The sequence below is a fragment of the Zosterops lateralis genome (assembly GCF_965231275.1).
Source record: "Zosterops lateralis genome assembly, chromosome: 3".
Classification (NCBI taxonomy): Eukaryota; Metazoa; Chordata; class Aves; order Passeriformes; family Zosteropidae; genus Zosterops; species Zosterops lateralis.
This window is the reverse complement of record NC_139764.1, coordinates 36,304,178-36,375,140: the sequence shown is the minus strand read 5'-3', so window position 1 is coordinate 36,375,140 and position 70,963 is coordinate 36,304,178. Positions and strand designations below refer to the sequence as shown.

At 48.8% G+C, this 70,963-nt stretch overlaps 3 protein-coding genes and 1 long non-coding RNA gene across 5 annotated transcripts in view; 1 reads left to right on the top strand and 3 right to left on the bottom strand.

The window, feature by feature from the left end:
* Positions 1-9,617, bottom strand: part of TJAP1 (tight junction associated protein 1) — a 17,256-nt gene extending 7,639 nt beyond the window's left edge. Inside the window, exons 1-6 of the mRNA XM_083856390.1 lie at positions 9,560-9,617; positions 7,394-7,447; positions 5,160-5,318; positions 2,071-2,099; positions 1,241-1,402; positions 555-621 (exon numbers count right to left, since the gene is read on the bottom strand). Of these exons, the coding sequence (XP_083712516.1) occupies positions 555-621; positions 1,241-1,402; positions 2,071-2,099; positions 5,160-5,285 (384 nt within the window). The 5' untranslated portion in view covers positions 5,286-5,318; positions 7,394-7,447; positions 9,560-9,617. The remainder of the gene's footprint in view (positions 1-554; positions 622-1,240; positions 1,403-2,070; positions 2,100-5,159; positions 5,319-7,393; positions 7,448-9,559) is intronic.
* Positions 9,618-26,166: 16,549 nt separating this feature from the next.
* Positions 26,167-32,589, bottom strand: LOC310906832. Of its 2 annotated transcripts, none has more exons than XR_014589489.1 (3): positions 32,474-32,589; positions 31,385-31,458; positions 26,167-26,239 (listed from the first exon to the last, which is right to left on the bottom strand). It is a non-coding gene; the product is annotated as an uncharacterized lncRNA (long non-coding RNA). The 2 variants fall into 2 exon arrangements; XR_014589490.1 differs by lacking the exon at positions 26,167-26,239 and adding an exon at positions 30,222-30,787.
* Positions 32,590-39,946: 7,357 nt separating this feature from the next.
* Positions 39,947-51,444, top strand: DLK2 (delta like non-canonical Notch ligand 2; the record flags this gene model as incomplete). Its single annotated transcript, XM_083857777.1, has 6 exons — positions 39,947-40,019; positions 45,032-45,133; positions 46,696-46,759; positions 49,144-49,274; positions 49,868-50,012; positions 50,597-51,444. The coding sequence occupies 6 exons, from the start codon at positions 39,947-39,949 to the stop codon at positions 51,372-51,374; spliced, it is 1,293 nt and encodes a 430-aa protein (XP_083713903.1). The 3' UTR covers positions 51,375-51,444.
* A 1,432-nt stretch (positions 51,445-52,876) lies between these two features.
* On the bottom strand, positions 52,877-70,112 carry ABCC10 (ATP binding cassette subfamily C member 10). The gene is given in 23 exon segments (XM_083856976.1): positions 52,877-54,018; positions 55,988-56,100; positions 56,296-56,393; positions 56,849-56,994; positions 57,302-57,555; positions 57,970-58,130; positions 58,436-58,605; positions 58,765-59,108; positions 59,855-60,050; positions 60,431-60,566; positions 60,981-61,172; positions 61,561-61,638; positions 62,010-62,199; positions 62,421-62,519; positions 63,501-63,672; positions 63,821-63,900; positions 64,362-64,501; positions 65,194-65,350; positions 65,541-65,768; positions 66,996-68,364; positions 69,301-69,467; positions 69,469-69,501; positions 69,925-70,112. Coding segments are annotated over 23 exon segments (4,695 nt in total). The 5' UTR covers positions 69,961-70,112; the 3' UTR covers positions 52,877-53,882.
* Between the last annotated feature and the right edge of the window lie 851 nt (positions 70,113-70,963).

The window sequence follows — 70,963 nt, the reverse complement described above, 5'->3', positions numbered from 1 at the left end:
ACAGGCTGAGACACGTAAAGTGGAAAAAGGAAAAACAGACAAACGAAAAGACGCAACTGCAAAAATCCAGCTTTGGCTGAGAGAGGCCTGAGAGGTGAGTGCGCCCAGAGTGTGCCAGCGGCAGCGTGGAGAGGAGAAAGAGAAAGAGGGGGAGGGAGAGAAAAGAAACAGCCATGAGTGTTATGAATGCACACAACAGACATACACGCACATTGGCTCTGCTCTGACTGTCCCCGTCCTCCCAGGATGACCACCCCTAGACTAGCTGACACATCCCTGGTGTTTTGAGAGGGACTGAAGCAACATGACGGAATACCATGCAATTATGTTGTGAGGAACCAAAGCTCACATGCATGACCAAGTATGGGCTCAGTAAATCAAGAAAACCACTCATGACACCAGCCAGAATGGGGAGTAGATGGTCATGGCCAGGACCTCACCCCTCACCCACTGCCATATCTGCTGGGTAAAGACAGGGCCCCTTCCCCAATCTGCTCCTAACACACACTGGTGTCTTCCATCTCATCTCTCTAGTGACTTAATAGGGCACTCACCAGGGCATGCAGCTTCTCCTCCAGGTCTTGGTTGGTTCTCTGGGAAGCAGTGTAGCTATTCTGCAACCTACAGAAACAAGATTGTATGCTTGGGAATGGATCTCAGGCACCTACTCAAGTTGCCTTCACAGGTGCCAGGAAAACCACCAACTCTAGAACTCAGAAAGACTGCTCTTAAGACAACCAGGCATATTAAATATGCCTCACCTCTGACACATGATGGCTTTCAGACTCCAAGTTATTGGAGACAAGATGAGGCTGGTGGGGTGAAAGGATCCTGCAGGAGGGGATGTAGATGACTTTGGAGGAGTCCTCTGAGCTATGTCACATCTAAGCACATGACCAGCAGTGACTGGCACTGATTTTTAACTGAGGTACTTTTCAGGTAAAGCGATGATGTATTTTCTTGCAGCCACCAGCGGCTTTTTTTGCACACATGCTTAGATCCAATAGATAAAGAACTCCCTATCATCAGCCTTTCACAATGGCAGCATTCCTACACTGTACTTGGGAAGAAATAATGGCTGCAGAGCCTTTATCTCCCCTAGAGTCTGGAGGTGCACCTTTTCAAGGATGCAGCACACCTTTGATTTGCAGAACAGGGCACAGCCTGCTCACGCCAGCTGAGGGAGTCTTTGGTGTGAGGGATCTTTCTAACCCTACCCCTCTCATTTTCTTTGTCATACCTACGGAATTTGTCCTTGAACTTCTCCAGCTCCTCACGGTTCTGGCCCAGTTCCATCTCCAGGTAGTCCTGACCTGACTCCAATTCCCTCTCCATTGCCTCCATTTTGTTAGTCACGTACGTCAGCCGTCGACGAAGCTCCTCATTCTCGTGCTGCAGTAGCCTGGGGCAGGAATCAGGAGCAAGGTACCACTGAGTGCACCAGGAGTGTTCCACACCAGCACCCCCACCCCACTGCCCCACAGTAGGGACCAAGAGCCCTCACAGGGGTCCCAAGAAGTAACTGAACTGAACGCTCAGGAGACTCCAACATGTGAAACATGAGGTACATCTCTGTCAGGACAGACAGATAAACACTCTTGGAGCAGGGGCAAAGCAGCACACGCCAGCTGGCCAGCCATGGCTCTCAGCTCCCTCTCGGGTTACAGTGCTTGCATACAGATGAGCTGCACAGCTCCAGTGTCCCTCACTGATGAATGAAAAACCAATCAATAATTTATCCCAGTCCAGGTTAGAAGAATAGAAAGGAAAAATCCTCTCTCCACCTCTGTTAAAGACTTAACCTACTTTCTTTCAGACCCACCAACTTCCCTGCCTGCACCTGCACTGGGGGTTCCTGCTCCCCCCTTCTCCAGCAAGAGGAACATGCAAGGCACAGGTTGGCGAGGCACAGAGCAAAGCTCTGCCCACACGGCCCCAATAAGACTGAAGATTGAGAGGAGCCTGCAGGGCCAGTCAGCTTCACTGTGCAGGTGGCACAGGCAGGATGTGAGGAATCAGCACCCACACAGTTGCAGTATGACAGGCATAAAGGAGGAGCAGGACACTTACTTCATCCTTTCTGCATCCGTCAAGGGTTCCTGTACAGGGAAGAAAACAGCTGTGAGATTCTTTTAGAAGAGGAGTTGGTCTCTCACACTAAAAGGCAGTCTTGGTTGCTAGACCCTAGCTGTGACACTTTTTCCCCTGCTCTGACAGTTCGTATTAGGCAAGCTTAGAGCTACAAGGATTTGTACACACTGCTCAGCTGTCTCATACTAAAATACACTGTGTGTCTGGTTCAGGGTAGAAGAGCTGGACTAGAAACCACCACACAAGTTAGGTAACTTTACCCTCCCACGGTGCAATCTCAGCATCTCTTGTAACATCAGCACCTTAGCAAGTGTTTCAGCTTCCTCCACATCCACAGCTGGTGGGCAGCAGGAATCTCATGGGCCAGCATATACAGGATTCACCTGTCACCACAGCAATCACTTGTGGGACCCCTGAAGTCCCACAAAAATCATTAGAGAGAATCATTTGGGAGCTGAAAAATGTGCCTACCAACTACACCATCCAAATTGTGCTGCAAAAAAGGTTTCTTTCTGCAGACCTGAAACCAACCACTGTAACTATTCTAGGATAGCAGAAGAAACACTAAAGGTCAGAAAAGCCTGTAAAAGAAAATGTTATGAGCAAGATCCCCAGAGATAGCTGGAGCAGGCCCCTGCAGAACAAGGATACAGAAAGGAGTGACAAGAGCACACAGCTCAGCTATTTTGAACTCTCTGTGCTAACCCATGAGATGGTTGCTGCCTACCAGGATGGCTGGGAGATATGTAATTAGCACTAGAAGCAACTGTATTTTTTGTGAAAGCCCAAGACTCTGACCATTCACACAAAGTCCAAACTGCCCATGGATTATTTTTGGTGCTTGATACCAAGAGCACTTCACAAACCCAAGTGCTGCCACACTTTAGATAGTCTGTTAAGTGTCACAGTCAGCTCTGGGCTGAGAGGCCATGTCAGACAGCCAAGGACGAGCCTGTTGAGCTGCTAACACAGGGTACACCATCACAGTTCTGGCCTTAAGACCTCATGAAGCTGCTTCCTTTATTAATTCTCACTTTAAAAAAAATGGTCTTTAACATCTGCATACACCCTGCTGCTCTTAAGAGAAAAGCATCAATCCATTATTTTCTTACCTCCTGACTCCACATGGCAATCAGTTAATTCACACAGAATTATCTAGCAACTGCCTCCCCTGCCCCCATGAATAAACAAACAGCAAATGATAGTGACCAGGCAAAGGGAATAATGTGATCCTTATTAATACAAGATAATGGCATTGCCTCAAAGCAGGCTAGAGAAAAGAGGAGAAAGCTTAAGGGGCCTGAAACAGCCATCATACAAAGATCCAGTCCATGAGACAGTCAGGCATAGGGCACACACAAAACACCATGAACATCCCAGCACCTCCTGACAATGAAGCTGCCTCCCTCCTGCACACACCTACTGCCCAGCAGCCTGAATGGCCTCCAACTAGCAAACACCTGGGAAGTCTGCCGTGGGGAGAACAGCACTAGTTTTTACCTTCCTTAACTCCTGGAGTCAAAGGGAAGCTGGTTACTCCCAGGAACATATACCCAACCTGTAGCATAGCCATGAGTGGCACCCACAAGAGAGCAGCTTCTCATGATTAAGCACCCATAACATGAGGTCTGGGGGCCTGTTCTCACTCTCTGCCCTGGCATTACAGACTAAATGAGATACAGGTAGGGGTTTGGCCTTTGTGAGAGCCCTGCCTGCAAGTTGGTGACCCTGGCACCTACCTTGTTCAGTGCCAGGTTGAAGGAAGGGGAGGATCTAGATGGGGTAGGCCCCTCCTCCGGACTCCAGCATGTTGGAGTGGAGCAGGATCCTTTCTCTGGGTAGTTCGGCTCCACTGCACGCTTCTGCCCAAGCTTAGCACACTGATGGTGTGGCTGTAATAGCTGTGAACAGGGACTGCTTTCATCCCTTCTGCCCTCTGCACTGCTTTTCCATGAAGACAGTGAATGCTGCTGCCCAGAGGATGCCCCTGCCAGCCCCAGGTCTGCCAGCTGCTGCAGCTCATACTGACACAGATCTACTACCCTTCTCTCCAAGGAAAGGAGTTTTCCCTTACTGTCCTTCCTCCCAAGGACAGGTTTCTTTCTTAGTCTGGAAACTCTCTCAGCTTCCTCAGCATACTTTCTCTGGCCCGAAGCCATTCCCAGCCCCTCACTTTTCTTTTCTGCTTTTCTTCTGCTTGGGCAGGGGGATCTTTCAGTTGCATGCTTGGTTTTGACCCCTTTCAGGCGACCTTCCCCTTGGCCTTCTGGCACAGATCTTCTGGGAACAAGGGGAGAGTTCTGGTCTTGTTCTGCTCCCCTGGTCTCTCCCAGTGAGCGCAAGCGGTTGGGACTCAGCACTCGCTGGGTAATCTCATCCAGGAATTTGGAGAACTGCCGTTTTTCCTCTGTGATCTTCTCCCTGCGCTTGACAGAGTCAGCAGCCCTGCTGCTGCTTTGCTCCAGGGAGCGCTTCTCCCTAGGGCTGAGGCAAAGCTGAGGATCGCTGTATTTGCGTGAGCCACGACCACGGCAAAGCGTTTCTACTGAGCGGGACTTGCATAAGCTCTCAGGGCACGAGCCAGTCATGTTGGTCTGCTTCAGGATCCCTTTGAGAGGCAGGTGTGTAGAGGAGACACGAAACTTCCTCGGTGTCAGGACTTCAGGAGGCTCTTTAAATATAAGTGAGCGTTCCAGGCTTCTGCTCTTGAAAGAGCAAGCGGGATGGTTTCTTTCATCTCCAGACACCAGAACTGTCTCCATGCTACGGCTCACAAATTTGCGGCGGTGCCCACGACTGCGGTTTGGGCACCGCTTCCCACTTCGCTGCCCCATCTTCCCACCACACTGAAGCGCTGGAGAGACAGTCTGGCTCTTGATGTTCAACTCTGCTCTGCACCCTGCCACTTCCTTCTCACTGCTGGACTCCAGGGACCACGATGAGGAGAAGTTCAGGTTGCAAACCTCAAACCCCTCTGCCTGCTCGAGCTGGCCTGCCTCGGTGTAACTAAACCCTATTTGCTGGTGCTGCAATGGTGTTAAGCCCTTTGTCACCCGGCAAGTTGTTACCTGACTCTGCTCAGCCAAGATCACTCCATCCTGGTCGTCACGAATGATGGGCACCTCATGCCGGATTTCGCGGTGCTGCGGGGGCGCCTTGCGGTAAGGCTTCTTTGACGGGGCCGTGCTCGACATCCTCCCACCTGCGTGGCTCCCGAGGCGGGTTACCTACCAACAGCAGAAAGGGCATACAAGAGAGAGTCACGGCTGCTCCATCGAACCCTAGGAGTGACCCAGCAGGAATTCGGCTCCCCTGGAGTCCCAGAACAGGTCCCCATGCAGAGTGCTAATAGAGCAGGTAAAGGATGTAGCCACAAGCCTTGAGCAGCAGCTGCAGGAGAGGGAGAAAAGTAAGAGGTAGCTGTGTCCTTCTCCCAGCCAGTGAGAACAGAGGGCTGGCACATCCTCTCCCCCCTCTACACACGCTCACTCACGTACTTGTGTGTGTCCGGATTATATATAGCAAATGAGAACAGACCTCACAGCAGCATATTGATTAGGCTCTTTAGGAAAGGCCTTTTTCAATATGGAAACTGCAAGCCTTACAGGCAGCAGTGACAGCTGGAGCAGGAGTTATTGATCATGTCCTGTCACTGTCAGCAGGGACTATGTGGGAGGAGACTTCAGCCATTAAAGAGCCCAGAACTTTTTGGCTTACACTGGGACCCCAGTGCAGCAGATCACAGGAGATTTGTCAGAAGGAGAGCTGATTACTCTGGCAGAAAACACAGACAACCCCCAAGTCACAGGTGGCATCAAATTAGGGAGCAACGGTTTTGACCCCTTGGTTCTTAAGGCCAGATTTTGCAACATAGGATCACAGAATGGTTTGGGTTGGAAGGGACATTAAAGATAATCGCATTCCAACCCCCCTGCCATGGGCAGGGACACCTTCCATGAGACCAGGTTGCTCAGAGCCCCACCAGGCCTGGCTTTGAAGCTCCAGGGATGAGGAGCTCACAACCTCTCCAGGCAACCTGTTCCAGTGCTTCACTACCCTTAGAGTGAATAAGTGCACAATGTATGGACATGTGCAGCTGTACCACTAGTGGAAAGATTAGTTCCTTCACCCTAGCTATGCTGGGATTCTTCCTGCTGCAGGAGCAGTACAAGAGCAAAAAATAGGGTAGAAGAAAAGCAGCTGTCCTGTACACATGGAAGAAACACCTTCCTTGCCATCTTCTGTGTCTGCAGTTGAGGGCAGGAAGACTTCCCCACAAGCAGTCAGAATGTCAACCACCCTGTTGTACACAAGACAAGAAGTCTCAGAGCTATCAAGCAGGTGCTGCAGAGGCCAATACCAGACTTTCTTCAGTGACAACATATGCATCATTCATAGTTGTCCTATATTTGGAATAAGTGCCCAATTCTCATTCCCCTTTCACTCAGCAAGCCTGGCATCTCTGCAATCCTCACCACCTGACCTACAGCCCTTCAAAATGCAGGACTTGTGTCCACTCAGATCACGCTCTCTCCCCACTTCTACAAGCAGGGCCACACAGCTCCCCTTTACACACCTGCAGTGAATGGCTACCATGGGGCCCGTGACCCAGCAGACTTCACTTGCTTTCTGTGTTGGACAGTGTTATTTTAGATGGTAAGAGTCTAAATGGAACCTCAAGAATTCTCTCCAATTCTTGTCTGCTCTAGTCTAGCTGCCTCTTTTGACACCCAGACTGAGCCCCCTGAGAGGAAGGCAAGTGGGAGGTGTCTGCATCAAGCACAGAGCAGTCCCAAGCCCTAACAGGCTTTAACACTTCACAGGTACATTTGCAAACCGTCCTTCACTCTGCTATAAACACAAGCTGACAAAAGCTTCTTGCACCTTTCCACAAACACAAACTACTTCCTAGGACTAACCTGTAAATCTTCCCCATCAGAATGCTGGGAACTTCCCCTTGTTGCAGTAATTCCCTCAAAGTCTCTTCTCCTAAAAAGACTCAAGAAGATGCAGAGATCTCTAATATTTTAGAAAATTCCATCCATAATACTGAATGCACATTTCACTGCATCCCTAAGCAAAACAGATAGGTCTGATTTGCCAAGAAGACACTTCTCTTTTTTCAAAGAGAAAGGCTAAAAACCTGGCCAGAAGAAGGTTTGTAAATGGCCCACTACCAAACAGGCAGTCTAGGGGACTCTTCTCTCAATTTCTGCCAGGCTAAGGACAGGAGACGCGCATGAAGGTATGCCCAGCTGAAATCACAATAATTTCTCTAGTTTATAAGGACATGAGCACTTACCAGCCTGGGCTCAAATTCAAAGCCTCATGAAGCCGGGACACTCACTCAGATGACCTGAAGAAAATAAACAAATAGCTTAGCATCCACCAAAACAGCCAGCTTGAAATCTCATCCCATAAATATGGAAGGCATAGGGAATATTTATAGCCAAGGACAACTTGGATGGCCAACTCATTCCAGGTACCCACCTCAACCCACATCAGATCTTCTGAAAGTAAAGAAAATGAACTTAGAAATACTTGGCCACACAGCCCAGCAAGAGCTGGAAAGGCACCTGGCAAGGAAACGTTCGAGTCACTCAGGCACCTGGAATCACAAACTCAAAATTCATGAAGCAATGGCTTCAAAGCAACATTGGTTCCAGAAAGGACTAAACAAACCTCCTTTAGAATGGGACCCTCCCAGCTAATCTTCCCGACCACTGCAGAGGGATGCTAATCTTGGAGCCTTCAGTACAGAAGTTTGGTGATGCAAACAATTATCTCACTCATCCTTTTAAGTCAGTGCTTTTCACCCACAAATGAGCTGGCAATTATCAGGCTCTTGTTTGAGCCAAAACATTTGTGCCTAGAGCTGTGATAACCCACACCTCCACAAGGGAGGAAGGCAAGCTACTCTCTTGACTTCCATCAAGCAGCATATCCTACTCTACCTTGCTGTTAACAGGCTTCTGTAAAATATCCAGCCAACCAGGGATACAAAACAGGTTCAGAAACAACCTTCCTCTCTGGTCAAAGCCTGAGATATTTAACTGGTTTTGTCTGACTTACTTTTCTTCCTAGTAGCTAGGGAAGTGTTGTGCTTTGGATTTGGGATGAGAACAATGTTGATAACACAGTGATGTTTTAGATGTTGCTAAGCAGTGTTTACACAGAGTCTCTGGCTTTTCAGCTTCTCACCCCACCCCAGCAGTGAGCAGGCTGGGGAGAGGCTGAGAGGGGACATGGCCAGGACATTGACCCCACATCCAACGGGATGCCACAGCACATGGCAGCATGGCCAGTGCACAAACCAGGGAGAAAGCTGGCCAGGGGCCACTGCTGGGGAATGGGCTGGGCATTGCTCAGCAGGTGGTGAGCAATTGCACTCTGCATCCCTTGTTCTGTACATTCTACCTCTTATTATTATCCCTTCCTTTTCTGTCCCATTTACCTGCCTATATCTCAACTAACAAAATTTTAGTTTTTTCCCAAATATTTCCCCATTCCACTCAAGGATGAGCAGTGAGCCAACAGCTGTGTGATGCTTAGTTGCCAGTGGAAATCAAACCACAACAGAAGAGAATCACTACAAGAAGAGAATTGGGTTAATCTGGGTTAGTCAGCTGGGTTAGTCTCTCAGTAAGAGAGCACTTTGTGGCCATCACTCTGCCACTGGCATGAGAGACTTCAGTAAAGCCTTCATTTCCCTGAAGCACTATTGCTGCTGTGCTGCTTTTCCCATGACAGTGGCATGAAGTCCTGGCAGGTGGCACAGGAGGCAGGGTGTGGAGCAGTTATACACACGCAGGGAGAGTCAGAGTGAAGGTAAATGGAGCAAGCAGGCAACCAGGACCATGCAAAATCAAGCTTTGCCAAAACAAACTGAAGAGGTGCCCCAGTGCTGGCCCTGCCCCAAGAAGCTGTCTGGCCCCTTTCCTTGCTACAGCGCTGGACTCGAGTCTCAACTAGCACAAGGAAAACCACCTTCACAACAATGGAACTGCTCTGTGGGGCAAACTGTAAAGTATGAAGGGAGAAAGAAAGGGAGAACATGCACGTCCAGGAAGGATCAGGCCAGCATAATTTGAATCTGCTTTTCCATCAGCTCCCAGCAGGAGCTGGTTCAGCACCCAGGCATAACCACCAGCCACAAGGCAGACCGACAGAGGCTTCCAGGAACAGCTGCACCAATGAGTCCATGCATGTTTCCATTGCAGCTGTGCCCAGAAAGAACATGCCAAAGGCCTCCCTGTCTCTCAGCACACAGTTCCTCAGGCTTCCTGAGGAACTCAGAACTCTCCTGCTTCCTGCCCTAGAGGCAGCAAATATGCTACCTGCCATCTCATCCCTACTCACCTGGAAAAGATACCAGGATTTGAAATCTACTCTCATGATCTGAGAATTTCCACAGATACTCAAAAACTCACAGGGCTGCCAGGCAACTTCCCCTCAAACAAGGACTTACAGATCCAAAGTGACGACGTGTCCAAACATTTCTGGTCGTTTGTCTCTGAATCAGCTTTCTCCTGTCAGCATTCAGCAGCATCTGGCCAACAGCTCCTGAAACATGAGAAAGGAAACTTGGTGTCACCCACCTATCAGCACAAAACATGGAAACAACCAGGCATGCTCAGAGCAACCCACAGCCAGGTGCCAGGGCAGAAGTCAACAGCAAACTGCTGCACCATCAGACCACTATCTAATTCCAGGTCCCTCCACTGTAAAAACTCCATGTCTTCACTGTATCCCAGAAAGCACAGGCCTTTTTAACCATCTCTCCCCCGAGCAGGATGCCTGTGCAGACCAGTAACTGACCTCAGAAAGGCAGCTGTTTCTTCTACATAGCTCCAGGGGTCCCTGCTTCCCCACCTGCATTCCTGTTCACCATCAAGAATCCAGTCACCATCATTCTGCTCCAACCACTCTGCCGCACCAACCTACTTTTTTTGTTGTTGTTGTGGACATCCAGAGTCTGCAACATCACATGCAGTGACCAGCACAGCAAAGGCCTCCTCATCTACAATACCTGAGCATCTCTTGCTTGGTAGCCTGAAATGGTTCAATTCACCAAACCTCTGTTCAGAGAGGAGCAGATACTCTTTACAGAACAGACGGACCTTGTGCTCCAAAGCAGAAATGGATATAGGTAATATCCAGAAACAGAAGAAGGCACTAATTCTGCTCATCACACTATTCACAAGCCTCTCTCTGAAGGAGCTTGCTGTCAAGTCCACGTTAAGACTACCCTGCAGAAGCTCAGTTTTAGCCTGGAGCTACAGCAGGAGGCAGCTCTTCAGCTATTCTAATTAGCACTGTAATACAATAGGAAACTTAAACTCCTAGTTCCTTTTATCCATCCTTTCCACTTCTCATCAGTAATGTTCCTTAACATTTACAGTCCTCTTTTTATCAGTCTATGACCTGCAGTAGGTCCAACTCTACTGTCTTCTAGCTATTACCCACTGTTGTTCTGTCTGATTTCTAAGCTCACTGACAATTACAGCTTCACTGGAATGGCTTATTGAGGGCCACAAGGCTCCCACTGGCAAAACAGACACAGTGTGTTTTTCTTCAAGGGACACCATGTCCTTGTTACAGCTGGGACAGAGGTAATTTTCTTTTTGGTAGCTGGTACAGTGCTGTGGTTGGGATTTGGGATGAGAATGATATTGGTAACACACTGATGGTTTAGCTGTTACTATGCAGTGCTTACTCTAGCTCAAGGATTTTTCAGTTTCTTGTGCCAGTGACAAGGTGCATGAGAAGCTGGCCAAGCTTGGAGGGAGCACAGTCAGGACAGTTGACTCAAATCAAGCAAAGAAATATTCCCTACTTAACAGCATCATGCTCAGTACATAAACTGAGGGAAGTTGCTGGGAAGGGCCAACTGCTGCTCAGGGACAGGCTGGGCATTGGTCAGCAGGTGGTGACCAATTGCATTGTGGATCACTTGTTTTTCTTGGGTTTTATTCCTCTCTCTCTCCATTACAATTGTTATTATATTTTACTTTATTTTAATTATTGAACTGCTCTAATCCCTACCCACAAGTTTTACTTCATTCCAGTTCTCCTCCCCATCCCTCTGGGAGCAGAGGGGAGAGTGACCAAGTGCCTGTGTGGTACTTGGTTGTCAGTGGGGATTAACCACAACACAGTGACAGTGCAGCTGCGCAGGCAGCACACCAGCTTGACTCTAGCTGGTTTTCCCAGAGAGCTTCCATCAGTGTAAAATCCACTTGCAAGGTAGCTCTGTTCTCTGTGTGACCTGAGAAAGGCAAAACCTTTACCACACACCACAAACAGAAGTCATCTTGCACTGAATTGCTTAAGACAGTTCTGTGGGCCCTGTACAGAATAAACAGCCATTTGGCATGCATACAATACCACACCACCACACCACCACCCATGAGCATTGCTTTATCTCCAGGGCCCTAGCAGAGAAAGGAAGGTTCAAACAGGAATGCTTTGGACAAAAATGGAAAGAACAAGATAAATAAAAAGGCAACAACTGTAGGCACCTAGTGTCTCTTCCTGATACTTGGCAAGTCCCTTGAGGCCTGAGGTAGCCAATACTTTGCTTCTAGGATACACACAACTTCTGCCTGCTTGTGGTTGCAGCAGCTGAACATTTCCTGTAAAGAGGCAGAAGACTTGCAGGCTTTTCCTCATCATCTTCTCCTGTGTTGCCTTTTCTGACCTTATAAAACAGCCTTCTTAGCAGTGCTGAGGGTCAGCAGTGTCCCTCCCTCAAGTGAAATACAGTGATTATATGCAGATAAAGTTTCTTATTTTGGGTACTGTATCACCTTTCCAGCTTTTTCCTCTTAACAGCAGCATTTCTTTAGCACTGTTTTTTATTCAGAAAGATAAACTTATATTACTGAAAAAATACATAACACAATCACTGTCCCATTTATTTCTAATGCAACACTACAGAAAGATTTCTTGTGGCTATCAGTCAGCACACTCCAAAAACTTGCAGGTGCAATACCCACAAGTAAGAAAACCAAATGTCCTGTGACACATGTCTGACCACCACAGCCAACCTGGCATATTTGCTCTCTGTGGGCCAACCTATATTCTGCATGCATATCCAATACAGGATATTGGCACATCCTGCTTTAGGAAGTATCAATATCTCCTGACTAGCTTCATGAAAAGCAAAGGCAAGAGAGTTTCATCTTGTTACCTTCCTGTGCTTATGGATAGCCTTCAAAAGCCTCAAGCCAGACTACCTGAGAAGCTGCTGCAGAAATCCTGATCACGGAGATAGACAATGTAATAACTGCACCAAGGGATGTCTGTCCAGGACAGAAAAACAAGCTGTGTGAAATTAAAAGCAGCACCTGTAGACTGCTGGTGCCAAGCACAATTGAAAAGAACTGCAAGGTTGTTAAAGGGCCCTTTAACATTTAATGAGAGAGATCTTTTCATTCAGAGAAGGCATCTTAAAAGAATGTTTAGATCCATTCTACTGCTGGCCATGTTGAAGCTCATTTTAAAATAAAAGGATGACAACTCCAAGTACAGACTCACATTCTCAGTCCTGCTTGTATATTAGTGCTCACGATTCAGACCTGAGTAATAGCCTTATAGTGACTCTTGGATTATAATCAAGTTTCAGGAGGATTATTGCTCATTCCTGCTTTTCCATACCAATTAACCTTGACTGTTAGGCAGAAGCCTCTGTTTGCTGCATGGGAACAGTTCCAAGAGCTATCAAGAAAAAGGGATCAGGATAGCTGTTGAACAACAGTCCATGCAACATGCCTTACTTAACACCTAACACATTTCCAAAGAAAATTAAGTCCCTCGACTCCAGTCATACACAGTTCTTGCTGAATGAAAATACCACAGGACATATCATGTATCAGTCATATCCACTGCACCACGCAGAATTCTCATAGTCACACTGTTCTTACAGTCCTGTTCTCTCCTTCCACAATACAAAGATCTCAGTCCCTGTAATTCAGTTACACTGAATTGCACTCCACACCCTTAAGTGTGCATTTTATTATCTACTCTCTGCTGGGTTAAGAGTAGCTGAGCTTCCCTAACTCTTTTATAGAAGCCAGGACAGGTCAACAGTGACCAAGAAATGCTATAGCATCACTAACATGTAACTGGAATAGAATGCAACAGCTGATTAACATCTGAACAGGAACAGAACAGGAAGCAAAGGACCAGAATTCAATCCCCAGAAGGAATGTTAATGGAGAATAAAAATACCCAGGGGAGATTTTGACCAGGAAATGAGAACCAGCTTTTTAATGTATATAAAGCATAGAACCACCTTTAATGGCTACACCTGAAATTGCACAAAGAACCAGCTCAGCAAAAGATCATTTACCAAGTTACCCTTAGCACAGACAGCTACATCAAGGGCTAATGACAACTTCTCATTCAGAACTGCTGACACACCATAAATGTGTTTAGTTTGTTCATTGATCCTTCCAACTCTCACAAGATAGTTTAGGCTACAAACTTTCAGAGTCTCCTCATCTTAGCACCCTAGGTTTCATGTGCTTCCTCACTTTGGCTTCTTACTTTTCTTTTAAGATCTCCCATGAGAAGACTTCTGGAGTATATTACTCAGAAATTTAAAGAAATACCAGAACATTAGATAAAAGACTCATGGAGATTAGGAGAACTCTTTAAAAAGTTTCTGGAAGTGTCTGGACCCAGCTAGAAAAAGCCAATCTTGATACTCTAACAACATGTATCTAGATAAAGCTGATAGGTCACACGAGGGAAATTTGGAAGTCATGGCCTTTAACTTTCCCAAACATAAGCAAGGCAATGGCTGTAACAAGCAAACATTTGAAGAGAAGTAAAAGAGGGAGATTTCTGTAGAAAATCACCATGCAGGAATTCCTTTCCCAGACCTCTGTCATATCCTGTGCTGTGTAGGAGGGGAAGAAGAGGGGGGAATTCATACATTACCTCCCTAGAGCATAATATCAAAAGGCATTTAATTAGGACAAGGTAGAAGCAGCTTAAATTGTTCAACTACGGAGAGGCAGACCCTCAGCCCCTGTAAGTATTCCCTAAGTCTCACACAACCCCCAGCAATTAATATCAGCAGTCCTCTTGTTTCAAGCTTTGGTTCAGAAGTTCTGTGCAAATTGCAATCTCCATCTCTTCCAGTGCCAGGAACTGAATGTCACTGAGCTGTCCCTCTAGCAGAGCTATAGTAATGCTAGAGAATGCTCCACTGCTGGAGCATTCAACTATACACTTGCCACAATCCACTCTCCCAAACATGCCCTCTGTCTGAGAGTCTCAGTGATGCACAGATGGCTGACACACTATGCAGTATCTGCACAGTGGGACAATGGAGCAGAGCACATTATTTGCATTATTTACAGAGGACAGATGGACAAGTTGCTACAGTGACCCAGCCTACAGAGCATCTGCAATGCTGAGGAGGGGCTAAGTCCAGCCCTAATGCTTGCAGGTGCTGACAAAAACAAATCTCAAAAACTAAAACGGCTGTATACAGCAGTCAGCTTTATTCTGAAATGCTATCACTACAACCATGCTTGCAGAGTAATTCACATGCCAGTTTTGTTCCCATAGAGCCTTTACCAGCAAGCAGAACAGAAGATGTATTGACTAGATTTATCCTTTTCAACCAGAAAGAGAACTGACATCTGCAGTACTTACTTATTCCTTGGCTATAAGCTGTGTGTGTGTAAGTCACCACATATAGCAGGTGGCACATACTGTCAGGAGACACAGACCAGGAAGGAATCAGCATCAAAATTGGGTGACATTTATTTCAAGCTATGGATGAAGAAAAGTAGCAAAATCCAGCCCAAATCTGCTCAGCCATCTGATTTTTTTCAAACATTAAACATTTGTACCAAGTTTTAAGATGTTGCTTTTGCTGCCTAAACAGGACACTAACCACACTGCAGGCACTTTTATTGGTAGGCTGAGGATGAAACTTAAAATAACATCACAGGGGTCTCACACGTGTTCTAGACAGGAAAAAGCCTCATTTACAAGGAGGATCAACCTATTTTAATTGAACACTATGACTAAGAATGACCAACTTGTACAAAGGCTCACAATGATCAGTCTGCCCATCCTCCACCAACATGCACCACAACAGGCTCTTTCATTCCATGATCACATGGCTGCAGCCAAACATGACAGACTGTTCAGCAAGTAATAAAAAGGATCAGCTTTTTCCCCAAGGTCTTGTCTACATATACACTGTACTAAATTAAATTGACTTAGAAAATAATATAAAGCAGTATAACGCTCCTGGGCAAATGGTCTTAATTCAGTTTAAGAGCACATTACATTGAAACAATTTAAATTAAATAGAAGATACAAACTAAATTAAGGATGCCTATATAGGAATGCTGCACTAATATAATCACAGCTGTCTCTAATCTGATTAAGTTAAATCAGTACAACTTCCCTGCAATGACAAAATCCTTACCGATATTGACATTAACCCTTTTTTGCACTTTTCTACTTCCAAAGGTTTTGTTGTTTTCATGTTTGGTTTGGGGTTTTTTCTTCCAAAAAACCCCAAATCCACAAGAGTGTAGCCTCGCTCAGAATCAAAATAAGCTAACTACACTACAGAAGGTATATTAAGATACTAAAGGTATTGACACTTATATGTCTTGAAAGTTCTATTAATCCTATGTCAAATAAACATCGTAACAATGCTCAGACCAGTGCAGCTTGGTATTTTCTCTAGTTTCCCCAAGCAAGATGGAAAGGCTGATCACAAATACTCACACTGTACACTGTTTTCCATACTCCCACACAGCTTTTGCTTGCTGATGTCCAACATACCCGGAGCAGTTCCGGGAAGACAATGTTCCCCACTTGCTCATTCCTAAGGGTATGGCTCACCAACAGCTTATCTGAGCACACTGGAGTGTGGAGTTGGAGCACGTTATCTAACTGCCCCCAGGCACAGTGTTACTACTGACCCTCTTCCACCAAAATATGTTCTCCTGTTACCTGCGGGGTAAAAGCACACACAAACCCAGTCCTAGGACACAGACCTAACAAACCCACAGTCTAACATCATCTCTCACCTCCTCAATTCACACACCGTTTCCCCAGGAAACATAGCTGTCAAAATTAAATTTCAACAATTCTAAAATTAGTAGTGTTCTTTCCATTCCTCATTAAAAACTATTTGAACTCTTCTTCCTGGATATCAAGATTAATTTTATCTTCATTCTCTCTGCACTGTTTTATCTCTACCTGCTTTTTCAATTGTGTTTCTTTGAGCTTACCAGTCTTATTCACATCTATACCAGCAACACAACCATTTCTCTCTCCTCAGGGCCACCTTCTACTGCTGCCTCTGAGCTACCATGTGCAGAACTAACTTCCTCTTCAGTGCAAGTTTTCCAAGTTTAGCACAGAAAAACATTATCAAGAATCCTCTCAGAGCCCCTTAAAGAGAACTAAATCCCTCACTGGCCTTCAGAAACTAAATTGTGCCACAACTCTGAATAAAGTGGTGACCTGTCACTTGAGTACACACAGCATCCCTGAAATCAACCTCAGTCGTAAATTCTTTTCTTTTTTATTTGAAAGAGCTGATTTGAAGCCCAGATCATGTGGCATCAAATACTGTAGGTACACAAGAGCTCAGCTGTTAAGGGAACCACAATTACACATTTTCGATTTTATAAGATTTAAACTTCAACTCTCAAAGGGCTGAGGATATATTTTTGCAATAAACTGTTTGGTCTTAAGTCTCAGATTCACACTGGTGCAACTATAAAGTTACGTGGCCCCACACCAACTCTAGGATTCATTCTCACCATAAATACATGCAAAGAAGGTAGGAACAATTTCCATTCCATAAGTAGAGGAACTGAGACACTAGGACAAAAGAACAGTTTTGTGCACTGGTTTTGCATTAAGTTGCAAGTTAAAGAAAAACAGACTTAGCTGTCATAAGAAAGAAACTGTACAAAAATTCAGCAAGACAGTGTTACTTCTTGCACGTAAAGCAAGAATGATCTGAGATAGAAAAGAGAAAGGAAAGTGTGCATGAGCTAAACACCTACCTGACAATAATTGAGTTGAATAGCCTGCAATTCTTTATAAGAACAAATAAAGCAGCAACCCTGATCCATTAGTAGAACAATATTTGTACTATACTCAATTTTTTTCCTGCTGCTGGGGTTTAATCCCAGCAAGAATCGTTTTGGTTTAATTAGCTTTTCCCTAGCAGATGGTCAGATATGAGAGGCAGAGAATGGTACAGGCTTAACTGTTGGGTGATTGTGCAGCTGCATCTGTAGCTGAACAGTTAAGCATGTCCAGGGGTCCAGCTGTAGTTTGCACGACACAGGCCGTCTCTACCATTAGCCAAATGTCAGCTTCCTCTTTCTCCAGATTACATATCAGTCAGAGGCACATCCAAAGGCAGGAAAACAACTAATGTGCAGTTTCACCACCATCCCCTTTCTCAGACAAAATCCTCAAGCCTTAATTAAATGGAAGTCCCTCTTTCTTTGGTGACAGAAGCACATTCAGAAGCATTACCATGGAAACTCAAGACATCCTCTGTGCAATTCATCAGAGAAGATCTAGCACAGAAATATTTTATGATCTCTATGGCACTGAATACATACAGCAGTCAGCATAATGAAGTAAAACTAGTGACACCACTATTGTGTGAGGATCTTCTTCACCAGTGTTGTGTGAGCAGTGGGGTCCTCTTCAACCAAGCTGCCTGAACCTCACTATCACCTACGATGAGCAATAACTTGCTGTAAGCTGGCAGGGGAAAGCAGAGACAGCACTGAGAGAAGCAAAGTGGTATTTGAGAAATAAAACTATCCCGCCAAAGGGATGAAAGAGGAAAGGGGTCAACACAGCCCTTTCCCAAAGTTGATTATATCCTGACCCTTTCTCTTCCCAGAGGTTACAAGTGGTGTTGCTACTGACTCCTTTGAAAAGCAGAATTCCTACCAGTCACAGAGATCTCCCACTTAACCCATGTCACAGCCACTGCCTACTTTGGAGACTAAAACATATATTCTTCATTGACTTCCACTCAGTCTCTGCATCCAGGCACAATGCTGAGTATTAGTGCATCCACTCCTGTACACACTGGCAGTAGTCATCTCAACAGGCCACAAAGGCAGAACAAGGAGAACAAGGCTTTCAATTCCATGCTTTTGGCCTAGCAGATTCAGAGTCTGTGCCAGGGCCAGGCACAGGCACAAAACTTGTCTCGACTCTGTAAACAATACAGCAGCATGGCTCCTGAGGCAGCTTGTAATCCTGGAGCATCCTCTCTATTTTGTGGCATGGTCCTGTAGTTAATCTGCCTCAGTTTACCTCATTTGTTTGGTTTGGGTTGGATTTTTTTTTTTTTTTTTTTTAATAAGGATTCTCCTAGTCTTCAGAACCACTGAACTACTGAGAGATTTCATTCTGAGTTCAGTCACAAAAATATAACATGGCTTAATCCAGCTTAGGTAAAACAAACAGATCCACTCATCTATCTTTCACTGATGACCTGTGCAAAGCACGCAACTGACTACGGCTCCTCTCCCCCTGTTCCCTGGGCTCCAGTCAATCCTTTTAACAGCAGGATCCCAGCCACAGCAGAGAGGACTCACACCTCCACCCCCTGCCCTGCACAGGGAGGCTGCCTGTCGCCAGTAGTCATGGCCTGCACTGTTTGTCCTTCTGTACATACTGTATCCTACCTCCTAGGTTCACCTTCCTCCCTTGGAGGGGGATAACCACAGATTCTCCACTTGTGACCAAGCTGGGTTGCTTCAGCTCTTCCCTCAGACACAACTTCTCTTTGTGGCAGATGAGTCAGACAGAGAGAGCTCTCATCAACTACCTCCTTCCACATCTGTCATCATTGCTAGCACCACTGCTGTTCTTCAGCTGGAGCTAATTATGAGCATCAATTGTCTCAAGGGGCAATTGCAGCAAAGGCCAATCGCTTCAATTTTACCACAAGGTCAGCTTCTCTGGGCTACTTTACATCCCTTGCCTGGCATTGCTCCTGTAAAACTGAAATGCCTTTACCACTGTTGTCTTTTGGGATAGCATAAGCCCATTAATTATTCTAAGGTTAAAGAAAACCACTCCTTTTTAGTAATGCTCAACAGACAAGCTCTTCCCCTACACGGGGTTCCCTCCTGTACATCCCCCTTAAGTAAACCCTATGCAGCTCTTCAGACAGCAAGCAGGGAATGTGAAATAGTTGAGCTACAAGTGAAGTCTCCTATCCTCAAAGGGTCTTTAACTGAGGACTAATAATCCCCAGACACATTAAAGAAAGCAATCCACCACATTCCAGGTACCTCTTTTTTGTCAAGTGTCAAACAAGAACCCAAAGAGCTAGTAGCCCACTGCTCATCTAAGGGCAAAGACCATGGAGGAATGCCAGCATGTAGCCAGACAAATGATGCCCAGACAAGGTGTTTGCTCAGTATCGACAGTGAGCTGTTCACTCACGCCTTCAGCTTCATGCAGCTGCACGAGCAGCTCTGCTGAGCCTGTGACTCTGGACTAAGGAATGTCTCAACTGGACAAACACCGCATCTGCTGCCAGCTCAAGGCGCCCCAGGATCAGACCAATTCCCCACTTTGCCGCCCAGCCGTAGCCGTGCCTTCTGCTCTCTATTCCACCAGGGGGAGATCGAGCTACTTGGGAGGGTTACCGCTCTTGCCAGAGGAACACATTGCCCGGGACGAGACACAGGAGCACAGAGGCCCGGATTCCTACAGTCTTGAAGGCCAGCAGGGAAGCCAAAACAAGGAGTCAGTGACTTTCTCTCCACAACATATTACAATTCACTGACAGGATGGAATAGAGTCAATAATCAGCCATGCTTCCTCCTTGCCCAATGTCACATCAATTTCATTCTTATTCCCTCGCTCCTTTCCTGGTAATTGGGAAGTTTCAGCAGAAGCAGTATGTAATTCAAAACAAGACCTCCATCTTTGCAGCCATAGCCCATATCACATAACAAAGCTGAAAGAGCTGGTATAACAATGATTTTACACACTTAAACGTCCTATCAGTAACCTGCCATGCAATCAAATTCTAGAGTTACTTATATTTTGCTACCACCCCCTGTTGCCGCAGGGCATATCGTCCAGTCTGCCACTACAGGACAGAGGAAGAAAAACAAAGATTCAAGCAACACACTTTCTCAGCATCCAAGCCCTAGTAGTTACATATGGAGTTGGTGGCAACTAGTTTGAAATAAAATGCACAGTTTACATGAAATCAAAAGAGAAGAGAGCCCAATGTGAATAACTTCCAACTGTTTCGCAATGCTAAGAGCCTTGGAAAAAGTAACATTCCCTTTATCACCTATCACTGAGATCCTGCTTTGAAAAGTGATACAACCTTCCGGAGAGAGGGACCTGTTTGCAGGGAGCTCTGCAATGACTCAGGTGGAGAGTGTGGCGACAGCTAAAAAGCAAAAACTAAGCTATAAAGCCAGAGAGTTCTGAGAACAAATTCTTTCATTCCTGCTACTATCTAAGGATGGCAGTAGGGAGGTCGTCTGCAGAAGACTAATAAGGAAATGACTGGCAGGTCACAGAATTTCAGGCTAGCAGAAATTGCCAAAAGGGAAACTACAAAAGATCCAAGTAAACTGGGTGATGAACAGCCCAGGGCTTATCCAGAACACAGAAGATGATCTGTTACTTCCACAAGCCTTGCCTACAGGCTGCCCATAATGACTCTACCGAAGGGGATCATGTTTCCTTGTGCCATGCAAATAAAAGACTTGTATAGAGGACAAAGATGGCTTGCATGATACGTGCATAGCAAACTAGCAACCATTTCTCAAAACAGATATCATGTCAAAGATCCCAAAATAACAGCTACATCCTGATCTGCCATCCTTCAGCAAGCTTCCTGTCCTCAGCTCTTGGGGTACCAGGTAGAAAAAGAAAGATTTTCCAGAAGCTGGAACAGAACCGACCGGGGAAGCAGTCCTGCCCGGGTTAAGTCCCAGAGCCATTCCATCTCCAGGCAGACATCTTGTGTACTGAGCAGAGCTGGATGGCACGAACCACTCAATCATCTACTGATTGCCAAGAGCACACAGGCTGCAGGGGGGACAAGCCAACCTTAATTGGCCTTATCAGTGTAAATTAAACCGTACAACACACCCAAGCAAACAGTCAGCTCCTTTGGAGAAGCAGGCATGAGTTATTTTGCTGCAGCTATAAAGGAAACATTGCTGCTAGGACATGCCCCTGGAGTGACTGTGCCGCTCAGCTCTCCCGGTGCATTCCTGGGGCTGTTTAGCATGGATTCAGCTCCGGCCTTTCCACAAGCAAGAAGTCTGAACCCTGAATGCCATCTGCAAACACAGCCAGACTCCACCTCCTGCATGCCTGCAGGCCACCAGGTGTGGCCAGGAATGGCACAAGCTACACACTAAATACACCTTTGATGTGGAGCTGAAAGCATGTAGCCACGGGGCATGAACAGCACGCCGCCCGCCGCCGTGCTGACTCCCACTGCAGGAATGCGGCTGCAACCACAGGCCAAGGAAGGCAAACACATTGCATTCCTCACCAGGCAGAGAAGGAAAACAAGTAGCAAGCCCACACACCCGCCCTGCTGACACCCGCCATGCTCCCTCCCCACACCTGCCTGCACGGCCACTGTCAGGACCCCAAGGACAGCCCCAAATTCGTGCGAGGGTCAAGTTCTCCAGGCAACTTCCTGAGCCCACGGGACAAGAGAAACAGAGCAAGGCAGGAGAGTTTCTCAATTGGGCATGCAAGGCACAGGGAGAAGAGACGCTGCCCGGGGTGGGAAGCAGCCACAGTCCAGGGCAGGAACAGCTCTGTACACTAGCCTGGGAAGGGATTTTCCCTGACTTTTCATATAAGACAAGGGGCAAATATAACACTGAGAACTCTTGAGCTAAGGAGGCAGGGCTGAATAAGAAGTCGACTTTGGGTAACGGGGATGCTTGGAAGGATCCAGGTCTTTTTCTATCCCTAGGAAACCATCCTACCTTAAGTCAAGTACCTTCTCTGGGATGAAGGCACTTCTTCATTACCCCAAAATCTTTCTGTAAACACTTGTCTCCACTGCCCACACATACAGATCTGACCTTCACTGTACAACATTCTTCCACTACAGCTCTGACATTGGGTCATTTCAGTGATCAAGAGAAGAAAACCTTAATGTACAAATACCCAAGACATCAGGTAACCTTTTATCTCAGAACCTCATCATTTTAGCGTTGCAAAGACACTCTGTGCTCTAGTCAGAAAAAAAAATATTCCTCCTTCATGTGGCACTCCTACAAATCCTAAAGCTTTCCAAAGAATTTACATTCTCAAATATGAAGTTACTCTGAAGGATGCCTCAGATGTGAAACTGTCAGCAGAATTCTCAAGTCTATATTGTGAACTCCCCACATTGCCAATCTGCACTTACTCTGTGCAACCTAACTAAACAACAACCCACTCCTGAAAACCTTAAAAATCCATCACCCAGTGCTAAGGGCTAACTAACTCTGAGACTCAATAGTCAGTGGTCTCTCAGCACTGAACAGGAAAACCAACACTCTCAAGAGCACCTCGACAAGAATATATCTGGCTTGAATGTAACAGACACAAAACAGTGTCAAGAAATTCAGAGGGAACCAATTAAGGGCTGAAACACTGTAACCTCTGGGGAACCTGAAAAGAGAAAGGTCAACGTAGCCATAAGCTCCTGAGACATACCGATGCATCTAGCAGGCTGCTGGAGCAGGGATGATTTATAAGGCTTGCAGCCCAGCTGCTCCACACCCCACATGTGCATTTCAAGGCCCTCACAGAGGGAAATAATCAGATATTAAGTAACAAGAACAGACCAGACTGAGGTCCAGACCAGACTTTCTCATTCCTCTTGAAATTCAGGGCCTCAAACTACCTGTTCCTTCACTAAGCTGCAGTACTTGGAAAAATGAGGCATGAAAGGCCAAATTTACCAATAGATTTATATCCAAAGATATAAATAGAAGCCTGGCAGGATTTACAGATTAGGTGTCTAAATCACTGCAAGCAGGAGAATGGGCTTCTCCCCTCCTAACCACTCCATACCTGTCCAACCCCAGCCACCACAAGAAAACCCCTTTCAGACAGGATGGAAGCCCCTGCTGTTGTACACATTGCCAAGGGCCATCCCTGTGCAATCCACTCGGACAGTGACAGTGCCTGAACTCCACAAGTCTCAACAGTGCAACCTGCAATGGCTGCAGCTCTCGCAGAATGTAGGTCTGCCTGTTTCCCAGAATAGGAGCTGCCTCTTCAGCCTCTCCTCTCCCTTCCCCCACTACATCTTCACTTTTCATAGACTCAATACTGTTTCAAGGTACCCTCATCCTGCCACCGGTGGGCGGATGAGTGGGGGAAAGGGGCCCTTTATAATTGTAGTGTTGCAATCTGCCAGCCCGGCCAGGCAGCCTGTTCCCGCCTGCACTGCATTAAATACCTTATAACTGATTACACCCCCATGGGGCATGATTAGCAGTCTTCAGAGAACAAAGTCTACTTTCATAAGAATAAGAACAGACACGTACTGCTAACCTACTACACAGCTGGGCAGGTGAGGAAACAGGGAAGAAAGGAGGGTGTGTGGGGGGGAAGAGTTAACTGTACTAACTCTATTCCTTCCCTTCCCTATCCTGGCTGAGTTGAGATTTCCACTGCCCTGAACACTAGTACCCCTCAGACCTACCCCACAAGATTCAGGTAACAAAAGCTCATAAATAAACTGCTGCCTGTGGAAGTCAGGCAAAGTCCTAACCTGGAGAGGCAGGGCCTCAAGGCAAAAGGATTGAGCTTTGCTCTGGGTGACAGCAGTTCCTTCTCATCAGTTCCCAGGGAAAGGAAAGGGTGAATTCCAACTTCAGTATCAAAAACAAGGAGAAAGAAGGAAAGCTCAAAATACAATCACATATCCACGCCTCTCTCTAACTTCTGTATACATTTGAAAGGTCTACATAAGTAACAGCAAAGCATCTAATTCAATCTGGAGGTTAACAACCCTCCGGGTGATGATTTTTTCTTGTGGGGAGAGAGGAGGCAGCAAAGAAGAGGAAAGCCCTCTCCATCTGAGATAGGTAATAGGGATCCCCAAACATACGCAGTCCATATGCATTGCCGCAACAAAGAACCAGCTCGATGGAAACTCAGCCAATCTGACATGAAATGACCTACAGCTCATTAGCAAAGTGCCTTCCAAATCTCAAAATGCCCACACAAACAGCCACAAATACATTTGGTGCTATCTGGCCTCCATCTCAGCAGAGCAGAAAGAATCAGACCATACAGCCTTTTGCCAAAAGCAGTAAGAAAAACGGTGGCAACTCTGAGACTAAAATAAGCTTAGGTTGACCCCTTCCAGCTACTCTCCCCAAACCTCCAACAGAAGAGAGCACAGTGGAAAGCTCCAGGAAAATGGTCTGATTTCAGAGAGAAGCCCATGCAGAAGCTTCAACAAAATAGTAAGAAGCCTCTTAATTGTGTCCTTTTGGAAACAATCACCTGCTTTACCCAGAGCCCACTGGTTTTGCCCATGGCCCCGTGGATGCTCACGGTACCATCTGGAAGCACTCACGTTCAGCTGATGCATCTAGAGGGGACACCCTGCTGACACATTCCACACAGATTCTTACCCAATCCACCCAAGAAAAAGTCATTAATGAGTAACCAACCCAGCTGAAAATGACCTACTTATATCTGCTTTACTGAGCAGCTGGTCCTCCAGCCAGCACACAGGAGATCTCTGAACTGTACTGTCTTGTCCTATCTGTACAGCAAAACCTGCATATTCTCTTTATTACAGGAAGACTTGAAGGTACTGATTGACTTCAGGCTCTGATGTACTTGCCATTGATATAAAGCATCAATACATTCAGAGTTACATTACCAAACAGATTGTGCTTTCAGGGTTTGGATAAATGGGAGCTTTCACCATAAACACGAGTTAGTCACTAGAAGCTCCAGGAGGTAATTTAAATTATCGCAGCCAGCATAAAAATAGTTTTACTTTGGGAGTTGAAGTTGCAAAGCTGTAATAAATCCAAGTGGCACAGTAAAACTTCTTATGAAAGCTTAAAATTAGTTGTGAAGCCCCAAATGGCCTTGCATATAATTTGATTCTGCTACCGTGGGCTAGCAAAAAGGAAATCACTCTTCGCACTGTAAAAAAACCACCAAAAAACTCTATCCTCCTTCAGCTCCTAGGAGACAGAAGAGGTAGGCTTACATTTCGTGTCTCTCTATATATGTGCAAAATACATAGAAATAATAAATATATAAATGGAACGTTAAACCCAGAGAACTAACAATGACTTGTTCAATCCCACACAGTGCTGGGCAGCTATCAATCAGCCATCAGAGCTCCAATTGGAGCTCTGCAATCCAACGCTCTCTCCTGGCTGCTGTACCTTCACAGATACCCCGCACCCACCCCCATTCCCAGAGCAAATTGCCTTGCACTGCTGAGAAGCACTCCTGCTATTCCGATCCTGGTATTCACCACCAGAGCAAGAGCCCCTAATTTAGCCCCGCACGGGCCTTCTGCAAACTGCTAATCCCCACTCCACAGCTGCTTCTCAAACGCACGGGCATGAGCAAACCGTACAGGATTTATGGCGCGTGGCAGGAAGACTCCTGGCTCCCTGCGTAGGCGGGGCTTTGGGACAAGATCATGCTTGGACTAATGTTTATATTACAAGTTGTCAGTCAGGTAGTAAATCATCTCTGGAGCTGCACGGCAATACAGCCCCTTCCAGCTGGGGCCTCATCGACACTGAAGTCTGTTACAGCCATTTCACATACACCTGGGGACCTATTTGCAAAGGCATCATCTAATCATGGAAAAATGAATACACTTACAAGTAGAATCTACCAAAATCCTGCAGCCCGGCAAGGGTGATTTGCTTTCAGGAATCAAACCAAACTGGTATGAGATGTTTGCCAAAAATGACTCTCCACATTAGTCCTAGAAGAAATTGGATTGAGTGCCTACTCAGACAGCTAATAACAGAGCGTGTCTCTAGCAAAATGCAGTTACCTGAGAAAACCCTTCTGAGCAGTCTTCATTTCCCAGTATCCACATAACTGTAGTGTAAGCAATGCTTAAATTCTAAAAGGGAAATAAAAATATTTTGCATACTTTAGTGCACAGGACTTTCTGCTCAGAAAAATAAATGCACTTAAAGGCAGGATATAAGATTGAAGTCCATTCTCAAGAAAGGTTACTTTCATTTTAAGTACAAAAATCCTGTCATTTTCCACTTTTTTCTTTTCCCCCATTTGAAAATGCTTTTCATACAATACACTGCATACAAATCTCCCACTGAAAAAAAGAAGAGAGAATGAGTTCTCAATAATGAAAAAAATTACAAACAAAATACTCAAGGGGAAAAATCCCCAGAGCAGTAGTATTAACTGCAATCAGTATTCAGTTATGTGAGAGACACCAGATTTCAACTCATCTCCCTAGAATATTTTTAACCTTCCCATTGGACAGCAGCACAGTCATCACTAATGAAAACTAAAGCTGCAGGAAGAAATCTGATTTAGGAGACAGAGCAGCAAGGAATTTTTGAGAATTGCAGAGAGCTTGTGAAGTAAGACATATGCAGGTCTAAAACCAGTTACAGCCTTTGCCAAAATAATGGTCAAAAACCTTACAGCCACAACAATTATCTAATTATTACCTTGGGAAAATAACTTATATTATTTTGAAACAAATGCTATAAAGTAAACTCGCCTGAGGCTTTTTATGAGCCTCTATGTAATTCCTCAATAGTTAGAGAGACTACCTCATCTGTCCCTTTTGATTTCAGAACCATTTGTGCACGAGTGTTACATTAACACATCTGGACAACTGAGACTTTAGATATAAGAGTAAGAACATCCAGTTATGACTCCTACAACATTACCAAGGCTAGCTTTATCACAGAGCTAAAATACAAATACAGAACTCAACTAAAGATATAAAAGTCACTCTGGGACTTCCAGGTGTGAATTTGCTGACCCTTAAGAAATCAAAAATTTAAACCAGTTCTCTCTTGTCACCAGAAGCTGGTCGGATACTCTCTGCCTAGAAATCAGTCTAAGCCTTGCAGGAAAACTTACTTTCCAATCCTGACCTACATCACTTTAAAAGCAACACAAGACTTCTATGCAAGTTGGTAACCATTTATTCTCAGCTGTTAGCCCTGCCACAAAAGGGTTAAATTGTGCCCTAAAGCACGTTGTTCCCAGAGAAACCTATAGGGCCCATACAGAGACCTGGAGGTTTACATATCCTGTTTCTGTCTCTGAAAATACACATACAGACTCTTTCCCTCAGTTCCCCTTGCATTCAGGCAAACATCACAAACACACAGCTTTTTATACATATCTTTATGCCACTGACAAGTACCTTTATTAGCCTATACATCAAATGAAAGTTATACCTACTTGCAGCACTGATGATTCTCCTAATCCTCAACAGATTGGACATGAGCACAGGACACAAACTGTCTTCACAGACATTAGCACACTGAGGCTCATGCTACAACATACCAGAACTCCCTTGAACAGCCTTAAAGCCCTGCCTTTCAGACACCTTACAGACTAAAGTCCACAACAAGACTGCAACGTGGAGAGGCCAAACTCCACACATTCTTTTCCCTCTTACAAGCAAAGGGAAGAAGCAAGTGCTCTGCATGACCACTCAGCATGAAAAGACAATAGCTGCGTGTCTCCACATTCATCAGTAAGATGGTCCTCCTCTACGAACCACACTGTGTTTCCACAGGCTCTGCTCTTCACCAGCTTAAAATCCTCAACTACCACGACTAATCAGAGCAGCTGCAGTGCTTTGTGGATTTGTTCTTTGGTTGGTGATTTGTTGTTTGTTTTTTTTTACTCTAATGCAGTTACCACAAAAAGCAAGGTCAGCGAGCAACCTAACATAGCACGTAAGTGATTCAATGCCTTGCCCCTGACACAGACCAACACATTAAGGTGGTTTAGTAGTGGAACAAGAAGCCTCAGTGGACAATTATGGAACACACTGCCCTGTCTTTAAACCTTTACCTGTTAAGAGATTGGATTAGTTCTGAAAAATACACTTTCTAAAACAAGTTCTTTAACTAAAGCAAGTCTGAACATTTCCACTCTCAAGTGCTTGATCTTTTCTGAATCCCACTCAGCTCTTAGCCTCAGCACTATTATGTGGTAGTGAATTTCCACAGATTAGACATCATGTGAAAATACTTTAAAATCATTATTCATTTTGATGCCTATCAGTTTCACTGAATTGCATTCACCTCAACTGAAGAATACATTCCAGCTCCTGCACCCCTGCACAGCAGTCTTCCTCAGGCTTGGCACCCAGCATGGTTGAAAAGCAGAGGAAAACTAAGCCCACCCAAGTGATGCTTATACTGCATTCCAACCACTAAAACCTATTCTTACACTCCTACATGGTTTTCCACGCCATTTCCTTCCTAAGAGCAGCTCCCAGGAGGACACTCTGGAGAGGCTGGCTCATGTCATTCCAACTACAAAACATCCTGCAAGCTGCTACTTTTGGCCCTCTCTGGCTGAGCATATTTGGAATAAAACCATATATTAATATCCTGATAATGAAGAGAATGGTTTCTGAGAATGAAACAAACAACAAAGCAAAAAAGAGAAATTTTTCCTTGAAGTCAAAATTATTCAGGCAAGGTTAGATGCGAGCAAAAGAAGCAAATAGTTCCTGGGAAGGCAAAAGTGGTGAGGTCTCAGAGTGCCCACTTGCCTTGAACAAGGCAGGGCCTGACTTGCACTCCATAGCAATTTGACCATGCTAGAGAATACAAAAGACAATGGATCACACACGTGTCTGCTTCATTTTGAAGTCACAGCTGGAAATACTCTTTTCATTTCTCCTCCACCCAGCTTTACGAAAGCATTCAACACCACAAGTATCTAAGCATCTACACACTTACAGGTTCATCCTCAAATCCCTAGTAAGACTAGGTATTAGTCATATTTTCCAAGTAAAGAATGAAAAGCAAGAAACAGTAATGATCTGAACACAGTAAATCTGTGGCAGAAATGAGGTTTCTTTCTGATCATAGAATCACCCTTCCCCTCCAACCAGCTGTAAAGGTATTTCAACTTTAAAAAGTAACATTCTTCCTACTACAGTTACAGACTGAGCCAATCTAGATCTAAGGAAAAGCCCTCAGGTAGGGGAACTGGCAGGGAAGCAGGATGGATGATTTCATGCCCTAAGGCATTTGTCCTGTTTGCGTAGGTTACACACATAGTTCCTTTGCAGTCCTGCGTAAAACAAATCTCAGAGAGGAACATATTTACCCAGTTACTAGTGATCTGAAATACACACAGCTGGCATGAATGCCAACAAGCACTCTCTCCAAAGCTCAGGGTGTCGTACAGAAAGGAGATATCTTCCCAACCAAAAGCCCTCAAGCAAGGAGATGAATATACCAAGTTTCAGGACCTTAAATTTACTCTCAAAGCATTAATCAAGTCAAATGGTCAAGAAAATCTGCTCTATTGTGACGATTCCAGATCCTGACAAGCCCAGCAAAAAGAAGATGAATCAAAAAGGTGTCAAGGCAGATCCTCATTTATTAGCAGAGGAATCCAACCCTCAATCTGTACCACAGCAGGCTCATTTGAGACCTCTACACGTTGCATCTCTCCCAGCAATACATAAGGCAGAGATTTCTGTTGTCACTCTGTGCTGGAGAAGGGAGGCCCATTACAACAAATACAGAGTGCAGAAAATTTGTCAGGACCTAACCTCCAGAACTGCTTCTTGGGTCTACACTGTAGATGTGGTGATACATGGAAATCTCAGAATCCAGTTTTCAGTGGATTCTCCATAAAACATGGCAGATATTTTAACAGGTTAGGGAACTCACCTTCAGAAAAACCATCAGCCTCTAAGACTCACAAGTGTGAAATCAACTACCAAAAATACAGTTACATTTTACTAAAACTTGTTTACTTTGCTACTGATCAAATATCTTGGCTTTCTTCACCTTTTTAAAAACACTTTATATGCCACACCAGCTGCTACAAGCCCTTTCTCCAAGCCAGCTCTGGTACCATTCAGACCAGCATGCCAAACAAAAATCATTCATCCCGTCTGACTTGATTTGTTCTGCTCTGGGACAAGAAGCAGGCAGACTTGCAAAAGACTACAGCTTTTTCAAGGCTTTAGCCTATCTCCTTGACAAGCTACACCATGATTGTATTCAGAGTGGATGGCAGAGATAAGAATTGAGGGTTTGCTGGCTGCAAAGCAAGTGACTTAGCAGCAGCCAACAAACAACTTGAAACAGAGCGGAAAAGCACGCAAGGTCATCTTCAGTTCAGAAAGCTGGTTTGGAGAGTGAAGAGGCAGCAGGTCTTGGCAAGTAACTCATCCCCTCCTGACCCAATGCCTCGTTAATATTAAAGATGAAGATAACCATGGGCTGCACTTTGGAACTCCACTGGCCCAGCTGAAATGCACTCACAGGATTTCAAGAGCAGTGGGTGCCTGGGAAGGAATGAGAAACTCCTCTGGATAGTACAGCTACAACCTGGTAGCCCAAACGCTGATTTAACCCCCAGAAGCCGAATCACACTGTCTGCAAAGCACTGCTGGGTTATAGGTGCTTCCTGCAGTGATCCACTAGGAAGTGAAGAAGAGAGAAAGGAGTTGTTACAGAGGTGATCTGGCAGTACACAACAAAAAACCAGCTGCTGGCTACCAAACAACTGGTTCTCAACAGTGAGTTCAGGTACACCTGCACCACCCAACCCGGGAACAGCTAAAATTGGTGTGGAAAAATAATATGGTGGAACAAATAACCTGACAGAACAGAAGGTCACTAGAACCACCCAACTTTGACATTGCCATTATTGCAAGAGCAGGTTCATCAGAAAGGATTTCATTTGGATTATGGCTGGGCAGATCCCTTGTGAATTATATGGCTACTTTGGCACTGACAGAGTACATTTAAGACTTGCTTTCCCAGATGGTATGTCAAGAGCGCTGGCTTATATCTTTAATTGAATTTTTCTTTCCAAAGCTCTTGCTGAATTTCTCAGGGTTACTCCCATTTCACACCCCTGGCCTCTCAAGTGTGGCAACAAAGACCTACTATGGTGCAGAGAACACCACAGAGAGGGTGTTTCAGGTATGTGGGTCACGTTCTCAAAAAATTCATGCAGTGGTACAAAAAGAACACAGTCTGACTCAGCAACAGCTCATTCCTGGCCTTCTTACCTGCTGTCTGATGCTTCAGTAAGGATTCATTGCTTCATCTCATACAGGCCTTTATCCCGGCTCTTCCTCTGAACCTGTAAAACAGAAATGCACAGCTCTGAAAAGCTGTCACTGGCACAGAACTATCTACATGTGATGGATGATTCTTTCAGTGGACAAGATCCACCTGGCATCTCTCAGATCTAGGTCACTCTCAGCCTCGCCGGATTTGTGATCATTTGCACGCCCTGGTGCCTACCAATGCAACCTCATGTTGTAAAAACCTGTGTATTAGCACTCAGTCTTTTATTCTGCTCTATGCAGAGTGCTCAAGCTCAGAGCCAGAAGCACTACAGCCTTTACTGTTCACCTGTTTTCCTTTGAAGTCTCTCCATGCTCCCAGAGGCTGCACACTAGTTCTATAGGGAGAAGCATCCCTTGCACTAGAGAGGCTGTAGTGGCAGAGAGTTTCCCATTAACCCCTGCCGAGTCTGACACCAGAGGAAGGCTGATTCTTCCCTTCCAACTCTGCCTCTGCCAGTTACACGCCGGTTCTTTAACACACGTGCTGGCCCAGACCTGTTCCACTTTGCAGCTCCTACTCCAGCAACGCTCCCTGCAGAGACACTGCTCCCTCATCCCCCACACCACCCAACTCTCCATCACCCCTTAACAGCCACATCCTGCGTGAACAAGGTTCTGCCTGCCGATCCCGTGCCTGCGCTGCTCCCTGACACGGGTCTCTCCCCGGGTGGGAGAGCTCCGTAATGCCCTGACGGCTGAGGCAGTGGCATCACCACCCTTCCCCACGGAGAGCGTCCCTTCCCCGGGGCCGGGGCTGTGGCCTCTCCGCCCTCCCGCGCCCGGCCCCTTCCCCACCCGGCTGAGCCCCCTCCGGCCACGGCGCGACCCGCCCGAACCCGCGGTCCTCGAGGAACTCTACAACTCCTCGCCACACACGTGGGCAGAAAGGCCTCCCCCCGCCCCCGCTCGCTGGGCGCGGCCCGAGGCCCGCGGAGGCCCGGGGGCGTAGGGGCCCCGCCCGGGACTTCGTCCCCAGCCGGTCGCGTTTCCCGCTACCCGCCCCCGGAGCCCCAGCCCGGCTCTGACCCGGTCGGGCTCGGCTCCACCAGGGGTCCCAGTGACTTTGCGGCCGGTTCTGCCCCGGTTCGGCCCTGCCTCGGGCCCGCCCCAAACTTTGCCCCCACCCGGCCCCGGCCCCGCGCTCTCGCCTTAGGCCGCCATTTTGCCGCGGGGCACGCCGGGTAATCCGGCGGAATCCCCACGTCGCGGCGCGGCTGCGTCATCGGGCGGCACGCGCGGGGGGCGGGGCGGGGCGGGCCCGGCAACACCCTGAGGGGCGGCGGGACGGGAGGGGGACCCGGGAACACCCTGAGGGGCCGCGGGACCGGGACCGGGACCCGGGAACACCCTGAGGGGCCGCGGGACCGGGACCCGCTCCTGCCCCGGGACCCGCTCCCGGCCCCTTCCTACGTGTCCCGTGTTCTGAGGACCGCCCCGACAGCCTGGGGTGTATCCCAGCCTGCCTCTAGGGAATGACAAACCCATCCGTGGGACCAGGTGGAGAGGGAGGGAGAAAGGTAGAGTGGTAAATGGAGAAACCCGCCTGAAACAGGCCAAGGACAGCTGTCTGCTTTCTTAAAGGAGAGGTGCTGAGTGAGGACAGCGTGTGCCAGGCCAAAGCTGGGCAAAGCCTGACACAGTTTGTGAATGTGCTTTGGTGTTCATTTGCAAATCTTCCACTGTGTTGTTCTAGTCTTAGGTCTTTGAAAAATCAGTACATTTTAATTTCTAACCAAATCACCCCGTTTATTCAACTCTGAGCTCAGACTTTTTCAGACTCAGGTACTTTTTCCATTGCTTCTCATGCCCAGTGCATAGACTTACCCACTGCTTCCATTTCTTGTGATCCTTTCTTTCACAAGCATCTCATTCACGCAGTAAATGATTCATCTTACATTCACCCAGTAAATAATGGAGTCTAGTTCTGAGGAAATTTGCCCAGTTCAGAAAAGTCCTGATAGAATTTACATGATGTTCTTCATTGTACTACTACATTTACAAAACCTTCAGATTTACATCCAGGTAGTACCAGGCTCAAGAGCACTGCAAACACTGCCCAAATGGTCCTCTGTCTTACACAATAAAAGACAGGTGCTCAGCAGGACCCTGCTTCCATGACCTTGGCAATATTGTGCAAAAACGTCTGCTGAGCGCCCAGCAAGTACCGTCTGCACCACACCACACGTCAGCCAGGGATATTTCAAGAAAGCCTTTGGTACTTGTGCCCCCATAAATTCTTCAAATCCTCCCTGTGCTGGAATCAGATAACAAGCAGAAGGACAATGGCTCCAAGAATCCAGGCTTCCCATCTGCTCTGCACTTCCAGATTCTTGCTTCCACAGCGCCAGCTGATGAAATTTTCATAGCTGGTGAGGTTTCTCATTTCCACCGGGCCTTGCTGCCTTGGAGCCTTCACAGCTGTGGTCTGTTCAGGTTTCTGTGGGTGAGCACTGATGGCAGCAATGATTAGAGTACTTTGCTTTCTTTCAGTGACTTGTCAGAGTAGGATCTTCAGGCTTTTTCCAAGTCTAGGTGAGATAAGTCCTGCAGGAAGGAGAGAGGCTGATTTTCAGATGGTCTTGTAAGTTACTGCTTCCATTAAACTCAACTCTTCTGAAAATCAGATCCAAGGTCAGACTGCCAAAGGGAGACAGGAACTTGACTTGGGCTGGCTGAGCACCAATCACCTGCTCCAAGCACCAAAAAACACTCTTCCCTCAGATCCCAAAGGCCTCGATTCCCAATTCTTCTTCCTCTCCACATACATCCACCCTGCCTTTCCCCATATCCATATGCTTGTGAGCTGGACTCACCATTGCCCTGAGCCCAGAGATACTACATGATGCAGGAGCATGACGTTAGGTTACATTATATTCATTTATATAACACCATTAATACCGAAGTGCAGCTCCCTGCACTGAGCCAGTTGCTCACTAAAGCCTCTGAAGTTCAATTAACAAGCACCAGGTAATCTAACACTTGACTCCCAATAATCCTTTTATTTTAAGGGGCCTCTGGCGGATGTAAAGCCCTCGGCAAACAGTCCTGGAAGTACATTTGAGATTCTCTCAAATACCAGCTGAATTTATGACCCTTAGTGAAGAGCAGGGAGGAATCTCTTCAAAATACTTTCCAGCTGGCAGCACTTTATATAGACCTTTGTAACTGAATAAAAGGAACCCCTGGAGGGGCAGGTGCCACCCTGTGGAGGGACGAATCCCTCTGAAGTGCCTATGGTCTTGGCTAGTGAAAAAGGATATGCCAGAAATAATGTCTCCCCACCAGAAGAAGGCAGTGCAGGCTTGGTCCTCCCAAGTTTTCCATCAAACCTGGTCAAGTGGGGAAGATGGCAGGTGCTGGACAACCTCTTGGTGGCTGACTTGGAGGCTGTCACCTGCCTGAGAGTTGCAGTGGTGAAAGGACTCCTATGAAACTCTTGCCTTCTCGGCTACTTCTTTAACTCCAGTTGCACAGAGGATCCCCCAGTCTAGGGGGGATTCACATCAGCTGGGAAACCCTCAGAGGCAAAAGATGTTTCATGGATGGGCTGAGCCCACCAAAACCAAAAGACCTGAGACTTAGTTTGAGCAGAGTTTTCACTTGGGATATGCAAATACAAGAGGACTTCAGCACCCAAAACTAACAGCATTTCAGGAACAATAAGATTGGTGAAATACTGCCAGCCTGTGACAGTCAAACAAGTCTGTGGATGCCGAATTGGACAGCCAAACACATTCTGCCAGTATGCCTGGAGCATACACCTACCAGACAAATACAGCCAACCTGCCAATAAAACAGTTGCTAAAAACATACCCACGTGTATAGTTCAGGCCATCCCACCACGTAAGACTGAGGGCTGGGACTCTATTTTGAGTTTAATAGAGATTCAACACTCAAAAAACCACTGGAGTCTTTTCACAAGCAAGCACATTCCCCAGCATCGGTGGCTGAAGTACAAGAGTGCTGACCCAACCCAACCCAAAATGCTGTTTGTCTTATGGGACTGCCCAAAGGCACCCATGGTAGTTGGGATGTAGTTGCACTGAGCACTGCACAGAAAGACAAGCAGACACAATGTCCTGCTTTTGAGGCTTGAATCTCTAAATCTCTTGAATTTCTCTCAAAGGACCTCTGGCAATATGAAACAGAAGATGAAGGCAGAACTGGGGAATGATGACGAAAATCCACCATTGCAGCACCCTGGTGCTTGGCACACCTCAGTGGTTGCATGCCATCACGGGGTTTGAGCAGAGCACTGGTATTTTCACACTGGTATTTCAGGCATACATAGGGGCACTTTCCCCCAATCTATATGCTTGAAGAATACACTGCACATCAATGCTTGCCCATTACATTTGCTGCCTAGGCAAGTCTTCTATATATTTATAAATGTGTGTGTAAAAATAGAATAAAATAAATATATATCAGTGACCCCTACTGGCCATTTCTAACTAGCCACAAAATCGTGCAGCAACAGTGAGCTCTTGCCTCTTGCTGAGGTGCAGTATTTCAAGGTGAGGCACAGAGCGCAGAGCCTGGCAGTGGTGTATTTGTGCTCTTTGCACTCACTTTGTGCTGGCTGCATCACTCCTAGGGGCAGGCAGCTGAAATCGGGATTTTCTGACCTCAAGTATTTGTTTGTGGCATCCCACTCATTTCTCTGCTCACCGCCAGCTCCATGCCACGATCCCAGCTCTTGCACTGAGCCCTGTACAGGTGCCTCCAACTCTTACTCTGCACAGTTTCAGGGCTCTGCAAAGGACCAGGTATTGGGCTGTGACCTTTTACAGGGTATTTTTTCCAGAAAAATTCAGTCCCCAGCTGGAACCTACACCACAGATACCACTGCTCCTTGAGGTCAGCTCCCCACAGAAGGAGCTGCCCCAGGACTGGCAGTTTCTCCTCCCGGCAGCCTTACCTTAGCCCCACCAAAGCTCACCATAAATTCTGAAGGGCCCTCTTGGGCTAGTGATTTACCTTGGTGAAGGAGTGGAGAGAATGTGCCTGATGGGCAGGATGGCTGCTCCAATGCAAGGCAAAACCCCATGGGAAGGAAAGGCTGAAGTCACTGTGTCAGCCTCAGACCAAGTCTCAAGGGGCTCTGCCTCCCTTCTCTTTCGTCAAAACTTGTTTAGCTTGTCATGCTAATAAAGTGTTTGAAATGAACTCAGTTAAAAGTATGTGGAGAGGAAGGGGGAGGACGTCTCACTGGAGGCTATGGGGAGATGGCAGAGGGTTAGGTGTAACACCAGCTCTCCTTGGTGTGTGCAGGCAGACAGGGCTTCCTCCAGGACTGGGCAGAGCGTGCAAGGGAACAACACAGGCACTGGAGTGGGGGAGTTGGCACTTCACCATGGTACACAAATGGGAGGCAGTAGTTAATCCTCAAAGCCCTCTGAAGCAAAGCAGGGACTTGTGGACTCTACCATGTAGACACACATAGCTATGTGTTGTGTCTCCAGGAGCCCTTCTACGTGCCTAGCATGCTCCAACTCACAGAGACTTTTTTTTTTTGGTGAAATCTGCAGCACTGCTCTCCCCGTGGAGCTCTTGTTGTTTATAGGGACGGGTCCAGGCAGGCCAGGGAGGAATTACCTTTCCCTAGGACACGCTTGGTGCTTGGCTGAGCACACCGCTTCTCTGCTTCATGGGAGCTGCTGAAGGCCAAGGAGACAGTCAGTCTACAATTAACCTCCCTCCCAAAACTCGTCCACATCCCCTGGGGCTGCTAATTATGGACTACTCTGCAGCCAGGGTTCAAGTCTTTCTAAGCACAGGCCATATAGTTTCATGAAATGACCTTGACATTCTCTGCAACAGGCTCTCCTGCCAGGTTTCACTGCAAACACCAAGATATGCCATCCTTTGTAAACACCCAGGAGCAAGCTCAGAGGCAAGTACCAAGAAAGCACAAAAGATTTGCCTCAAGAGTCTCCAATTAAATGCTTGTGTGCTCTGGGTGAGATTAAGAGGTTTCATTGCTAGAGCTGCCAGCTGGAAAGGCAAAGGGAGACAGCATAGCTGGAGATGGGCTTTGAGGCACCCACTGGTGTGTGCCAGCAAAGGGAAAGCCTGGCAGACACTTCCTTCCCACTCCAGTCCTTCCAGACCTCCTCCCAGCAGCAGGAGGCAGGTGGGGGGAATGGATACACCCCCTGAATCAGTGCCCTTGGGAGAGCCCTGACATTAGCTGTTGTACATGCACACAGAGGGAAGCCAGAAATCACAGGGCAAAACAAGATCCTACACCTTCTTATGAACTCATGAGTGTTTTTTGAAGGGGGCTTACTCAGCCTTTTGAAGGGGGCTTACTCAGCCTTTTGAACTGTGGAGATGCAGGTAAAACCTCTTTTCTCTAACTGCCCTCCATATATACCTCAGTCTCCTTTCCCCCTCTTCAAGTTTAGATCTTTTTCCTCTAGTATTTAATTTTTCTTTTTTAATTATTTTCCCCCTGGTTACCTTTGTCTTGTCTTGGATTGAAGTACTGAGGGTGGATTTGAGGAATCTCAAAATAACACGTGTCTTAAGCTTACTTTTCTGCTCCTCACAGTCGGTTTGAAAGCTGTCAGGTACTGAACTCAGGTCCATCACAATGACACATCATTCTCCCACACTCAGAGGACCTGTTTTAGTGGAGCAATCCAGCAGGCAGCCAGATTTTAGCTAGTCCCAACAGAGCAGCTGCCTGGGGCCCAGAGTGCAGACCACCCCTCAGGAAGCAGCAGCTCTGGTGACGAGGAACTCTCTGCATCTGGCTCTGAGAGGAGGAGAAGCAAGCTGATGATCAGAAGCTTGGATGGAAGCTGACACTTGGCTTTGAACAGCTGGGAATTGCCTCTCCAGGACATGTCACAGGCATCACCAGGGCATCCACACAGTTCATCTCCCCTTAGTCTTCCTAATGGTAAATGTGTGTAGTGGGTACGCACAGATGGTGCCTACCCATGCCCAGCATCCTTTGTCTCTCAGGGCTGGGTCTGTGCAGCTCAGGAAAAGGTACAAATATTGCCCAGCACAAAATTACTGCAGAATCTGCCCTTGTGGAAAGCTGCTCCTTATCTCATTGCCTAAAACTCATCTTCAAGGCCCTGGAGCAAGAGGCTTTATAGCACTTTGGAGTTCATTCCTATTTATCCTCATTGTCTATATAAATGTCTAGTCAGGGGTTTTTTTTAAGGAGTGTTTTTTCTTGTTACCCAGTAGCAATGAGTTCACTGGATCATCAGTGTTTAGGGTGAAAGTAATCCTCTCTGTCATTAATATGGGTTGCACTTTTTTTCTCATTTTGCCTTATATCTTGGCAGGTCGCAAAAGAAGCAAATAAAAGAAGCTCATGCCAAGTCTAGGCAGTGTTCCCAGATACTTTGGGGTCACAGGGGCTGTGACACTGGACTTGGGGCAGCATTCTTCGAGGCCTTGGGCAAATACAAAATACATCCTGGGGTAGCCCAGAATGGCTACTCTTAGTGCAGTACTGGAACATAGGAAGGTGAATCCAAGGGCAGCTCCCATTCCCTGAGGCACCCCTTGCAAAGCCACTGTGCTAGAGGAATTGGGTACTTCCCAGTGGCATTTCTGGTGGTCTCAGCCAGAGACCTAGGAAGATTTGAAGAGTTATTGAAGGCTTAACTGCACTTTTGCCACCAGAGAGCAAAACCTGGGGCAGGGTAATACCAGACAGTGTCACCAAGACCACAGCTTGTCCTTTTCTCCATCATTTCCCAGATACGCCATCAGTTCCACTTTTGAGCACATGCATTGCTGTCTACTAGCCTGGCCATGCTCCACAGTGTGGCAGAGTATTTAGATGGTGCAAATTGCGAGAGAAAAGCCAGGAGGTTTTCTGCCTTCAACTTCCACCCCCTCTCTGCTTCTCTTTTGCCTGCTCCCTCCACTTCCCCGCCGAAGGCACAAACACCTACTGCCCATGGAAGCTATTTCTAAGCAATCCCGGGCATCTGGGGAATGAGGCTCTGAACAAATATCGGAGCGTGTGTGTGTAGAGAGTGCACACACATACACACACACACACACACACACACACAGAGCCACGGTGCTGCTGCAAAGTCAAATATAGACCTTGTGGAAGGGGAACAATGGCTGGGGTTGGGTTACATGGCTGTAGGGCCAGCGAGCTGCTGTTTGTTGTGGGCTGGGGTGGAATTGGAAAAGCAAGGGGGGTGGGATGGGGGGGAACATTTGTTTTAACCTAGAGACCCCGGGCTGGTGCTTGTGCATAAGGCAGAGAGGGTGACCCAGAGCAAGAGCTGAAGAGGATGATCATTTGAGTTGGCAGCTCAGAGGTGTTTGCAGTCTTTCTTCAGCTTTTTTGTGCTTCTTTTCCACCTTTCTTGAGGAAGTAGAGTGAACAGGAAGGGGCAAATTTCTCTGAACTCGTGCACAGGGAAGGGTTTCTGCTCCAGAGAAGGCTTCTTCAAGAAGGAGAAGAGGCAACGTTATCTGTTTTCTCAGCTCAGCATCTGCTTCTTGTCCCTGATGTCTGGCTGCCTCCAAGGTGCAGGTTCCAGAATCCGGAAGAAAGGGAAGCAGCTTCAGCTGGTTTTGACAGGTAATTCCTCCCTCTGTCTGTGAGTGCTGACAGTGTGTTGGGATGATGGCAGGGGAGGGAGTCTTCATCTTGCATGCATTAGGGGGAAAACCATGAAAAGAGGTTGCTCCAGTTCCCGCTCCAGGTCCCTGCTTTGTGGGATTTCCTTCACTGGACAGAAAAGCCATGGAGGGACTCTTATGGCTAGGAAAAAATCCTTCCTAATTCTGACCCAGCAGCTGTTCCATCTGAGACGCCTCTAGGGATGGCATAGCAGGGATCAGAGCCTAGTAGAGCAGGGTCTAACCAAGCACAGGAATCTCCTCAATGCCCATTTCTTGGGTCTGCAAATAGAGCTGCTCTGCTAAATAGTACTGGGCAGTCCATGGGCTGACACAGCAAGCCTGAGACACAGGATTGTGCCTGGGGATGGGACAGAACCCCTTCAGTGTGGAGAAAGGAGTGCACCCAAGGTCCACATTGCATGGGTCTCTTCTCCCTCCTCTGTATTCTCCTTTTACTCCCATCCATCTCTGCCTGCTTCTCTCTGTGATACTTTCATGCAAAGCCAAACCTCAAACCACAAAACACATTTCCTCAGATATCCCACCTTCTGAAATCCCACCCTGGATTTTGTTCTTTGTTCCCCTCCCTTGGAGCTCAGATCCTCAGCAACCAACTTTACCTCCTCAACCTGGACAGCCCTCACTTGGTGGTACAGCCCTCACCTCCGGGAGAAGCAGCACGAGGAGAGCCATGTGTTCCATTCTGTCGGCTGCTACCTAACCCCATCTCCCTCTCTCACAGTGCTCATGCTGTGGATGCAGATACTTACAGATATCAGCATATGTCAGGGCCTCTCTGCAGGCCCCCTCCTGTCTGCCCATTCAAATGCACATGTGGCATCCAGAGGGTTTTCTTAGACACGTTTAACCAAGTGAGGTTTGAGAGCACCCGAGCATAGCTGTGCAATGACGTTGTGGGGTAGTGTGGTCACGGCCAGGGCAGATCCCAGCAGAGGAATGTGGGAGCAGATGAGGATGTTGCAGGAGGTGGTGCTCTATCTGACACAGTTAGTGCAGGTGGTAGGATTTCAAGGAGGGGAAGTGAGGGTGAGGCTGAGCAGCTTACACTCGGTGTTGGAGGTGTCACCAGCAAATCCTTGGCCTCCAACCATGGCTGACAAAGAGTGCAAGGCAGAGTGTTGTGGGTGTCAGAGCAGAAATGTGGATCATTCTAGGTCCTAGAGCTGTAGTGATGGAAGGAGATGCTGTCTCCTTTTAAACCAAGTACCAGAAGCTGTGCTTCACTCTCAGCCTTCCCCTCCCCTTTTTGCTGTATGCTCCAGACATGGTAGGAATCAGGGCTCAAAAGCAGGCTGAGCTGGCTGTGAGGGATCAGAGAATGAGAATGGATGTAGAATCACAGGAAGCATCTCAGCATAGAGCTGGTGCACACCTGCCTCACAAACATCCAAAGAGCTGATGGAGCAGCCTAAGCCGGAGGTTTGGACTTCTCTGTCCCTCTGTTTGTGGAGTGATAGAGACAGGAGGAGGAGGAGGAGGAAGGCAAGGAAAGGACAGGGCTCCTGGCTGACAGGAGAGCAGGAAGGAGGCAGCTCCTGCAGAGGTAGGCAGGGTGGCAGGCCCTTATTTTATCCCTCAGCCATGTTGTGTTGTCCAGGCATGCCAAGGATGAGCAGGCAGGGGTCCCCATTCAGAGTTGGTGGAGACCTTGGTTTTGTTGTGGTTGCTGCCTGGGCTGGTACTGGGTCCTGGGGCCTGCAGAGCTACCCATGGCTGCCACAGGGTGCTGACAGGGCTGTCAGGAGCTGCAGGGGGCTGGAGGAACTGGATGAGGTAGCAGGGATGGGTTGAGCTTTGTCTAATGAGATAAGACGGGGTGTGTAAACATCCATTGAGTGACTGTAGGACATGGTTCTTCTTCCTTCCTGGTGAAAAACAGCAAACCTTGTGGGATATAGGAGTAGAAAAGAGCTGACTGATGTGAACTTGTAATCTAATTAAGGATTGCTAGGACCTTTGAAGGTGACGAATACAATCTTGTCAAGTGGCAGAAAGGCCATGCAAGGTGAGTGGGAGGGCAGGCAGCTGTTTCCTCTGAAGATGTGACAGCCCAGACCCTCTCCTCCAGTTGCCTTATTGTTCCTTGCTGTCCACTGAAGTGCTGATGTCTACATCTCGTGAGTGGCAGCAAGAGAAATGCTGGGGACCACGGCTTCTCTGGATGGCTATTTTTTTTGTGGGGTGACTACTACAAGTTGAACCTTTATTTTAAGGATGGGGCTTCTTAACCCTACAGGTTGCCAGTGGAGGTGTTTTAGTGGATCCCGGGGACATCAGGGAGGGGCTGCAGGAGGTGTTTTTGCTTATTAGTATTATTTCAGCTAATCTGATGAAAAGGAAGGCTCGGATGATGGCGCAGCTATTTCGGAGAGGGGCGGCGGGCTGAGGGGCTCAGTGCCCCGGGGGGCCGAGCCAGGGCGGGGGTACCCCCGGCAAGGTGCGCCCCGCGGGGGATCGCCGGTCCGCACATCGCTGCGTGCCCCGCCATCCGTGCCGGGCCCGGGGAGCCCTGGCAGCTCCCTGGGGCGGAGGGGCCGGGCGGGGCCGTGCCGGGTCCCCCCGCCCCCGGCGGCGGGAGCAGGGCAGGGTGAGCGGGCAGGGCGGGCCGGGGGCTGCCTGCGGTTCGGGCGGCGGGAGGCGGGATGTCCCGGGGAGGGAGCGGGATGTGCAGGCACACGCAGCCGCTGGCAGGCGGCCGGGGCTGCACGGCGGCGGGCGGGCGGAGCGGAGCGGAGCGGCACACGCGGCACGGGCGGCGGCAGCTCCCTGCGCAGCCCCGCGCCTCCCCAGCCCCGCCGCACCGGGCATGGCCGGGCCCCGCCGCGCCCCGCGATAGCCCCTCCAGCCGCCGCGTCGCCGAGGTGAGCAGGGCCCGGGGACCCGCAGCCCCCCGGCCCCGCGGTCCCCTTTCCCCGCCGCAGCGGCTCCGCGGGGGGACCCCCCGGGCACGGCCTGGGGTGGGGAGGGGGGGGGGGGGAAGGCGAGCACCCCCGTGGCCGTGCCCCTCCGGGGGCCGCCGGGCGTGGGGTGGTCCCAAAGCCCGGGGGAGGGGGCGGGGGGACGGGCGCGGCATCCCCGGGTTCCCACCCCGGACCCCGGACCCGGCCCGGACGGGTCCTCATTGCCTTCGGACTGGGGGCAGTGCCTGGTACCCCCGTGCTGGGAATAGCTCTGGTAGTCCCCAGGCGCTCGGAGGTCCCCAATACCCTCAGAGGAAGGTTAATAGGCTCACGGGCGGCCTCGCAGCACCTGGAGGTCTGGTACCCCCAGCCCGGCCAGGCGGAGAGGGACGAACGGGACGGAGGGCGCTCCCCCGCCCTGTCCCTGTGACCCACAGCCAGGCCTGCCCCGGTGGGCGCTGCTCACGCCTCTCCTGGGCTCCAGCTGCCCCCCTGGATGCCGCGGTCCGGGCCGACCCTGGGGGTTCTCCTGGAGCAGCACCCGTGGGGTGGCTATGTCAGGAGGTCTGTTTTCCCCCACAGCTCCCCTCCCCACTCGATTCCCCCAAGTGGGGAGCTGTGGGGTAAAACAGCCTTTGCAGTGGCGTGTGATCGGAGCTTGTACTTCTCACAGCCCTGAAGGAACATGATACTCGCTCTCCAGCCCTAAATTATTTTATAAGTTTCATAGGAATTGCTTCACCCTCCCCTGAAATGCAGCAGCTGTTTGCCACTACCCAGTGTTTAGGGGCAGGAGGCAAAGGAGTGTCCTGCAAGCACGGTGTCAAGGAGACTGTGGGGAGGGAAGATGCAGCAATCCACGGCGGGATTTGGCTGGGGCAGTGACAGTAACATCCTGCAGCTCGTCTGAAAATGCTGCATCCTTCATTGGTGGTGGTTTGTTTTCTGGAGAGATGCTTCAAGCAACATCATTGTTTTTATGGGCTATTTTGTCTGGTCCAGGCAGGTGAAGCCCTTAGCAGGGACCCCAAAACCTCTTCCTGCAATGCATGTGTACAGTGTAAGTGGGTGTCCCCATCTTAGAAGTCTCTCACACAAATATGGACCAAACATAGAGCTAAAGAGTCAAGCTGAAAGTGGAGTGGCCCCTGTTCATCACACCCACGCAGCTGGATAGAGTCTGCTCCATACCTTCACCATTCTCCTAACAGAACTGTTTAACCCCTCCCATCTCATTACAGTAATATATTTATGATATCACCCTCGAATTTCCTGCCCTTAACAACCCCAGAAGGCTGGGAGGGAATGGAGCATTTTTGGAAAGTATTTAATGCTACTTCAGGAGGGCGGGAGGCGGTCGGAAAATAGATGGGTGCAGGAACCTTGGGCTGACGGGGCTCTCTGCAGGACAGCTGAGGAAAAGGACCGCACCTAGTGAGAGGTGTCTGTTCACATTTCCTGCCTGGGGCTGCAGCCCAACTCTCGTGCCTGTTGCTACACTCTCTTGCTTGGACAATGAAAGAGGGCTGCTGCTTACTGCCTGCTCCTCTGCTAGATCTACTGGACTGCTTGCTCCCCTGCAGGGTTTGAAAAGAAACCTGGACACTGTGAAGAACAGTTACCCCATCTATTCATTCAAATGTGCACAGGAGGACCTTATTTAACACGAAGCTGAAGCCTCCCAGATCTAGGGAGGGAAGATGAAGGTCCCTACAGCTGCGTTGGCATTTATGGAGGTTTCTGATCTCTTGACAGGTGTGGGGGCTCCAAGATGTGGTGTAACAGCCTGAGCTATTACACATTCAGGACTGAGTGTGCACACTAGGTTCTCCTGTACACACATTTTTGAAAGCTTTTTAATTCTTAGTGCCCCAACACTGACTTAGAGGAAGGAGTCTTGATGGACAGAGTGTGTGGTGACAAGTCTGTATAAAACTGGATGTTTCAACTCAAAACTCCCAGGCAGTAGAGAGGAAGGGATGCATGAAATGAAGCTGTGGTTTCAGCCAAAGGGATTTTGCTGAGCTTACTCTTTTTCTCTCTGTAGGTGTTCATCTCGGTGGGGCCACACTGACCATGCTCAGGAGCTTCTGTCTCCAGCTCATGTCCTTGATTTGGATCCTCTTGGCCCATCACCAGCTTGTGCAAGGTGAGTTTCTGTAGACATGGGTCCTTCTCTTTCATACCCATCTTTCCAAACTTGTCCTTGGCATTGCTGAAGTCTCCTCAGTCTCCATACAAAATAGGGATGCTCTGACCTGGAAAAGCAGAAAATGCTGCCCAGTTGTTAATCACTTGGGGTGTGACACTTGGAGGCACCTTAGAAACTCTTGCCCACAGGGGTGGCAGTGCCTGAGCACACTGGCAGAGATATCCCTGCAGCTCTGTCTCTCTCAGTTAGGGTGAATGGGTTCCCAAACCAATGAGCTTGTTCAGGGGGAAGAAGGTCCCAAAAGTGAACAGCTAACTCTGGATCCATTGAGACAAAATCCTTTCCAAAGATTCGTTTGCTCTATCCCTGCTCTGGGTACGCAATGAATTACCAAAACCATGTTCCAGGAGAGATGGTTACAAATAGGAAAGTGGTGATACCCAGGCTTGGGGCTGAGCAGTCCCAGGATGCTGCTCCAGCTCCACAGTGATTTGTTTTAGGAGGCTCTTACCCTGTGCAGTGGGACCTGCTGCCCCACTGCAGAAAAATTGCATGCACGTGGCATTTCTTCCCCTGCTCCTTTTCCCAGGCAGCATAACATGCTGCTTGGGAAAGCCTGAGTGCATCTCTAGACATGGGGACTTTAATCTGTTTTGGTCCAGGATGGAGGGGCTCAGGTAAGGACATTCATCTCCTGGGCCTGGCCTAGGATTGCACAAGGCTTCTGGAGAACCCCCCTGCTTCTTGACATTTGCTCTAGCTCTACTGCTTGTGGAGCCAGAGTGAGCCAGCTCCCCTGTGGAGCTAAGATGCAAGCAAATGATGGGGAAGAAGGGAAGGTGGAGATGAAAGGGAACACCTGGCACAAAGGAGAGGATGAGAAGTGGCACAGCGAGGCCATGGCTCAGTTACAGCTTCTGTGGCTTTTAAATAAATAAACAGAACTGGATACCTGGCCTCATGTGATGCCAAGCCCTGCTTCCCTGTGCTGGAAGGGGAGTGCTGGCACCTGGGTCCTGGAAGAGGGCAGGATCCCCTGTCAGACTGCTCTGTGCCAATAGCTGTCCTTGGGGATGGCAACATCCTGGGAGGTAAAGAAGAACCATTCTTTCCATTTCCATCCTTGGTCTCCTTGTGCCCCTTGCAGTACTTGGCCCTGAGCTTTCCCACCATACTTGCTGCAAGACTGTGGGACCCAGGTCCCAGGAGGGTCAGTCTCTCTTACGCAGTTGTCTTAATGCACAGGCAACCCCAGCTCTTGCCCAGAATGGCTCAAAATATAAGGGAGGCAGCAGAGAAAAGGTGGGGAAGATGACCAGAGACTGGGTAGTTTTGAAGCAGAGCCCCATTTCTCAATAAAGACAGTGTCACTGCTGGTTAGATTACTGTGAAATCTTCATTTCTTGTGTGGCATCCAGTGAGTGAGAGGAAGATTCCTCACCTTACAATTCTGGGGACAGGTAGGCTGAGCACTTAAGGAAACACCCAGGGCCACAGGCAGATCTGGAATCATCTATAGTCTCTGCTTAATCTAAGTCCACATTTCTCTTGTCTTGTAGGGGATGACTGTAGTGAGCGCTGCAATCTTGCCCATGGCTGCTGTGACCAGGATGGGAAATGCAGGTATGGCTTGTCTTTGACTCTCTGCTGCTCCTGACTGTAACTGCTCTCCCTCCCTTGATGCTGTGTCCCTGGTGCCTACACCCCTGCCCAGAGCTGAAGCACCTCCTCCTCCTCTCACCCACACCTGGGTAGAGGATGACTGCTCTCTTCTCACCTGACACCCTCTGGAGTGAGAGATTTTGATGCCTCAGCCTCTTGCTGGTCTCCTCTAGCCTTTGCTCCTGTGCTTTCAGGGTGTCCACCTTCACACACTGACCAGTGTTATTCTGCTGAGCCCTTTTTTGTCTAGAGGGAAGCCTAGGACAGCCTGGCCATGCCTGGATGATGGGAAGCAGCCTTCAGGCTCAGATACGATGGGGGAAAGCCATCAGGCAGCAGGGCAGGCATGAGGGTTGGCCAGCTTGCTTGGCCTCCTTGCTGACTGAGGTGGAGGTGCTCTTCCTGGGGCATGGAAGAGAGCTTCCAGCCATGCATATCACTGAGGGGCATCAGGGGTGTCCTCTCAGAAGCCTGAGCAGTGGTGGGGATCTCTGGACATTTTCATAAAGGGTTTACCAGCAAACTGTGAGCTACAGCAGCAGAAGTGCATATGTGGTACTTGGCATCCCAGCTCCAGCTGGTGCCCAGATCCCGCAGAGTCAAAGCTCAGAGCCTGACCCTGCATTTCAGCCTGGGAAGCATCCGTGTAACTGCTCTTGTCTGCCACAGACCCACTGCCTATTGTCCCACTGTAGGAACATCTGGAGTCCTCATTCTATAAGGCAGCACCAGGAGGCAAAGGCTGGCATTGGGCTGGCTGGGGGGCAGACTTCCCAATGCCACCCTGTTCTCCTCACCAGGGCATGGTCAGTCCCCTTTCACAGGACAGCCCCCAGTGTCACACCACACCTGGGCCACTTGTTCTTGCTGACTGCCACATCAGGGAGTGTTCAGCTCTGGTTTGGCTGGGTCCGTTTGCAGCTGCATAAAGCTCCTCCCTGAGCCCTTTCAGCAGCTGTGGCTGGTTGGAGGAGCAGGGTGCTGCAAAGCCCCAGTGAGAAAAGCCACATGTCACCATGTGGCAGGTGTCCCAGCTGCAAATCTTTCCACACCTGAGTTGCTGCTGCTGATTTCAGGCCTCCAGAGCATTTGCTGAACCTTGTGGCTTGGCAGTGCCTCAAAATCACCTCAAACTCAGGGAGACTTGGCTGCTTACCTGGCCCCCTCCCTGGCAATTTTTAGGCTGGCCAGCTCCTTCTTGGAGAAGTGGAAGAGTTGATGGCACCTGCTCCTTGCAGGCACTGGGGATTAGCAGTGTTTACATCCCTCTGCTCAGGGCTATCCAGGTATTAATGTATTTCCCCAGATTATACGAGGCAGATGGTATCACCTCCAGTCCCATCGAAAAGCCCCTAATTAATATATATATATATATATTTAACACTTTTCCTCACTCCTCATCTCTTTGGAACAACATACAGTGGCGACAGCCAGCTCAGGTTTGAAAGCGCAGCTGAGGGCCAGCCCAAAAAACTGCAGTCACCACACATTGTGCTTAAATGAGCCCCAGCCATGAAAATGAACCCCCTTCCTTACTCTAGAAACGGTGTTGTTTTTGTTAGGTTTCATTTCATGCTGGTTTGAGTATAGCTTTTGTTGTGGCTTGGTGCCACCTCCTCTCAGCTCTCATCTTGTTATCACTTGCTTTCTGCCTTGGAACTGGCAGGTCTGAGGGATGCCTGCCACTGGAGCCAATGCAGCTTGGCTTTACTTAGTCACTGCCACTGCCCTGCTCTTCTGGGGCCAGAAGGCTCGTTGTGTGCTGCAGGTTTTCCCACTGTACTGCCCTTGTGAGCTGGCTGATAAGTCTATTCTGTGCACCAGCCATAGCAAGCAAGGTTTCATGGGTGGATTACAGTCCAGACAAAAAATGACACACATTATGATGCAGAGAAGAGCAGTGAAACAAACGGACCTCAGCAGCCTCTTGTTCCTTTCCTTCAGGAAGCTCAGGCTTAGGGAAGGGCTTTTCTCTGCCTGTCAGAGTGGCTGCCTGCTGTGGGAGGTATGGGAATTGCTGGGTTAATGCAGTGGTGCATACAGAGCGGCTGGTTGGAGGAGAGCAGAGGGACGTGGGCAGTGAAAGTGAAGCTGCTGAGCTCTGCTGCTGGCCACTCACCCTCCCTGGCTGCAGAGGGTGTCTGCTCCAGCTCTGTCTGCTTGCTTCTTTGGACAGATGAGATGCCAGTACTTACCTGTGGAAGAGGGAGCTAAGAGGTCCATAGGGCCTTTGGGAGGGTTTCCAAGCACCGCTGTCTCTGTGGGAGCCCTGCACAGCACACAGCCAGCTTTTCTGCAGCTCCTGCTTGGATTTGATTATGCTGCTATGCCCTGTCCTCCTGCAGGTGCGACCCAGGCTGGGAGGGGGAGTACTGCGAGGAGTGCGTGCGTATGCCAGGGTGTCTTCACGGGACGTGCCACCAGCCTTGGCAGTGCATCTGTCACACCGGCTGGGCTGGCAAGTTCTGTGACAAAGGTGAGTCTTGGGCTTGACATACTCGCCTCTGGTGCTGACGGCAGAAGCCCAGCACACCCTCATGGATATGTCAGCCAGCATAGCCAGAAGCCACCTTGGTGATGTCATTTTGGGTGTCTGGGAGATGGGATGTTGCCACAGTTGGGACCATTCCCTTCCTGCAAAAAAGGTCAGACTGCTGACACTTCCTCCCTGACTGCTTGGGTGAGAGCTGGCATGACACTGGCCAGCCTCAGGAAATGGAGCAGATGAACTCATTGCATTTCCCATGCTGCATCAGGACTCCAAGCAGCATCTCCCGCTTTCCCCAAGGCTTCCTGCCTTCAGCAGGTGGCTGGGGACTCCTCTTCTCCAGCCCCAGAGACTCGTCTGTACCAGGGGGTCTCCACTGGTCAGACAGTTGGCATGCACTGCATCTTGACGACCATAAAGGCAGTGCACTTCTGTTGCTGCAGGTGCCTATTGGAGGGGAGAAGAGAAAAGCTTCTGCCAGGTTTCCATCCCCAGAGGGTTTGGTGGGTTTGTGTTTGCACTGAGTTGGCCACATTAATTCTCTTTTCTCCCTAACTCACACTGGTTTTTTTCCCCCTCAGACATACACATCTGCGAACACCAGTCCCCCTGCCAGAATGGGGCACAGTGCATCTACGATCGAGATGGGGAGTATTCCTGCTTGTGTCCAGAAGGTTTCCACGGGAAGGACTGTGAGATGAAGACAGGGCCATGTGAGAAGGCAGGGTGAGACACTGCAGTGCAATTACAGACAGCATTAACTTTGGGTCACACACTGCCAAGTGGAGGCCCAGCTTGGCTCATTATCTGTGAATTTCCATACACTAATGGAGTTAAGCCAAAATAACTTTTGGCTTTGGTTTAGCAGTGTGCAGTGCACGGTCCCACCAGGGCAAGGGCTTTGTTGCAATCTGAGCAGATTCCTTTCTTTGCTGTAGGAGGACAGGAATCTGTTCATCACGCCTGGGATATCCTATCTCCCAGGCAGCCAAATTGCTGTAGGCGTGATGAACTGACATCCATGATGCCTTTGGGGAGCATCAGGAGGGGATATTTCCTCTTCAGATCATTTGGCTGAAGACCTTCCCTGGTGCATGGTGGGCCTGTGCACAGCCACAGCCTTTGAGGAGGTCCCACGGCCTCTCACTCAAGGAGACAGAAACTCCCACCCAGTCTCCTAGAGATAGCTGCCCCCACGGCGAGAGCTGGGAGCTCTGACCATGCAAGCAGCTCTGCGTGTTTACCTCCCTGGGGCGGGGGAAGCTGCTTGGTCTCCAGGGCCATGACCTATCCTTGCTCTCTCCATACAGGTCTCCATGCAAGAATGGTGGGCAATGTCAAGATGACAATGGCTTTGCCAGTAACTTCACGTGCCGGTGTCTCGCTGGCTTTGTGGGGGCTCTCTGTGAGCACGATGTGGATGACTGCCTGATGCGCCCCTGTGCCAACGGGGCCACCTGCCACGACGGCGTCAACCGCTTCTCCTGCCAGTGCCAGGTGGGCTTTGAAGGGCGTTTCTGCACCATCAACATCAATGACTGCGCCAGCCAGCCGTGCAAAAACGGGGCAAAGTGCTATGACCGCATCAATGACTATGACTGCTTATGTCCTGACCGTTTCACTGGCAAAACCTGTGAGATCTCCGTCCCTGAGCCCACCTGGCCTCCTCCCTACCACCCTGCAAACCAAGAGGATGCTGGAGGTGTGAAAAGCACCACTAGTGAGACGCCGGGGGTGACGCAGCCAGAGCCTATCAGGACTGTGGTCACAGGGCGGCGTGTGGCCAACCACAGTGAGAAAGAGCCAGGGGGAGGGTTGCTGAAAATCTCTGTGAAGGAGGTTGTCACTCAAAGGGACTCAGGGCTGAGCGAAGCCCAGCTGGTGACAGTGCTGGTGTTTGGGGTGCTGACAGCAGTGCTGGTCCTCATCACTGTCCTGCTAATGCTGAGGAACTGGCAGAGAGGCCGTCAAAGGTCGAACTGGTGCCAAAGCCCTTCTCAGGCTGCAAGAAAGCTCCAAGACCAGGAGTGTCAGGTGGGTATGCTCAACACCATCTTGATTGAGCCAAGGAAGACTACAGAGCTGTGAGCTGCAAGGACTCTGAACCAGGCCCTGGCAGGTCATTGTGCTGGCAAACCCCTCGAACTGCATCCTGCGGAGCCACACCGGCACCAGCTGGGCAGCGGGGAAGGGCTCCCAGGGCAGCAAACACATCAACAAAACCCTGGGTGTTGAGCATTGGTGTGATGGCCCTGCCTGGGTCTGAGCTGTCTCTTGTCTGGCTGGCTCAGCTGGCACCCATGAGCATTTGAAGGCAGGGCTGTGTTGAGCCAGCCCTTGCAGGGGAGTGATGGTGTGCTGCTTGCAGCAGCCTGTGCCACACAAGCACTGGTATCATTTGACACGAGCACTCAGAAACAGGACAGGTAGTGCTGAGGAGGGCACAGCCCTCTTGCAAGCCCAAATACTGCCAGACCCTTTGTGACTCCTCTCTGTGACTATGGGAAGGGGCTATATCCTCATTTTTGCTGGTGTTGGGATGCTTCTTCTGGGGCCTTTGGGACAGTTGTAGTGGCATGGGTCTCCCTGCCACAGTACTGTATGGGGTAGTTCCTGGCTGTTTCTGGAGGCTGTCATTTCAGATGCCATGTCCCTAGGGAGTGAGCAAACACCCTTGCTCCCTAGCCTTGTGGTTCTATGAGCCAGTTCAAAGAGACTTCAAAAATCATTGCAGGTCTCATGCCCTTTCTCTGTCCTGGGTGGTGCATCCTCCTCTTGCTGTCAGACTTGGGGTTACAAACATGTTCTGTACTTTCCTCCTGATAATCCAGGGGTCTCTTTGACCCACTTACCAAGCTGTCCTTTCTGGTCTGGCCACAAATGACCAAGGTCTTTTGTCTCTGCAGTATGCACTTCTGCCTCACTGTTTACTCTCCTATGGGGTCCTCTGGGCCTGAGCTGGTCCTTCTCATGTGTCCTCAGAGGTGAAGCTAGAGAGATGGACAAGGCTATGCTGTGGCCTTGTCTAGAGGGAGCAATACAAGATCCAGGTCCTCCTTTCCTCTCCCATTCACTCTAAGACAGGCAGCTGGCCCTAACCTCAAATCAGTCATTGCAGCATTTCTCAATACAACAAAGGCTAAACTCCCCACAGTGGATGTGTAGACAGGCTGCTGAGCCTGGGATAAACACAGGAAGCAGACACAAAACTGCCTTCTCCACCATTGCTAAAGCATGGCTAAGAGGCAGTATATGGTCAGGTCACTTAGCCTTTGTACGAGGTCTTTTCCTGCCTATGCTGGTCTGGGGTGCAGCAATCAGAGTCTCTCTCCCAGGACCAGGGATTTCTGTGCCTCCTTATGGGCATAGACAGCTAAGCAATGGGGCAAAACTCCCCACAACCCAAGCCCTACTACTGGCTTGTAGGGTTGCAGAGCTGGGTTCAAGGTGGTGTGAAGTGAGCCAAGAAGTGACTGCTCAGGCAGGAGTGAGACCTGGGAGAGGGGACTGGAACTTCATCAGAAAGATTATTTTTTTAATACATGGATGGATGATGTACCTTTATCAAATAAAACAAGTACAAGCCCAGAAACAGTGTATCAGAGAATCATAAAACAATTCAGGTTGCAAGGGACCTCTGAACATCAACCTCCTGCTCTCAGCAGATCCTACTTGGATCAGGTTGCTCAGCAACTTACTGAGTATCTCCATTGCTTCCTTCAAGAATGCAAACCCAGACTGTGGCACAGGAGTTGTCCCTTATTCTCTGTCTGCAGGAATGGGGACAGCTCCTAGAGCCTCAGGGAAAGAAATAGCACCTACCCCTGCACAGCACAAGCAAAGATGTGGGCCTTAAGAGTGTTGGGAAGGAGGAGTCCCAGGTGCTTATGGCAAAAGCAAAATTCTAAAACTCCTAAAGCAGCTGTGGGTTTGTGCAGCTAGAAGCAGGGCAGGAGGGATAGAGAATTTCCCATGAAGGAGTGGTCTTGAAATAAACTAGCCTTACAGGCCTTTAATGGAATTGCATTCTAGCCCCTTCAGGGGAAGGCCTTTGCCACTGAAAACCAGAGGAAAGGCAGCAAGGTCCCTGGGTGCAACCTTCTGGACTTAGAAAAGCCTTCTGCAAATAGAGAGTAGGTAGGCTTGTCTTTGTGCAGAGAGGGCACCACTCTTGTATCTCATAAAGAAATAGGTGTCTGGTAAGGAAAAGGGGCAAGGACCTGAATTACCAGCTTCACAAGCGTATTTCCACTTTATTTTACACTGCATATGCGAGACTAAGTCTCAAACTAGGAGCTACTGATTCTTCAGAGTAGAAAAACCCTCTGTAATCTCAAAGGGAAGCCTTGGAGGAGAGCAGGATCCCACCAACCAGGCTTGCATAACTCTAAACAGCAGGTCAGGTCACATCTTCCCTGTTAAAGGAAAGGCTACAGTGCCACACTCCAGTCCCTGAGGAGACACAATTGCTGCCTGAAGGCAGGAGTAAGCCCCTCCTTCACCTCAGCAGCTCCTGGCCCTGCAGGGCAGGGCCGGTGTCTGAGGTGAGAGGAAAGCCAGCTGCAAGGGCTGCCTGGGCTGAGCCCAGGAGGGAGGTCACTGCTGCCTGCTGTGCAGGAGGTGCTGGAACAAGGAGCCATCTTTCTGGCTTAGGCGGGCGGGTGAATCCAGCTCTGCCACTCTCCCAGCTTGCATCACCAGCACGCGGTCCGAGTCCAGGATGGTGTTCAGCCTGTGGACAACAGATACCAGGACACCCACTGGTGGATCTGAGGAGAAGCTCTGGATACTCCTTCCCCTGCTGTTCAGGGTGGCCCAAGACATGGCCAGCACTAGGAGCTGTGGAGGATCTCCCTCTGCACTCAAGGTCACAGTGCAGTGCGGCTCCCCAGAGTGTCTGTGCTCACTGCTGAAATGCAGCACCTCTTAGGAGAGCATTGTGATGCCTTCCAGTTGCTGGGCATGGCAGGGCACCAGGACTGCAGAGGGAAGTTCTGTGGGAGGGAAGCTCAGGGCATGCCTGATTCTTGGGTTGCACAAAATGTCTCCATCACCACAGAGGTTAGTGAGTTGCTTTATTTGCCTGAACATTCCCTCACCTGTCACCTCCCAAGGGCAGCAGAAATTGTGCATCAGCTGTTACTCCCTTGCAGTGTGGCATCTTTGCTTATGCTACCACCACCACCACTGGATTTGTAGTTACCAGACAGCCAAGCACAGGACCCACTGCACACTGCCCAGGTCTGCCCAGACTGCCAGCAGAGCAGCAACCTCTGGCTCTGGATAGGGAAGACAGGACAGCAGGAATGTTTTTGCACAGTCATGCACCATTCAGTGTGAAACTACAGCCCTACAAAGCTGCAAGTCACAAGGAAGACACTGCACAGGATTTGAGCAGGTAAAAGGCATTATGGAGTTCAAGACTCTGGTAACATGTTCATCTCCAAGAGAGTGCACCTGCAGCACTGGAAATTACTTGGAGGGGCAAGAGACAAGTACAGAGTTAATTCCCATCTTGGATTTCACCCCAAGCTGAATGGCATGGAAAAACTATGGATACCAAACAACCCCATTATCACCTCTCCTTACAGATCTCCCCCATTGCTCTTCATTCTAGTGGAAAAGGGCTGGGGCCATCTTCAACTCAGTCTTGCTGCTTTGCCTTCTGCCACTCCTTCCTCTGCTGTTTCTCCTCTTTAATTACTCCCCCATCAAAATGTGGTCTCTCCACACCCCATCCAAATACACTTCTCAGCCCACAGTGCCCTTGCACTTCTACTCTATTTATGCCTAACATCCCTAGTGTAGGAACCACATTCCCTTCACACCCCTCCTGCCTCCCTCCTACATGATGTATTTAACAAGACCCACTTGATTCACTTGCCAGCCCCAGCCCACCCTGCCTGTCATCCATCACTCCCACTCCTGTGCAGCAGGACACCAGCCCCTGCCACCTGCTCATTTGATTTTTATTTTTGTGGTAACCTCTGTGCTTTGAAAACACCCTCCATATAATTGCATAACCCTCCTCCAAATGCTCCTCCACTTGGCAAGAGTAAGAGCAGAGAACACCACTTAATGCTGATCCATCCCTTCTCTGCAGTATTCATGTTTTGCCCTCCTCCCTCTGGCCGAAACCATCCACTGATTCTACTCTTAATCTCTCAGATGTGGGGCAATCATTGTTGTCCTGTCCTGCCTGGGGAGTGTCTATAAGGTACAGGCTGGGACTAAAACTCAGGATTTTGGAAAACAACTATCCAGGAGCTGGCTGCAGCGCTTTGCTGCCGGCTGTCCTACACTGCCCTCTACTGAGCCAGGGACACGTGCTCCTCCACGGTCTCCACACTGACACTTTCCATAGGATAGTTCTCCCTTACTCCTTGCCCTACTTTGGCAGAACCACAAGGAATGATTACCTGCCCTATCGATCCCAGCAGGCAGTGCCCGGGAAGAGAAATCTGTGAGATGAAGCAGCATTTTGCCCTTTGCTGACACCAACTTCTGGGTACAACATTTTCCCCTTTTCACATCCAGCTATTCCCATCACCCAGTAGAAAAGGCAAAGTCCAGCTTTGGCACTTGAAAAACCTTATCATAGAGACCTCTGTGCTCAGCTTGAGGCCCAGGCATGGCATGTGCAGCCGCCTCTCCCTGTGAATTGTAGGATGACTTTGGGCACAGAGGAGATTCTTCCATACCTGTGAGCAATGGTCAGAACAGTTTTGTCAGCGAAGCGCTGGCGGATGGTCTGCTGCAGCAGCTGGTCTGTCTTCTGATCCACACTGGCTGTGGCCTCATCGATGCACAGCACCTGCCGGGAACAGACAGTGAAGGGAGCTTCTAAGCACCACAGTAGAGACCCCACTCCCTGCCTGGAGACAGCCAGAGAAGTCAGCACAGGGTATCTGTTCCCATTACACCTCCAGTTCTGCAGCACTCTCTGCTGTGCCGAGACAGCCACTGGCAGCTCGCCCTCCCCCTGCTCTGATGGAAGCGGTGCACTCACCTTGGCCTGCGTCAGGAGGGCTCTGGCCAGACACACCAGCTGCCTCTGTCCCACAGACAGACTCTTTCCCCTCTCTCCCAGCTCGCTGTCCAATCCACCTGCAGGGATCAAGACCAGCAGTCACCTACACCATCTGCACAGGGCCTCAAACAGCTCCACCAGTCCAAGGTTTTCCCAGTAGCACACAAAATCCCAATTCTGCTCAGGCCCAGGCCTTAGGAACTGGAGCCTTTAGGCTTAGACACAAGCAACATCTGACACAGTTCCCTTAGAACTAAGGCCTGGCTTATCTCTCAGCTACTCCTCTAACACCCACTGTAGCCTGGTCTCACCAGCAAAATTCTGCCACCCAATCTATCACCTGCCAGTCCATTTGCCTCTAAATGTCAGGGAATGCCACTGGGTCCCAGTGACCTGTTCCCACACTGGTTCTAGCATGAGCTTGCCTAACCCATTCCCTACTGCATCCACCTCAGCTCCCTGCCTGAGCTAAGGCCTTCTTTCCTCTCGCAGAACCCGCAGTCAGCTGCTTCTCACTGGTTTTCCAACTCACCCATCTGAGTAACAGCCTCCCACAGGTGGCACTGCTCCAGCACCTCACGGAGCTCAGCATCCGTCCGTTTTCCCTGGGGGTCCAGGTTTTCTCTGATTGAGCCACTGAACAAAAATGGATCCTGCGGGATGATGGCCAGCCTAGATCTGCAAACAAACGAAAGCTGAGGGCTCATGGGATGGGTTCTGCAGAAAAGCAAAGATCTGCTATTTTTTTTTTTCATGAGGTGTCTTAGTTTACTACAAATCTTAGAGGCACAGAGACATGGGTCACATATTCAGCCTGGTATCCTTAGCACAACTGTCAAGAAACAACAGACTCATAAAAAGCTGCCACAATCAGAAAAGAGGATGCCACAACAGAGAGTCCTTTGCTCCTCACTCTTTACTTCGGCATCCAGCCACTGACAGCTCTCAGCCACCATCAGCTACCCTTGACTCTGCTCAGCCATACCTCAGCTCCTCCAAGCCTACCAGCTGGCTGTCAACACCATCCAGGAGAATCTGGCCTGATTTCATCTCCACCATACGGAAAAGGGCCAAGAAAAGGGTGGATTTCCCAGATCCTGTGCGACCCACAATCCCCAGCTTCTCTCCAGGATAAACAGTGAAGCTCACGCCATCAAGTGCATTAGGCAAGCCTGCTCTGTATGCCAGGACCACTTGCTGGAACTCCACAAGCCCCTCGTTTGGCCAGTCAGCAGAAACCTAAGAGGGGTACACAGGTGAGAAAGGGTATGATAATGATTGTCATCTTCAGCATCACCTCCCCACAGTCCAAGCCCCATCCTGCCCTTTAGATGGTTGCTTGGCTTCTGAGCAGAACCAACACACAGCCCAGTCCCACCTCCAGCCCACTCCTAGACTTGTTCTTCCATCACAGCTTGTATCTAGCCCCCATTCTGCTTCCCTACTCCTTCCCATCACTCCAGCCTTCCCCAGTTCCTGCCAGAGATTCATCCTCTCCAGGAGATATACTTATCTTTTGATAAATGATCAAGGTGGTTTCTGTGGTGAGAGCCCTCCACCCATTCACTGGAACCCTGTGATCTCCCCAGGGGTAAGTGCAGGGCAAAAAGCCAGAATATGGGCCAGTACCAGAGAACACATTTGAGCTTTTACCTGGACCATTTTATCCTGGGGCTCCACGGGGACATCTGTGGTGTACTCCTCTGTCCTCTCCACACTCACCATCATGATCTCTGTGTGAGTGAAACTGGAAATGAGGCCTGAGAGCAGGTTTGTGACAGACAGGGCGTATGAGAGTGCCAGGCCCACAAGTCCTGTGAGGACAAAAACATAAGCAAGAATGTCACTGGCAGGGAAGGAGCTGGCATCTTGGTGGGTAGACAAAAAGAAACTAAGGAAAAGTCAGAACTCTGGAGTCTAGGGTCAGACTTGAGGTTGGGGACACACAGGAGCAGAGACAGGAGCTGAAGCACTACACTGTGGGTGACATGCTAGGGACAGGAGGCAGGAGCTCTGGATCTTACTCCAGTATAGGAAAATGTGTAGCTCTGGGCTGGGAAAGGAGAAACTCCTTGGGCACAGCCTAGGAGTGGACATAGACAAATCCCTGGCAGTCTACCTGGATTTCCCAGCTGCTTCTGGTGCTGGATGATGGCAATCCCTGCAATAGCAGAAACCACAGCAACTCCAATCATCTGCAAGCGGATGTCCAGCCACTCCATCACTGTGTTGCTGGCAAAGAGGCAGCGCTGGTTCTGCTCCAGACGCAGCTGATTCTCCAACTCAAACCTGTCAGGCACACAAGAGAGGTTTGCACCACTCAAATTCCACTCCTGTTGCCCCAGACCAAGGGCATTCCAGCCACCCTATAACCGGCCCCACATGAGGAAGGCCTTGGCCTATAAAGCCCAAGCTCTGTCCTTCTGGGTGCTCACACTTTCTGCCCACCTCTTTGCTGCCCGCATGGCTCTGACAGTGCTCAGTCCCGAGAGGGTCTCTGAGAAGTGGGTGTAAATGGGAGACAAGGTGACGCTGTAGAGGCGCTTCAGCTCCCGGGATGAGAATCGGTAATAGCGCTGAATGAAGAAGTAAACTACAGCCAGAGGGAGCAAAACCAGACCAACCCAAGGGAGGCCATAGGTCATTATCACTAGCATGCCCAAGAGCCCATACAGGTTGGCTAGGAAGATGTTGAGCATAAATGGCAGGCTGTCATCCACACAGTACAGGTCTGAGGAGAAGCGGTTCAGGATCCGGCCTGTTGGTGTGGTGTCGAAAAAGCTGACTGTGGCCTGGCAATAAGGGAACCAGACAGAAAGAGCCAGTCAGTTGTAGTGAGATCCAACCACAGAACTGTGTGCAGGAGAGCAGCACCAAGGGGAGCAGATAAGGCCACAAGGCAGTGGCCACCACAACCCACTTCCTTACTTAAGCCTCCAAAGTCAGCATCCATTAGCAGCCAAACAACTCATATTGTTTGCATAGTAAAAGGGAGCATTCCTTCTGTATCGAATGGCTGACAGCTACTGAGAAAGCAGGCACTCAGACACCAAGATGGCCCAACAGCAGCAAGGCAAATCTAGCCTCTAATCCAAAATTCCAATCCTCTAATCCTAACTCTAGCCTGAGGACTCAAGGAAGCCAAAAACATAAAGAAAGTTAACTGACACATGCCAGCATCAGCCCTAGATCTTGCTTAATGACTCTTTCCAATCTCATCTAAACATGAACTCACCATCCTGTAAAAGCTACCTTGACTTGACTGGCCCTTACCTTGGCAATACATCTAAGACTAATTAATGAACAGATGCAGTTGGGAGCCATAAATCGTCCTTGATTGGATGGAATGAACAGGACACATTTGGAACCCCAGGTCACTGGCCCCTTGTGCTGGCTGTGGTGCAGCCCTTTCTGAATACAGTCCTACCAGCCAATACCAACAAAAATCTTAATCTATCTCCCACACCTTTACTCCCAGCTATGAGAACAATGTCAGCTTGCAGAAGCCTCAGCCTGCTCTGGACTTTGTGCCCATTACCTTTAGAACCCTTTGGAGCAGTCGGTTGTGAATAACAGCGGCAGCACGGAGAGCGCCACAAGCAAAGAGGAACGCCCGAATAATGGTGAAGAGGGAGTTGGCCCCTGCAATGCACCCATAAACTATCAGGTAGAAATTCACATCCACTGAGCCATTGGGTGGAGCTAGGGTCTTGTCCAGATCTTGAATGGGGGAACTGGAAAAAAGGAGGAATCTGCCATTATTAATCTGCCAGCGTCTTCCTGACAGTAAACTCACAAACAGGGCATGAGAACCCAAGAGGATACTCCAGGGGAAATCAGGATACTTTAGCCTAACACTTCGGTTACACCCCTTTGGTATGTTGGGACAAATACTCTGATTACTATGCAGCTAGGGGTCTTCATCAGCTCCAGACAGAAGCCTTCTGGACACATCATCAGGTCAGGGATTTTGATTCTCTTTGTCAAAGCAGTCACACACATCCCCTCAAGTGAACTGGTCAGTTATCTGTCCCTGCTCTCCAGGATATTCAAAGGAAATGCACTTAAGGGCATTTGCAGCTTCCTTTGGCACCTCTGGACCATATTCACTTACACAAGCCCAGAGGTGGAGAAGAGAAGCAGCTCTGGGGAAGGCAGAGAAGATGAGCAGGCCATCACAGAGGTATTTGCTGTCTGGGATATGCTGGAGATCCAGTATGACAGCCACCAATCCGAGATATTTCTGGATGCTACAGAGAAAGACAGACTACGTAAAGAGAAATTCTACTTTCAAATCAGCAAATATGAAGAAGACAAGCTGAAGGGAAAGCTGCTGGACAACTTTTTCAGAGTCTTGCTGCCCAGTATAGTCTTCCCCCTGTCAGTAGTAGAGCAGGAGCAAGGGAACAGCCTTGACCTGTAGCAGTGACAAAGCACTGCTACAGAGATACAATAATGCAAACGCAGCAGCAAGATGCAAGGTACAGTTCCACACATGCCTCCTCCCTACCAAAGTAGCTCTTGGAGCTACTTTAATTTGCGGAAGAGAAAAGTGGTCTTCCTGCTAACAGGGAGAGTGTTTAAAACCCTGGCGTCTTTCCTTCTGGACTCCAGGGAATGAGACAAGAGGAGAGGAGTCCCTAAAGAGAGATGTGCTGCCTCACCTTGCATCAGAAACAGTGAGAAGAGAATTGATATTGCCAAGCAGCTGCCCATTGCCATCCAATAGGCCTTGTACACCTTAAAAGCCACTGCCCCTTCTTTCTTCTCTTCCTCCTTGTGGATGACATTATTAGTTTGGGTTGGTTCTTCTGCCTCTGTCTTTATGGCCTCTTCCTGTCCCTGTTCATTAGGGGCTGTGGAAATGGATGCAAAAGCAAAGGTAAGTGTGGTGTTAATTTCTTCCTGCAGCTGTCCCTAACTGTGAACAGAGCAAGTCTAAACTATGAAGGACACATTTTTCCCCTCCTCTCTCCTCTTTCAAGACAGGTGCACCAACCCTAACAGTTCCATCCAAAACTGGACTACAAGTGGAACAACAGGTTCAAATACTGCTCCAGACCAATACCCAATGATATGTGGGCCTCCTGTCTTTCTGTGTATACACCACCCACATATCAGCACTGCCACAGCAGAACAAGATGATGGGAGTTCTGCTCTAAGGCCAGCAGCCATCAGGTACAGGTTCTGTCTGCAAGGTCAACTGTGCTGCCCCAGCTACCCTTAAGCTCATCAGGAACAGACCTTTATCCTTATGCCCCTTGTCTGTATCCTTGAACTTGGGGAAGGCTTCAACAAGTGGCAGGATATCAGCTGGTGGGCCTGCGAAGAGAGGAATGCAAGTTCTTCAGCATCTGTGAGGAACAGGTGACAACTTTCCACTTTCCCACTGCCTCTTGGTCTGAAATGACCCGGTTTTGTTCTCTCATAACATTCTCTACGTTATATAGCAACTGTACCCTTGAAGGCTCTGCTCCATTCAACCTGTTACATCTTTCTGCCTCATCAGCTCTTCACATCTGGGGCTGTCCTGCTTTATCTGTACATCTGCACATTCTCTTCCATCCCATCTTGGCCCACATGCAGTGTTCTCAGTGTCCTCTTTTATCGCTGCGTTCCCCATTAGTTAATCCTAATCCCCTCAAGCCATTCCAAAACACAGGCACACGTGAATGCCTGAGAAGACAATGTACCTGTCTTAACTATCCTGCCATTGTCCATCAGCAACAAGGCATCGGCCTTCTCCAAAAACTCTGTCCTGTGAGTGCAAAGGACCCTGGTCTTATGTTTGAGAATTCCGAAAATGCATTTCTGCATAATATGGTTTGCTACATCTGCATCAACAGCAGCCAGGGGATCATCAAGGAGGTAAAGTTCTTTCTCCTGAGAAGGGGACAAAAGAAAAAAGAATACAGCTGCTGGCCCTGCTGGAGCAGGCAGTGCTGCAGAGAAAAGTCTAAGTGTCTCCATGTGGCAGCACCTTTAGGCTAGCACAGTGTGCTTTAAAGACATGCTGCCAGAGCTCACTGTACAGCTGAGTGCTTCCAGCCTCTTCATATTTGACTTGGCATGATCTACCACACAGTAACTCCTTTGTTATTTACCTGGTAAATGGCTCTGGCAAGGGCTATGCGAGCCTTCTGTCCCCCACTGAGTGTCACACCATTTTCACCCACCTCTGTCTGGTCGCCTGCTGGTAAAATCTGAAATATTCAAGAAAATAATTGAGAAAGGGACAGGAAACTGCTGGGGACCCCAAACTAAGACCAAGGGGCCCCTCTCCAGTCTCTGGTAGTAATTTCTAAGGCTGACACCTTACCAACAATTAAACAATGCAACAGTCTATACACTGGTTCTCCAGACAACCAGCAAGCTTTATCTATGCAACGAAAATCTCTTAAACTCCAGAACTGGGTGGTTACATCTGAACTACCATTGAGAGCAACTTCTGGTCCAAGGTAATTGCATACAGCAATTTTCTGTGAGAACAAGAGCTGTGCCTGCATCAAAATTATGTTGGGGTCCTTCCAAACAGTGTAGCAGTAACAACCACCAAATTTCAGTACCTGGAAATAAGTCTCTTCTTGGTTTGGTAGCATAGGTGTATTCTACTAAATCTCAAATAAAAATCTTGCCTTTACAGAGCATTCACAGCTCCAGCCAAAACAAACAGGAGCTGCTAAAGCTTGGCACTTCAGAAAATCAGGCATCAGCTTATAAACTGGGAGAAGGCTAGCTTCCTACCATATATATAGCCAAGTTTTCCTGGCTAATACAGTCATAAACCTCAAATTTAGAATATATGTCAGGAGCACTGACTTAGCCCTTCCAAATCCCAAAGAAGTTGCTCCTGATCCCCCCCTCAAAAAATCATCAGCTGCTGATAGGTTCTGCTTGAAAAACCCAACAGTCATCAGCTCTGCAAGAACAACTCCTTTCCCCAGGATGAAGAGCTTTTGGCTCAGCGGCAGAAGAAACCACTCAAAGTACTACAAGTGACTTCCTTAAAGAAGTATGGGCACACCAGGAATGGAGTGGGCTTGGTAAAAGAGCAACACTGTGTGATGGGACATTGGAAAAGCAGTCTACACCCTGAAAGAATAAAGACTGATCCCAGTGAGGCTCAGGATAGATCCAAAAGCCCACCAAGAAGCCCCAGGCAGGTTTACAGTCTAGGCACTCACATTTAGGTCCTCAGAGAGGGCACAGGCCTCCAGCACCTCCTCGTACAGCCGGGCATCATATTCCCGCCCAAAAACAATGTTTTCACGGACAGTGGTAAACTGTATCCAAGGCTCCTGTGTGGCCAGGCCAAATCCTTGCTCCAGGTCACAAACATACACTCGTCCACCTTGTCTGCAAGCACAACAGAAGTGGGTATAAAGGGCAACAAAGAAAAACTGCTGGCAGATCAAAATTACCTACAAGTTGGAATAGCACCAGACAGTGCCCACCTGCCATGGCATGAAGGGATCAGGCAGGCAAAAGTATTTAGGCTACTTACTTAATGAGCTCTCCAGTGATGGCTGCAAGCAGAGAGCTTTTGCCAGAGCCAACCTTTCCAACAACCCCCAGGAGCATGCCCTGCAAAGGGAAATGAAAAGAAGAAACTTGATGTGTTAATACAGGGTAGGTTGTCCAGATTTCTTGAGCCACACGTAGCCTGTAAGGAAGCTGGCTGCTAGGACCATCTCACATGTTCAGCAGCGCAGCTGGGTACAGTTGTCAGGTAAACCAGACTCCTAACATGACAGGACACAGATTTGCAAGGAGTGTTATCTCTAGAGCCCTGCTCTGTTCCCTGTCCAGTTGTCTCCTGCAGTAATAGTAGAAAGCAGAGAGAACTAGTTCATCTCCTGTCTGTAAGCCATGGATGTTCTCTAGCACCTTTCAGCTCTGAGATATGTGTCCTGTGCCTCTTGGCCAAGAGAAGATTTTGATACACAGTTCTTAAGCTAAGGAAAACATGCCACTTCTGCTCTATCATTTCTAGTTTCCAGTGTTTTTTCTCTAGTGCCATTTTTCTGTCCCATGTCCTTGCTCACCTTTCTCACTGACAGGTTCTCGATGTGCAGTTGCAGAGTGCCTGTGGATGAAGGCTGCCTGGTGCCTTCCTCCTCAACTGGCACCCATGAGAAGGCTGCACATTTCACCTCCATGGCAGTAGCAGTATCTGAAGGGCTATCTACAAGTGAAAAGCAGAACAGCAAAGTGCTGCTATGAGAAAACCAGAAAATTAAAGGCATCTGGCATCCCAAATACTCTCAGTTTTGTTCCCAAATGTAGAGACCATGGATGAGGCACAGCATGATGCTCCTGACTCAACCACAGAATGAGACTCTTGCCTACTGACTTGCCCTTAAACTTATACATCCCTTCTTCCAACCCTCCTGTTTCCAGCTCACACCAGATACACACGGCTGTCAGGGAGACAACGTAAGAATATAACTTGGTTTTATTATTGCTGAAGGTAAAAATGGCAGAGAGCTGGCCAAAGGCAATGAAAGAAAGAAAGGGAGTTAATATGGCTCAGGAGAGGGGCAACCACTCAAGCCTTTCTGACAGGTGAAGCCAAGTTTGTTGAGGGATTCAGTGTCAGAAGAGCTTTGGTCAGAGGACAGAGCTGCTTGTTCTGCTGGGACACTAATGGGTCTGTTGGGACAAGCACTTATGGTGGAATGTTATAGCCTTGTCTCCTGCTTTCCACAGAAATTAAGAGAAATTAAGTATATCCACTCTGCCTCTACCCAACCAAACATCTTGAATTACAGGGTGACAACAGCTGCCCTCCAGTACTGCCCGTGGGCCTCACACCTCAGCTCTCTGCTCTGAATGTCTGCTCAGAGTCTCAGGCCTGCCAGATTCCTTAACCGTTACCTAGGGCATAATAAGCTTCCAGGTCCTGGTCCATGAGTTCAAAGAATTTCTGGATTCGATCCAGGGAAACTTTAGCTTCCAAGATTGCATTCAACACCCATGGAAAGCCGTTGAGGGGTAGAATAAGCATCCCAACGAGAGCCAATGCTGTGAACACCTGCATAGGTAAGCAAACAGCCATGAGCTGGAGCCAGTACCTCCCTTGTATCTCCAAACAGCTTCACCAGTGAGAGCCTGAAGAACTGTGGAGAGACATGGGCTGGGTTTATTTTCCAGAGAAAATGCCTCAGGACTGTAGACTGTGTTCTGCACATGACAAATTGGAGCTCTCCCTACTACCTACTCACCTTTGTGGCAGTGAGCTGGTGACCCAACAGGACATAGGCGACGAAGATGGCAATGGAGACAACAACAGGCAGTGCTGCCCACATGTACACGCACAAAGCATCCAGGTAGCTGATGGCTCGTAACTTCTGCAGCTCTTTAGCCCGGCAGGCATTTATCCTGGTGCTGAAGTGCTTCTCCCAGGCATAAAACTTGATCACACGAATGCCACATAGGAACTCTGTCATTAGCTGCAAGCAATGAGGAAAAGAACATCAAGCAAACACTGCCCAGGCAGCCTGGGCTGTGCCTGGGTGTGCAGTTGTCTCCTACTAAGGGTCAGGCTAGAGATGTCAGGCTAGAAATGTCAGGAACCATTTATTGCTAACATAAGACACAAACTTGAGTGATAGCTACTGGAAAATTTGTGCTCATCCATCCCACCAGCCTCTTCAGCCACGCATGCTGTGTACAACTCAGGAAAAGGCAAAGTATCACACTATCACACAAGTGAAAGATGAACAACACAGGTGAAGGGAAGTGTGGAATTGCTAGCTATGGCCTGGATATTATTTACTTGTGTTGACCTGACAGTGCCTTGAGATAACACCTGACTCTCAGGCCTGGCCGTGTCCTGACACAGCTAGTCTGTATCCAGAGCCTGGCTGGTTAATTTCCAGAACTCTGGTGTCCCTGCAGGATGCAGTTCTCTCACTTCTGCTCTCAGGTCAGCATATGTAGAGCAAACTGACTGTGTCTCTGCCTAACATTAAAGAAAACTAACAAGAGAGACTTTGTTCAGCAAACCAGTCTTACAACAGTTGGAGAAAGTTCAGCATAATCAGACACAACTCTGGTAAATGCACCTTCTGTTGGGAAAATTAGTATTTTTAAAGCTGCCAACAGTTCTGACAAAGAGTTGACCTGTTTCATGCTCCAAACCATGAGTGAAACTGCTGTCTCCTCAAATTAGAGATACAATGCTAAAAGGTGGGAATCAAATGTCTGATATGTAGTGAGGAGAGATGGCACTGCAAATATGGGAAAAGCAGTGGAAAACATGACTGAGAGTGCCGTGCCTGGAGCTGTATAAAGTTACAGCCATGATCATTGCCTTTGTCCAGACTGCAAGCCACTTTATCATTGATGGCATCACTGAAGCAATAGGATGGATGCGTATCTAGAGGAAGCATTGGGAGTCTTGCTTTAACTACTACACACAGGAAAAATACTTGCAAGAGAACCTAAATTAGCCCAGGGGACAAGACAAGCGTTAAAGGTTCACAATCTTATGGGTGGTGAAACCACATCACCCTGAAACACTTTAGACCAAAGTGTGTGTGTGCCCCTTCTGGCATTTTTCTCAACAGCTGTGATTCAATTAATCTGCCTTGGATAATGACTAGTGGTCAAGAAGCCAACATTTTGGGACAAACAGGGCAAAAATACAAACTCAGAGAGATACCACTGCCCCTCACCTTGACTCGAGTGTCCTTGTGTGTCAGCATCTTCTGGTTGTTCACCATGATCCGGTTAGCTATAATCTTGTTGAGGGGCACAAGCAGCAGCGCCAGCGCCACGCCTCCCAGAAAGGCAACTCCCACTTGCTGGTAGAGGAGGTAGAGGGTAATGGCAAGCTGGACAGGCAGGCTCCACAACTCGTGGAAGCTGCGGCAGAAGTTGACCAACCTATTGGTGTCCGTGCTCATGAAGTTGACGATTTCCCCCACAGTGAAGCGGGCAAGGCTGGTGCCGCTGACACGCAGAGCCTTGCGGTAGATGGCGGAGATGACGGCGCCCCGCACCATCAGCGCCATCTTGTTCGTCTCGTAGCTGAACTGGTTCCGCAAGAGAGCGCCCAGGAAGGAGCCAGCAAAGAGCCCAAGGGCATACAGAACCCCGTGGCTCAGGGGCTCCTGCCGTGACTCCATGAAGTTCACCAGCAAGTTCAGAAGCAGAGGACCTGAAAAACCCAGCAGACTGCCAGCCAGCTTGAGAAGTCCAAGGGTGTAGAAACGAAGCCCAAAGGCCGCATGAAGGACTGACAAGAGGCGAACAGCTTCCTGGGCATGGTGTGGGCTGTCTGGAGCACCACCACTCCCGTCACCTCCAGCAATGATTGGGCTGGTAAGAGACACTGTCTCCTCCTCTGCCTGGTGAAGAGCTGCCTTCTTCTGCCAGCAAGAGTAGAACCGGTCACAGACCCTGGCAGACCGGAGCTGGCGAGGAAGCTCATAGACATCCTGTGGCTGGTTCAGCTTCTGCTGGTAGCCACGCTTCATGAGGGGGTTCATCCAGGTGTAAAAGAAGCGTGAGAGCCAGCTCTCACCATCTTCTGCCACTCTCTGCTGGTCAGGCACTGGGATCCCTGGCCCTGAGATGGGCTGGTCTTGTTGCCAGGAGCGATTGATGGAGAGGAAGTCTTGCCTGGCAGCAGTGGGGAAGAGGTAGCTGACCACATAGGCAAGCAGAGAGGCCAGCTGCAGACAGAGAATGGCAAACCTGGAGGAGGCACTGGGGTGGGCAGGGGACCAAGCTGTCCCACTCTGGCAGTACCACAGCAGTGTGATGATGAAGGAAGGTAGGGGTAAGAGAGTGAGGAGAGCCAGGGCTGCAGGGCCTCTGGTAAAGCCATGAATGGACCTGCAGAGCATGAGAAGAGCGAAGCCATGCACCAGCCATGTCAGGGCAGCGGTGCCATTGGCCAGCACCTCCAGGTACACGGGGCCCAACTCCTGCTGGGAAATGGTGGCTGGGATGGTGTCAGCAAGGAACAAGCCAGCAAGTACGAAGGAGATAGCGATTCTCCACCCCCAGCTTGGCCTGCAAGGCACACCAGAGCCAGACCTTGAGGAGGAAAGAGCAGTGAAATAAATTACAGTTAAAATTCCACTACCTCTCAGTCAGTACTGTCCTTTCTTCCCCTCCTCTTCCCCATGTTTATACATCCACTCCTACTTAACCTTCTGGATACACCTTCCTAGATCTGTAACTTTTTCTGACTGTAGGCATTGCTAAATTAAATCAGGTCAATTATAGCCCACTCTGTGGCCAACATCAGAGATTTAGATGCTACCAAACAAAAGCATTTCTTCACAGAAATTTGTTTCCAAACTATGATATTTTGTGGTCAAATTAGATTCCAATCCTTGAGGATTAACAGCAAAAAAGGTATATTTAACCTCTTTAACACAAATTTTGGATTATGAAATTCTCTGCGTCATGTCCCTAATCCTTGATTTCCTTGTCTGAGGGATATTTTTTCTAGAAACATTATTTTTATCACTGTTAGTTTCAGTGATGCTGTGCTTCTAAAGTCTATCATCTATTGCCCATAAGAATACTTCATTATCACTGAATTCTTTGTGGCCTTTGAGTATCAGTGAACATTGTCTCATTTACAAATTTCAGAAGAGGGTAAACATAAAAACAATTTTGCATTTCTCTGAACTCCTTATTGCTTTATATACATTTTCTATTCCACCTTGGATTTATAGCATCTCCCAGAATACTCCCAGCTTCCCCAATCCTGATTCACTGAAAAAGTTTTTCATTACGTTCTGTGATTTTATGCCCACAGTCCCCTCTATTCTTTCTGGATTCTTCTCTGTACACTGAATTAAGATGGATGCTGACAAATATAATAGCATTATAATATTGTGTCATTCCCTAATTTTATATTCAGCACATGATAGGGAGATACAATTTCCAGCCTTTCCCCTCCACCTCCAGTCCTGCATAATAATCAAGTCAGTTATCATACAAACAAATCAGTTGTCATACCTCGGAGTGCCAAGGAAGCAGGCACTGACCACTGCAAGGATCACATGAGGAATCACATTTAATGTCAGCTGGTTAAAGCAATGGCCAACATTGCCACGAACCCACACAGGGAGTGGATCTTCTGGGCTGGTCCCACACAAACCAGCCAGGATGTTCTCCATCCTTTCTTTGCTGGTAATTCAGTGTGAGAGACAGGATGTCCTAGGGTAAAGAAAAAGCAGCATGAGGTAAAAAACATACGAACAACAGCCCCAGTCCAAGATGGAGTGATGAGTAATTAACACAGAGCTAGAAGCAACTTCCTGGGTCATAGTCCAAACCCAGCTATTGTCTGCTCACTAGCATACAATCTACTTCATAAAATGATCACGCTCCAGCTTAAAATAAATTATGTTGTTTATTCCCTTAGTCACCCCATGACTGCAATGAATGCGAAGCTTTCTTACTTCAAGGTTGATTTTTTTTCCCACATGGCTTGCTTATCCTCTCTAAGTAGTATAAGGAAGCATTTCCCTTTTTATAGATCGGTATGAAAAATATTTTGAGCGGCTTAAACAATAACCTATCTCCATGTTCACACCACTTCCCACCATGGTACTCCTGAAGGCAGCGTGTAACACGAACCATCCCCCCGACGGCCGGGAGGATGCTGGTGCCCATCCTGAGCAGCGGGCGGTACCTCTAAGCTACACACGACTGGCCAGCCGGCCCCTCTGTGTGCCGCCCAGCGGACTGGAGCACACGCGGGAAGGCCTCGGCTTTTACACCCATTTCTGTTCGCACCAGCCCGTCCCATCCATCTCCAGCCCGGGGCCTGCGCCGCACGGAGCTCGGCACGCGGGCGGGGGCACTGCGGCACCGCGGCTGGGACCCGGCACAGGCCCAGGGACCTCCCCGGGGGCGGGCGCTGCGGCCCCCGGCTGCCCCGCCGCCCCCCGGCCCGGTACCTCGGCTCGGTACCTCGGCTCCCCGGCAGAGCCGGCCCCGCGCGCCCCTGGCGGCCCGGAGGACGCGCCGCAGCCCCGGCAGGGCGGGACCGGGCCCCGGGGGAGCCGGGCCGCAGCAACGGGCCGAGCTGAGGGGCGAGGGCGAGCCAGTGCAGCACGCACAGCGCGCTGTCTTCTCCCTTCTGGCTAACAAACATAAATTACCCAAACTGAAAATCAGGCTCCAGCCATGAACAAGGGTGATTTCCCCGGAAATTCCTCTAGTTTCGTTCTGGTGATCCCATCCCTCCCCGCCTTCTCCTATGATTTTTGGCTCACAGCATCTGAACTGTTTGTACACCGACAGGCACCGGATGCACATTACAGACTTGCAGTGTCGCCATGTCAACCAGCACAGGAATATTTATGGGCCACTGTGTTATCCAAACATCAGCAGGTACAGCCCAGACAGTGTTTTTACAAGTACATATGTACTTTTACAGGTACAGCATTCTTTGCTTGTAGACAGTAGTACAAGATGGAAATGACATCACTATAAGAGCACCTTGCCAATAACACATCAGTCTACTCACAGCAGCAGAGGTCTCCTGGCACAGTGAGAGATCGCGATGTTAACCTAACACAATCATCTGAATAACAGGGTAAATTAATCCTCTCTGTTTCTCCTGTGTTGTGTTCAGTGACTGTCTAGAGCATGAACACACATGCAAGCAGCA